At 36.7% G+C, this 54,415-nt stretch overlaps 1 long non-coding RNA gene across 1 annotated transcript; it reads right to left on the bottom strand.

Moving 5' to 3' along the window:
* Window positions 1–14,702: 14,702 nt before the first annotated feature.
* On the bottom strand, window positions 14,703–32,254 carry LOC122361567. The gene is made up of 3 exons (XR_006252983.1): window positions 32,103–32,254; window positions 15,624–15,937; window positions 14,703–14,817 (listed from the first exon to the last, which is right to left on the bottom strand). It is a non-coding gene; the product is annotated as an uncharacterized LOC122361567 (long non-coding RNA).
* Between the last annotated feature and the right edge of the window lie 22,161 nt (window positions 32,255–54,415).

The raw sequence follows: 54,415 nt of genomic DNA, 5'->3' as shown, positions 1-54,415 counted from the left end.
CGGTGAATGCAGTGACGCTAATGGCGCTGCAGCCGATTAAGCTATAAAGCTTTGAGGTGTTGCCGCTGAAATACAGCTCCCACGCTCGTTTTGTGTGTCACGTGGGGCAGGGGATCGATTACTTACGATCATACCAATAAAAGCGTCAGCGCTGCATTTACCTCAGCGTCAAGAGCTCACTCGTTACATATTGCTTAACGTTTAAACTGCCGATGTAGATGCAACGCGCGCGTTTTACGCCGTGATTTAAAACATCAGAACCTGTGTCATCATGACTATTGCCAGGTTTCCATACGGGCATAGTTTATGTATACAGGCCTAAACGCTGATACAAACATAAATACTTTCCACAAACCACTTAATGCGGGTTTGTGTGGCGAAGGGTTATTATGGTGATTCAGCACCATGGACAGCGATTTCAGCAGGTTTTTTGCTCATATCTTGAGACCACATATACTCTACGACTGTTTTAATTTTTAATGTGATTTTTGAAATTGAAAAATACATATAATCACAATACACTATTTAAAAAGCGTAATAGTAAAACAATATTAAAACAAAGAATAATATATATAGTTGTGATGTGTATATATATATATATATAAGTTGTGATGTAATATTTAGGGTAGTAAAAATGTACATTTAATATTTTTATGAATTTGTATACATGTAAATAATAATTTACTATATTAACTGACATGTCAATAATTCTATACTATATTAATTGTACATCGTTTATATATACACACGTGTGTATTATAGTATTTCTTTGCGTGTGCACTGTGTACAGAAGATACTATAATGTTTACATTTAAGGGAAATTAATAAAAAAAATTATAATTCACAGATAAAAGTAAAAAGAATGTTCTAAGATCTACAATATATTAAAACTAGTCATTTTAAAACACACAAACAAGTGCCATAAATATTGAAGCGTTAAAGATCAACAGTGTTATATGAAGGGAATGCTAAATTTCAGCTGCAATATTTATTAGTAGGCACTATTAGGATAGTCCAGTAGCAAAGGAATAAATAGCCTACTTGTGCATATATGCATCGTAAATAAAATGTATCAGTTAGACACTGATGTAAGCGGAATTCCCCACCCCCACCCAAATAGAGATGTACAGTTTTTGAACTTTTGCTTTGATGCCACAGTTCAAAGTAATCTCACACTGAGGTCCTTACGGAACGGTCTACAAATTGTAAATGAACCGCACTTCTTTTACATAAGACCACCATGCGTTCATTAAAACCATTTGTACACGCTTGAAAAGAGTCTGGCAAGTGTTTGACTTTTTCACTCTGTTCAATTTACCGTTCATTTTGTCGCGAGCTCGCTCCACAAAATAACGACCAGTCGTTTCCTTTCATTCAGTGTAACTGCATGCAAGTAGAACATATCATTAAAATGGCTTTATGGGCTGGATCAATTTATTTCGAAGCGCAGCATGCATGCAAAGGTTCTGTTAAGATGGGGGAGCTGTTGCACCGAACACTATATCGCTATGGATTATTCAGTCTTCCAGTACTTCCGATACAGACATTTACATGTTATGCTTTCTCTGCAGGGTGAATTACAAAATGGCTATGAAATCTTCTTATTTGCACTCTTTTTATTACCTATCATGGTGGGTGTTCTCCTTCCAGTGTAAACACTTCCACTCAGCATTAACCAGCCCATCAGCATCTGCCCTGCAAAATAAAATGCCCCCCTTGCTGATCGTCCCGTAATCAAGCTCTTGTTTAGCTGAATTAGCACTTACTTTATTTCGCTCTGAAAGCCGTTATGAGGATTCTGATTTGCCAATGCAGGGCATGTTTAAAACACTGAAATTATAAGAGCTATTATTGTTATGCCATTTCATTTCAAACTCTTTTGAATGCGGCAATGTATAGATACGAGTTTGAATAACGATTTATTACCCCTCTTATTGTGTTCCGGTGCTTTTGACCTTTTGACCTTTTTCCTGTAAACGATAGTTTATATTTTTGCATTACGCTAAAACCCAATGGCATTGCATAAACAAGGTATAACAACTGAATGCTAGAAAAACCGAATCATTTTCTTCCCTAGCTTGTTTGCACCCGTCAAAAATGACCAGCCTGCAAAAAAAATTGCTTGTAAATTTTCAATAATGCTACATTATTAGCAAACTGTGGGTTCAACCTTTTAATCAATTTATTTTATATATTTTTTTATTATTAAAGCCTCACTGATCTGAGCTTATGCACATATATTTTTGAGTGAAGAAAAACCTTATTTGCGGATATTCTTTGGCAATGTTCAGGCAAAAAAAACAAACGTAAGCTCAGATCAAGGAGGCCTATAATCAATCAGTTCCAAAAAAGACATACAAGACCTTTACTAATTGGAAGAAAGCGAACTGGAAGAAAAAAAACAGCATCCAAGATTTGCTAATAATATAGCATATTAGTAGTTGCAAGTTACAAGGAAGTCTTTTCTGACCACAATCACCAGATTAGGTAAAGGATTTTCAGCAAAGCAAAAGGGTTAAAATGTCACCTTCGCATGCAATGGTGAAAACAGTATTCTCGCTTAATTATCAGCTCTCTACAGAGTACAGATATACTGATAAACATCTTCACAATAATCCCAAGTGTCTTCTGCTGGGAATCTGTCATCTGTCAGAACCAAACTACAGTAATTGATGCAAAAGACAAATCAGACAGACCTAGTGGACAGAAAAAAGTTGTGCAAGGCCACCTTCACTAGAAGGGAAAGAATCAGTAACTGTTTGATTTCCCCCGAGACAGTGTCTCTTTTTTAATGACTAATATGATAATTGAAACGCTCTCTCTTTTTTCCCCCTTTATCCAAAAACAGATGTGAGACATCCCCTACGCAACACCCATGTGCTTGTGCTCAAACACGCATGACCTGCACTCTTTTGTGCTATATCTTGTCACATCAACAGAGGGAATGAAACACCTTTGCTGTAGCCCCTGAGGGACACTTTCACGCTGCTGATTTGAGCTTCTGTTCTCTTGAGACTGCCTCTCTTGTAATCATGCTATGCGTCTGAACACTACAATATTCTGTTTTTAGAAAGACAGGGAGAGGATGCTAATGACTCTGATGGAGTGTAACTAGCTGTAATTTTATGCAGTATGAATAGAACAAAAAAAGTACACAGCCTGAGATGAGGTTTTCTTTCTTTACATGTGAGAGATGCTCATCCTGTCATGCTCATGTTATTCCAAAACCATGTTTGTTGTTTTGTTTTTTTTATAAGATCTATCTATCTATCTATCTATCTATCTATCTATCTATCTATCTATCTATCTATCTATCTATCTATCTATCTATCGTCTATGTCATTTTTGGGTATATATACACACACACTATATCTATGTATGTATCTATTTATCCTGTCTGTCTATCTTTCTATCTTAAGCGTATTGGAGAAGGGCATAAAATGTCAGAAGTATCACTGCATCAGTATAACATCAGCTGCAGGGCTAAGAAGGGGTTTTAGATCATAAGCACAGATGCATCGGGAGCGAGTGTGTGTGTGTGTCTGTATGTTCAAGTTCAGCGTGCGTGACAGGTCATGTGCTTTCTGATTGAGGGTGCTATTTGCTCACTGTGACACAGAAACTATTTTGTTCTATTTCCTTCATGTGCTGGAAAATTCCTTCAAGCCTCGGCCCACCTGCTGGTTACCTTCCCCTTCACGCAGCCTGCAGAGAGCAACCAGGCAGAAATCTCCCTGAGTCACATCATCTCCTCCTCAGCCCTCCGGCACAGCCACTGTCCAACACAAGCAGAAAAAAAGAGCTCAGGCAAAACGAGTATGGACCCAGGGATTGATTTTTTTTTTTGGCAGCAGCCTCATTTATACTCTGCGCCGTGTCATGTTGATTGTGTCCTGCAGACCAAACCTCTTCAGCACAGTCTAATTATTGGCCACAAGTGGTAAAGTATGGCAGGTATTTGCATACTGACGAGTAAGCGAATATGACACACACATTTGAACGTTAGCAGCAGTATTATTAATTGGAAAAAAAACAGATTATGATGTGCTTCTGTTTAGGTAGTCAACTAAACATCATTTCACTTTATGAATGAACGGCAAATAAAAGTCGAATTGTCTGGAATAAAAAAAATTATACTACGCTCATCATTAAATTGCTGTGAACTGAAAAAAAGAGAGCAGAGATAAAGAATCTCAGCCAAGCCAACTAAAGAGCCAAAATTATTTTAGCAGTGATTTTATGGGTGTACTTGTCTAGCAATAACAGTCTTTAAGGACAACTGTACACTGAAAAAAATGGTTTAAAACAATTTTCACAAATGTAACAAATAACTACACAGGAATTGCAAGTACAGTAACACACACACACACACACAATGACAATACATTTTTTATATATATATATATATATATATATATATATATATATATATATATATATATATATATATATATAAATAAATGCTTTGAGAAATTTTGTCCAATAATAAAGCAAACAGGAATAGTAATTTAGTTCCTCATGTGCATTGCCAGATGAAAGTCTGGAGAAAAAAAAAAACGTCTTTAATTATCCTAGATACACATGCGATGGCACAAATCGAGTTAGAAGTTATTACAAGATTGCCAAATAACTCTAAATTAGTCAGTCATATTTTAATGACAAGAAACAAGAAACCTAGAGATTGTCTTTTCCAAAACATTTTTATAGGAAGACTATTTTCAGCATTTGTCTGCAAATTGATCAACATAATGATCCATGACGTTATAACTCACTGAACAAACTGTACTTCCATCCCTCACAGTTTTGTCTTTCCAAAGCGAGACTGCTTTAGAGACGTAAGAAGGGAAATTATGGCTTTGGGAACGGAAGTACCATTTGTTTGTTTTTTTGATAGAATGTATTTGCTCCAGAAGTTGCATACACAATAACCGGAGTGGCACGATCTAGTCATACGGTTTGGTAGATTAGAAGCTGTCCGGGGTGGTTACCAAGATGCCTGCTGTGCAAACCGACCTCAAATGCTGTATATCCATAAGCAACCATCGGAGCTATGTGTTGCATTTCTTCACATACCGCTTGTGGCAGAAGGTCTTATCATTTTGTCTGGTTAGCAGGGGGCAGCTGATATTACCATGCAGATGAGCGCTGGCAGGATGGAGGCAATCTGTTCGCCCTCAGTCAAAGAGGAGTCTCAACACCTGCTTGAGTTTCCTGCTCCTCCTCCCTATCTGCTGCTCGCTGCGTGTCATGTCTGGGGTTCTTCACCGCCCCTTTATAATTGGATCTTGCTCTGTAACTTTCTCCCCCTGCAACCATTATTTTGTAGGAGCTGTGTGAAAAAATGTAAAAAGAATTTACCGGTTGGAAAGTACAAGAGAAAAATGAGATGTTCTTTCGGGGTCTGTATTTCCCGCACTCTGAGTCTTCCCTTGCGGGGAGCACTGGAGGGATTTGTGTAAAGAGAGCAAGCTCAGTAGTTCTTAAGAAATAAAGAGACAGGCATCTGGTTGTGGTAGAATGATTCCCGTGGGGCTTTAAGGATCATGTAGTCAGTGTCTCTGCTGTCTGGACAGGTTCTTCTGGGACTGTTTATGTTGTTTCAGGTGGGCGGACATTAGTCTCAGCTTCAGATGGGCATGACAACTGTATGATGCAGACCGCACACCAAACTGGCGATCGCTTGCTCGGTTTGGTAAGATCAAATCTGATTGGCTGGATTTTCGCAACATATGCAGAGCAGCACAGTGCTTTATTATCAGTCTGTCTGGAAATAAAACGCATTATTCGAATTATATGATCGTATCTAAATCTTGAAAATCAGCATAGCTAAATAAGCCTTCTTTAAAAAATATATTTTATTAAATATGGTGAAATTTATGTACCGTTTAAAACTATTTCAGTTTTAATTTTTCATTTCTTTTTAGTCTTTTTTAACTTACCCTTTTTTATCTTTTTAGCTCTAAAATTGTAAACAAAGCCTTTTCAAGCCAAGAGCCAAATTTTAAATTTGATCCAGATATAATATTATTTTTCAAATAAATAAATAAAATTAGCCAGAAAGTTCTGAATTAGAATTTGAATGATAAGAAAGAAATGTACTGAATTCAAATTCGAAGAAATTCAAGACACTCTTAGAAATGTATAAAGATGTTTAATCGTGCTGAAATATAAAAACTACATTTCAAAAATATCTATCTATTCTATATCTAAAAATTCAATCTGTTTGTCAAGCAATCATTCAATTGTTATCTAGGCAATTTTGAATTTTCTTGTACGGTTAAATTTATATGAACTTGAATTGATTTTATTGCACTTTCTAACTGCAATATGGCATTCTGTTTGCTACTTCAATTCAAATATAATTCAAATTCAGAAACTTGCTTGGTATGTAAAATGCATTTTTAGTTCAATTCTGAATCTATTTCACATAATCTCACCTTTAACAACTTACAAACAGAACAAACTGTGACATTCATATTGTCTGTATGTATATGAGCTGCATTGTGGACTAGAACTCATACTAGAAGAACATTTTAATATATGATGAAGACTTTATCTAAAGTCCCAGATGTAATTCAAAAGCGAGGACTTAGAACTGCTGCACAGAATTAAACAGTCTCATACTGCGTTGCTGATTTACCATAGCTGACCGTGACACAGTTTTGTAGTAACTTCCAATTCCCTGTCCAGCAAAAAGCTTAAACTCAATCCTATATTGGATTGGAACCGCAGAATGCAAGCAGAGGCATTTGGTGAAGAAACGTAAGCCTTGGTTCTAAAGCCATCCATATAACAAAGGCAATGAGCGTGCCTACTGAGGCCGTTAGATAAGTCAGGCAGCAATCTATTGATGCGCGGCATTGCAGGGGAGGATGCATCTGTGATGATTTTTAAGGTCACGACTGCATCTTTCTGCTGTTCTGTTTATATGAATAAACAAAAACTATATATCAAGCTGTCACGTTCACTATAAAAAGCCACAACAGTTTCCTGCTGTTTCAAGAGGCCCGGCCAATGTCCCAGATCATCTCTGAAAAAGAAAAATTACTTTGACTAGCGCGCCATGCATGTTTCAAACACGGTGCTCATAGGTAGTACCAATGCATCAAGTTATCCCCTACTACAATCAAAAATAAACCCCAAAAAACCTTTCAGAGAACAGTGCTTTAAAGAGCAGCATTTTTCACGCCTAACACTCAAAAACGAAAGGTTTCAAAAGAGCTTTTTAGCCGAAATGCCATTTTTTTAACTTTACAGAACCTTGTTCACATTGGAAAGGTACATGGATGTTAAAGGTTCTTTGAAACATCAATGATAGTTCAATTAAATTTTTAATAATGTAGCATGAAGAACTTTTTGTAGCATGAAAAACCTGGAGCCACACCAACAGAACACGTTATATATGTATCATTTCCTTATCCCTATTCTATACGAACAATCAGCTATGTGTAATTAGGAAGAGTTTGTAAATGTGTTGTGTCGTGGTGCCTCCAGGAAGTTGTGAAACAATGATCTAATCATTTTTTTTGGAAAAAGGTTTAGAGGTTCTTCATGGAGCCATAAATGCCAATACACAACTAAAAAATAAAGTTTTTTTTTAAACGATGCCATAGAAGTTCCATTTTAGTTTATCCAAAGATCCTTCAGTGTGATATTTTAATAGTCTTCCCCTCTTAAAGACTCTTTTGAGGAATGGAAGGGTTCTGTGGATGTTAAAGGTTCTACATGGAACCATCAATGGTTTAGAAATACAGACTTGGTCACTGAACTTGGTGTTAATCAAGTTGATGTCTGACATTGTGCACCATTCCTGTGATTAGTCTAAGAAGTCCATGTTCTAAAATGTCTGAAACATAGCAATATATGGCAAATGTCAAATCACATACCTTCTACGCCAGCTGAGATGAAAGGATATAGCTTTCTCTAGGTGTTATATGGACCTCCTTGGATAGTAATCCTTCTGCGATGGATAATGGAGGATAATATTTTAGGAGCTTATGGAGCAGATCTTGCAACTGCACTCCTGTATAAGAACAGGAAGAGAGAACATTTAGTTTCCCCCGGTGAAAAGCAACATATCATGGCACTGGATCGGAGGGGGCCTGAGCTCAGTAACTCAAAGTGTAGCCCCCCTCCTCCACCTCCCTAAACATCTAACCCCCCTTTGAGAAGAATGGAGTCAAGGATTAAATTGTAAAAGGTAACCTTCCTGAATCTCCACGAAGCTGAGGCTGATCAGATGAGGGATTGTGGCTCGGTGCCGTGTGAGGTGTGGAGTGGGGAATAAAGCATTAGCAGGGGGCGTAATAGTAAAGAGGTTTTGTGATGCAATGATATCATGGATAAGCTGGCACAGCAGGTCAGTTCTGCTTTGTAGAAGCGTTTAGATACTCAACGCAATGAAAACATGAGCATTAGAGCGCACTGAAAATGACTCATTTAAAGGGAACAGCGTTGATGTCATACTTTTATCAGAAAGGCATACATGATCGTGCACACATAAGCACTTAAAGTCACTAAAATGTACAAAATCAGCATAATAAAAATAGGCCGTATGTACACTGTCAGTAATGTACAGTTATTTTATAGGTACAGTAAATATTTTTATGCATTGCATTGTGCTGTTTTATCACTGAGGGAAATTTACTCTAACCTAATGGAAAATGGTCTGATGGTTTTCTTCCAGGTCATTATTTATTTGTATCCAATTTCTTTTTTATTTATTATTTATTAGTTTGTTTTAAAGCGCACATATACAATTTTTGAGGTGTAAAAATGTTTATGAATCAGAGTCTAGTCAGACCTGGAATCCTTACTGCCAAAAGAAAGAAAGAAAAAAAGACATGCCAATATAACAGATAAACAGAGGAAGCAATTTGCAGTCTTTGAATTTAATTTTCATCAAAGCTCTGAAACAAATGAAATATATTTAACTAAATTAATTTATTACAAATACAATAAAACCACCTTAATAATTCCATAAACCTCAACAGATCTATCTAATGCGATCCGTGTTTAATTGTGAAAACCGTATGTGTGCTAGACTTTTTTTATGAATACCTATGAATATTAATGAGATCCTGTTGATTATTTAAATGGTTGAGCCAACATATAGCAGAAGGGGACCATCTGATAATGTGACACGGTGAAAAGGAGGTTCATGTGATGGGCACACTCATTATTAGTCCAAAGCTAGTAAAGAATGTGTGTGATGGGGCCTTGACATGCCCAATCTGTCAGGCATGGCTTAGCCTGCCTCTCTGACACTTGCCTAAAGTGTTTACAGAACAGATCCGTTTGCTATTCTCCTTGGAATAAATGCCTGATTAATCCAGTGATCGGCTCCAGACTCCACCACGACGCTAGTGAATAAACACACACACACACACACACACACACACACACACACACACAAGCTCAGGCGCACACAAACTCATCCTCAAACGCAAAGACCGGACCGCCAACTATTACCTTTCACCTTAGAAAAGACATATCTTTTAATGAGTTCAGTAAAACAGCTTTTATTGCTTTTTTATTTTATTTTTTATTTTTTTATTGCTTGCTGATTTTCTTTGCAAACATCCTACAATGGTCTATAAAGCAGAAGCTTTCATCTCCATGCAAGAATAAGGAGTCAAGAACTTATTTATGCGTGGTATTCTGCTTTATGCTAAGCCAGTGTGCGGCAGTTTCACAGATGGATTTATCTGGATCAAAACAGGGCTATCTACGAGTACTTGAGCACACAGTTTTAAATGTACAAGATACTAGCAAATAGAGTCTAAAAAAAGATCATGCTAAGCCTACTCAAACCAAGCAGTACATTGTACACCCACAATCCACTGCAGTCGTGTTCAGGCAACGATCTGTCTGTCTGTCTGTCTGTCTATCTATCTATCTGTCTGTCTGTCTGGGTCTGTCTATCTATCTGTATATCTATCTATCTATCTATCTATCTGTCTGTCTATCTATCTATCTGTCTATCTGTCTGTCTATCTATCTATCTATCTATCTATCTATCTGTCTGTCTATCTATCTATCTGTCTATCTGTCTGTCTATCTATCTATCTATCTGTCTATCTGTCTGTCTGTCTGTCTGTCTGTCTCTCTGTCTCTCTGTCTCTCTGTCCATCAGTCTGTCTATGTGTATCTACCAGTCCATAGTGTCCGCTATCTGTCCAAGTCAATAATCCATCTTTCATTTCAGGGTAACATAAAAGTAACATAATCCACGACGCATATTAATAACATCAATCTAGCCGACCTCTTAGTTCACACCTTTCTGAATGTATGTGAAATTTCATTCAAAGGTGAGGGAACACGACCACAATACAAAATGAGCAGGAATCAGAGCGTGTAGGTTATCTCAGGATGACACAGTCTGGCACCCACAGAATGGCAGAGCTCTCAGCACCAGTCCTCACTCACTCACCTCTGGAGGAAAAACAAAAGACCTCCCGCTAATGAGCAGCGCAGGTGACAGGAGAGACAGAAAGAGTCAAAAATAGAGACAGACTGCGTATGTGTACTGTCACGTATGTGTGAATGAGAGAGCGGGCAGGAAGCACACACAGCCACCTGCCACTCGATGCTGCGGTTGAAGCCGTAATGAAGCATACAAGCTGTCATGCTCTTGTAGCCTGATAAACACACCGACTGAACAGCAGTGACAGTCCCAGCCCTCCCGTGAACCCCTTTCAGCCGGGGACACAGACACAAAATAGTATGAGGGAAAATGACTGTATACAATTAAAATACTAGATAACACTGAACCATAGTAAGACCAGTTTCAGTTGGTTGGTTAAGTAAACGATTCAGTGACTCATGAGAACACACTTGTCACATTACAATCTGCAGAAAGACCCAATGAACGAAACAATGAACAAATCTATATCATTTCTTTTTACAATGCCATACAGGATTTGCTTAACTGTGACCAATAAAATGAAGAAATAAAATGTGACATGACACTTCTGTTGTGAGATGCACCAATCAAACTTAAACTCAAGCACAGCACTTTAAACCCTCAAAGACAGAAAACCATTCATTACGAGAGCCTTGAATCAGTTACATACAAAACTAAATATAAGTTTGCTGACATTAACTTTTTGTACCAATTGTACCAGGTGTATATTATCACCTCCAAATGTCACAGATATCCGGATTTATTCTAGCAGGAGGTCCAGTTATGCTGAATCTGTATGCTTTCGGTGGGTTATGTTTATGTGTGTCTAGGTGCATATGTGTGTATGGCTCCAACACAATGTGTTTTTTGGCAGAGTAAGGTGGGAAACAGCTGCCGTCTCACCTGCTGAGAGACTCTGGCACTCATTCGTAAACTTGTGAAACCAAGCAGAAAAGAAAAAAAAACCCTGCATGCCCTTATGTGATGGTAAAACACACGACAGGGGAGCACAGACAGGATATCAGTAGCTGCTCTTTATCTTACCGACATAAATAACAGTCCATGTGACCAAGCACATTGGGGAGCCCCGGTTCTGATTTCCACCTGACTGACAGTCACGTCCAAGAAACATCTTCCATTATTTTATTTTTTTTACTGAAAGAAATAAGTGCTTGTTTTCAGCAATGATTCAGCAGAACATTTTGTCTTTTTTTTCTTTTTAAATATTTATAAAAAAAATTTAATTCCTATTAATTAATGCCTTATTTTTTATGGCTGCTGAAATCAAATCAAATCAATAAATAATGCAACAAAACAGTTCTTTTTTAATAGCAATATTTTACAATATTACTAGTTTTTCCATTTTGCAGTTTTGATCAAATAAATTTAAATCCTTAAAGAACAGTCTAAGCATAAAATGATCTCCAAACTGTTGAATTATATTGCAACTATAAGCCTTTTATGAAAATGACACATTAACGTGGCACGTGTTAATATGCTCACATTTATAAGACCGTACACCAAACATGAACATATTGAAATGTGACAGTAATTAATATAATACTGTATTATATGTATATGTTTTGTTGTTTAGATTCCTGTAACCATTCTGGTTGTACTCCATAGCTTTGCATGACATATCCCCTTTAAAACTATTTATAGTGCACATATTGTTCTTCAGTTTGGAGTTTAATACAATGCATATAACAATTACATGCAATTCTTTGGACAACATGGACCGCATGAAACAGTATTGAAGATTTATCACAATGATGCATATATACACACATGTCCTAAACGCTTCAAGTCGGCTGCACGATTATTGGATTTTGTAATATGGCGTCCCATAGGGATTAAAGAAAAGTTAAGATACGGACAAACAGCCAGAGAGCAGAGAAAGCTCAAGTGCACGTGTCAGACAGAGAGGGGAATTTTACAGCCTACTTTCGAAGATTGTAAATCATGAAATGGGAGAGCTGGGAAGAATCACTCACATTCACCCTATAGTCCACATTTTACAAGCCGTATTCTTCGTTCTCCATTCCAGGTGCCGACGAATGACCCTGGCAGTTTCTGGACGCCAGATAAGTTTACCTAAAACCGGGTGCCGTGCCCAGGACATATAGCTGCCAAAACACTGATTAGCTCTCTCAGCCGTTCAGATGAATGGGCAGGTGCACTACACACATTAGGGCACCTCAAACTTTACGGCCAGGCCTCAGCGAGTGAACAAGCACGAGTCAAGGGAAATATACAGGGGCTGGACAAAATAGCAGGTGAAAATAGTCAATATTTCTTTGGTGTTTTACCATCTTTCGACCTTCTTAGAATTCATAGACAGTCACGTAACTTTCGAATAATCTTCAGTGGAACCTCTCATAAATGTTAAAAAAAAATATTCTGCTTCTGACTTTTGTCTCCGAAATGATTTTTGCCCAGACGCCGTCGATGTGCACTGCGGTGTCTCTAAGAACAGAAGCAGTGATTCAGTCACTTCTGGTGTTCAGTCTCTCAGAGATATGACTCAGCGATGCTTAATATTGTGTCTGCTCACCTAATGCACAATGACAATTTAATGCGAAAGCTGCCTCTACATATTATTATGAACTTAATGACCTTTAACATTTGTGAACAGAGAGATTGAAATCGGCCTTTAATGCAAAACAGGATTTACTGAGAACGGATATAGAAGATATTTAATATTTTAGGAAGACATGTAGTGCATTTGCATTGTATTTAACCTCCATATAGAATGTGACTGAGTAACCAGAAAATTCCATTCTTATTATAATTCTTTTTACTTGATTTGATTTGATTACATCAGATTCGATTGTGAAGCGTATGTAGGCAAGGATAATTTTGCTTAATATTGTTCACCCACATGCACCCACAAGGATAATAGCAAATCCATAATTTATAACAAACGTTACCAAAAATGTGGACTTATTTCTCACACTGAATAAGTTTATAGTCAAAGAAGTCTTTTATGTTCGTTATATTATACAATTTTATTACAGTAAAAAAAAAAAAAAAAAAAAAAAAAAAAAAAAAAAAAAATATATATATATATATATATATATATATATATATATATATATATATATATATATATATATATATATATATATATATATATATATATATATATATATATATATATACAGTATATATATATATATATACAGTATATATATATATATATATATATATATATATATATATATAGTACATAAGAGTTCAAAAGAATTACATTAATTTGAATTTGTATTATTATAAATATATTTTAATCAATTTAATGGGTCCATGCTAAATAAAAATCTTATGAGTGATGGTGCATGTCATAAATAGAATGTTTCATCATCATGTCAATACAGTAAATATTGCACATTTTACAGCGCATATATATGCTTCATAATACATATCTCCTGCTTCAGTCTTTGGCCTTCAGTTCATGCATTTCAACTAATGTGCAGTTTCCCATTAGACTTCAGACAGAGTGGGTGCATGCATTTTGGTCAATTATTTTGATGCACAACAGCAATCCAGAACCTTTTTATAAACAATATTACAATTAAACTATTTTAATAACCCTAATTTATAATATTTACAACCTTAGCATTTTTTTTTACAGCGTATACAAATGGCAGCTAACTGGGTTTCAGGTGAGTGGTAATAACTGGATGCATCAGCTGGTTCTAGGGTTGGCAGGTTGTCTTCTATGAGATGAAAACATTTATTTAAAGGTGACAGGGTTGAGGTGACAGGATTATCGGGGGAAGGCTGCGCTAAACAGCTTTCTTGGTCTCTGAGACAATCTGCCAATCATGAAGGGATTTTTAAGGCTCACGAAACAAACAAGTGCTTGTGTTCTTTATGTACTGCAGCTCGCTTTGATTTTCTCATTCTACGCTTTGACCTCCACAGCTCTTCGCACCCTCGTATATGCCCTCCAAGACTTCATTAGACAGCAGTTGTTGATTTGTGACTTTCTGGATGCTATAAAAGCAATAAACCATGGGGGATGGTGATTTACCTCTGTTAAGGTGTGGGATTTACCTCCTTAACCATGGAAAAAGCACTGAAGAAGATGGCTTATTGCTTTTACCGAATCAAAAAAGGCACAAATTTACAACGCGACAATCCATCGACATGACTGACAAGGACGTTCAAAAAACAAACACATTTAATTTTAACACGCACAATAGTTAAGTCTTTACATCATCATGAAAATAAAAAAGACTATACTGGATTTCCTGAAGAGAGAGTTCACCAAAAATGTTGAAATAAAATGTACTTACCTTCAGGCAGGCAATCTGGGATGCAAATGATATTTGGAGAAATGTATCTTCACAGTCCGTTATTTGCTCACTGACGGATATTATGCAGTGAATGGGTGCCGTCAGATTAGGAGCCTAAAAAAAAAGATAAATAATGCACAAATTATCCAAACAACTCCATCAATTAACATCTTGTGTGAAAAGTTTGCAATAAACAAATTCATCACAAAAATGTTTGTAACTGCAAACTGCTGCTTTCAGCTAAAACAAGACTCCGTAATGTTGCTTTATTCTGTGAAAAATCCACCTGGCCTGAATCGGAAGAGAAATATGCAAACTAGTCTTAAACTAATACGTAAATGGATTTTGATGTGAAAGGACAACACTGGATGGATTTTTTCGTTAGACTGGATTATGGCCTAATGTTTTTACTAAAAGCAACATTTTGTAGCTAAAACATCTTAATGATGTTTTTTTTTTTTTTTTTTTTACAAACATACAGCTTTTTACTTCACGTAACATTGACTAACTGACTGTCTTGTGGACTATTGCGATGTTTTAATCAGCTGTTCGGACACATTCCGACGGCACCCCTTCACCGCAGACAAACCCACTGGTAAGCAAGTGACGTAATGCTAAATTTCTCCTGTTTGAAAAAATCTGACATTTTTCATCTACAGTACATTTTGAATGACCATTTTTGGGTGAACTATACACTAATACACTTTTTCCCTTTGCTACGGTATTTCAAAGAAAAAAAAAGGTCACCGTGTTTGTACAATGCTCACAGTCCTTTAAAAAATTTGCCCCGCTTCTGAAATGACTTGACACCACTTGACATCGCGTAGCATTAAGACGTAGTACAATGACTCACAGTCAGCTCATGTCTTTAAACTAGACCGCAGAACTGAGCAAACTAGACAACTGCGTATTCCGCCTACCATATGTGAACTTGATCGAATCCTGTGTGTGTGTGTTTGCAGCGTGTGCCGTCTGAAAGGACACAGCTCGTTGCTTGTTTGAGGGTTTCCAGTAAATCCGGCCGCTCTGTGTTCAGCTGTGGCCACGGGCTGCTCTACTCTGCAGCATCTGTTCCTGTCACATACTGTAATCTTCCATGCGGCGCTGACCTTAACCCATCTACACCAACGCCGGCCAGAGAAGAGCTGCAGTCCAGAGGGAATCTGGTGGCCAGCGCGTGGACAGTAGAAGCCCAGCATAGTCAGGTCCGGAGATCTCCTTCCCCTGAGGTCTCCTGGAAAACATGGCAAGAGAAATCTATGTTATTTCAGCTCTTTTGTGTCTCGTGTTACATACAATAACATTCAAAAGCCTAGGGTTAGTATCTTTTTGCGTTCTGAAAGAAATGAATACTTTTATTCAGCAAGGATACATTAAATTGATCTAAAGTAACAGTAAGAACACTTATTATGTTACAAAAGAATTTATTTCAAATAAATGCTGCTCTTTTGAATTTATATATATATATATATATATATATATATATATATATATATATATATATATATATATATATATATATATATATATATATATATATATATATATATATATCCAGTAAAAATGCATCACGGTTTCATTGAAAACTGAGCAGTACTTCATATGAGGGTGCTCTCTCTTTTTTGGAACTTAATGAAAGTAAAACAAAATATTCATAACAAACGAGTCTGGCATCAGTGCAAAAACAGCTGCTTCACATTAGACATCACTGGAGATGAAAACAAAGCACTCAACAACCAAATTATATTCTAAAATGGACGGTTTTACAATTGTAAACACTTTATAACCGTGATTTAATTCTTTTTTTGTATATTACATTAAACTATAATAGCTTTCAGGTTCAGAATGACATGAAGGTGAGTAAATAACTGAATTGTCCAAGATGAAAAATCAAGTTTTTTTTTTTTTTGCATTTAAATGTATAAATCAACCATTACAAAGTCCTTGAAAAAATAACAGAGTGCAGGGTGTAACATGAAACGATCCCTGAAAATCACAGTGTTTGGTCTAGATTTTGAATATAGCGAGGCATGTTTTATTTCCGTTAATAAATATAAAAATATAGATGCACCCAAGGAATGGTAAATATATATATATATATATAGCACAGAGTCAGCATGAGGCTTTGAAGAACAAGAACGCAACCTTCAATCCCATCCTCCCTCCAGAAGCTTCAAAATAATCAATCCACATAAAAAAATAATAATAAGGTGAACGACCTGTGTGTTATGAACCTCGCATGCAGAAAACTGACGAGCAGAAAGTGAACCTCTCTTTTGCTCGTGTCATGTCAGAAGAAAGCTATCTGTAATGACTTCTGACATTCCTGCCAAAGCAGCCTTTTTTTTTGCAGTCTGGAATATATGGAAAATTCTGTCTTCGTTGTCGTTTTGTTTTTTTTGTTTTTTTCTTCTTTTATTTTTTGCATTTTGTATAGCGTAAATAGTCATCTCCATACAGTACTATGACAGTAATATTTCTGATGTTCTTTCTTCTGCGGAACACAAAAGAAGATATTTTGACAAGTATCTCAGTATTTTATAAAAACACTAACGTTCATATCACATCCATAGCAGATATAAAGTCATACAGGTTTACATTACGTCCCTAAAAGGAAAAAAAAGAGGTCTGTTACATAATTTATAATCTAATCAGATGCATTTTGGTTAAAAACAAAATGGTTTTTAAACGGAGAATGCGCAAGCTGCTCATGTGGATGACGCAGGTTCGAGTCCAGCCCGCGTCCAGATTGCTATCTTAAAACTAGCTTCACTAGCTTGATAAAGACCTTTGGTAAGTAACTTCAAAATAATGAAACTATAGTCAAGTAACCATTGAAAGCTATTTAACTGAATCACATCACAGCTGATTACACTGGATCAAATTAACAGTTACATTTATTTTTAAAAAACACAATGCCCTAAGTAATAAAAAAAATATTGAATTCATTACATATTGTGTGATGTTGTAGCTTTAATGATGATTCAAACTTAGAATTTAATTGCAGCATTAAACTGCACAAAACTCTAAAGAAAGCCATTCAACTAAATCACATCACGGTTAATTACACAAACAAATTAACAGCTTTTTGTATTTTAAAAATACTTTTTTACAGCATTAAACTACACAAAAAACTAAAATAAATAAATATGTTTAAAAGGAACAGCCAATAATTTATATATACCTAAACTAAACTAAACTGAAACAACGTAGAAAAGAAAACCTTTCAACAAATATTCACTTTAAAAAAACACCTAAATACAGTGCATGCTTCAACTGGCAAATCGTTGGCTTTTGATTGATTTACATGATCCACTGTATCTTTAAAGGAACACTCACATTTTTTGTGGAAATAAACTCATTCTCCAACTGCGATTATTACACCGAAATGAGAGTATAGTTCCTAGTCATATCAGCTTCGAAAATCACAACTTTTCATTTTCCGCCGGTCTTAGTACATGATGCGACTACAGAAGAGCCAGGTTTTAAATAGGAAAAATATTGAAACCTTTTGGTCGTTTCTGACCGCGATGCTACTGGTCCAACCGGATTCAATGCTCTACGCTGAGCTGTGCTAGAAGTGCTATCGCCAGCCCCGTAGACCGGCTGAATGGATTCAAAAACGGTAAAACTGGACTTATTGACTCTTGGGGAGTTGGAGAATGAGCGTATTTCCCCCCCAAAAAAGTGGAATGTTCCTTTAAAGGAAAAATAAATACAGTGCATGTGAACGGTAGTTAACCCAGCTTTCCACGGACATCAAGACGGTTGTTGGAAGCCCCGCCAGGCCCAGGCTCTCTCAGCTGCTATTGGGCGTGTGAAAATCGAAATGGCAGGGCTAGTTGGCACTCTAGGGATGCACCGAGGCCGCGTGTTGGGCATGTGAGCGAGAGGAGAAGCTGCAATGCAGACACACTCTGTTTGTTTTTAGGATTAATGTCCTGTCTCGGCAGGACTCGTGTTTGCACAGCCAGCGAATGAGAGAGAGAGGGAGAGAAAAAGAGAGAGAGAGAGAGAGAGAGAGAGAGAGGGCAGGCGGTACAAAGGAAGCTACAGTCCATGCGCCTTCCGTGAAATACTCTCTCGCCTGCGCTCAGTTGAGAGGAAAATCCTCTAGAGTATTCCAGGTGTCTGAGGCAGAGGTCTGACACAGGCGAGGATGAGGACAAACTCGAGCTGCATGGCAATGATGCTGATATGAGTATCACACGCTGTCTGGAATGGGAATAGAGAGAACGGAGCTGGCTGAGGAGGACGCGTGGATGGACATGCATATGCGAATGTGGGGTTGGCAGGCTGGTTTGCAGGCCTCTGAAGCTCGAATAATGGGGTCATGAGCTCGCCGGCTATTGAGGTTGCGGGTTAGAGCAGCCTTGCTATCTGGACTCTCATTTTAGCACACGTATTAGGACAGAAATTACACAATCTGTCTCAGTTACGGCGGTTTGTTCGGCGCTGGTATAAAGATCTGATGGTGTTGATGAATGGGAAAAGCTCTTCCCCGAGAATTATTTCCTTTGTAGGTGGAGCAGGGTTAACAGTATTCCTGATGAAAAGACCGGTTAGGACTGGTTTGGTGCTAGTCTAGTGTGTGTGTGTGTGTGTGTATTGTGTCACATTAATAAAAGACAAAACACAAATATATAAAGGGATATCTTGGTTCAGGTCAATTTTATGGAAAGCGGTCTTAAAAGTATATTTGGTATTATATTATAATTCATATTCATAGGCATAGGGTATAATAAAATTAAGTCATTCAGAAGAAAGGCATAGCGTACATTTTTATGACTTTTTATGATATTTTATGGCTCTTTTTGTGATGTTTAACAGACCCAGTCTTCCTGTAATTTCATTATATTCAAAAAGCAGTCATAAAAACTTTTAAAAAGTGACATTTTTTTAACTATGTGAACTGACGGGGGGTTGGGCCTGTCAAAGCATCATAAAACATTATAAATATAATAAATAAGACTTCGGTTTAAATCGTAGATGACTGGGAATGTAGCGCGAAAGCCACAGGGATCACTGGCAGCATTTTTAGATTATGGTGTTTTTCCATCTTTGTATGTTCTTTGTCTTACTGACATAAACATACGTTGTGTTGTTTCAAGACGGGATCCTGGTGTGCTTGTGTCCTCATCAGGCTCCCTAACTAGATTAACCAGCTACACGTTCCTGTCATCAACAACCTTGAACAGTTAATTCTGCTGGAATAGCATGTCATTTGCTTGGTGCACAAGCCAGACCAGCATAAACCGGCTCGGACCGTCATGCAAACTCATTTCCAGGGAGGTGTGCTTTTTTTAATACACACCGTGAATAATTTGAAATGCGAGCGGAGACACGTACCATCCTCGTGGAAATGTTGCATTTGGTTTCTCGCCTTCCAATTCCATCTTCAAAACAATGCTGCGGATATTCATAAAATTAAACCTGAAGGTCCTCGCCGCACACTTTCAACTCCCATCTGCATCCGCCGGTGACGATATGTGAAAACTACAAGCCATGAAATCAAATAATAAAGGCATGTGGCCTTCAAGACAGGCTTGTTAAGAGCACATTTCACAAATTTGCACCGCTACTTGCACAATATTTCTGTCGAAACTCGTCCTATATGCTTGCTAACCTATATTTGATCACATCAAGAGCAACATGCATTATGTGTGACAGTGCATTGCTTTTACATAGCCTGCATCTTCATTTGCTTTGCCACGTCTTAATGTTTGTTTCTAAGCTACAACGTCCACTCCTCCGACAACACGGGACCAACGCAAACCAAGGTTGGAACAAAAACCAAGGTCGTTTTTTTTTATCCACCACTTTGAGCCTGCTGTCTATAACCAGTTAAAGCCACGCAAACTATCACATTAACGAGTTTGTGTGCTCTGCGCATCTTTAAAAAGGTTAGGCATTAATAATAAATAAGTTAGACTTCAGGCTTTATCGGCACACGTCGTCCTTGACTAGCGCTTTTGATTGTAATCATTCACCTGCCCTTCACTGAAACCTCAGAAAAATCACCCATGATATAATAGATGCGGTGCTAAAGGGTACTGCTTGCTAATGGATCAAAAGAGAGGAGTAGCAAGCATTTTAACCCAGGGGACATGTCACCCCCTCCCATTTTTGGATGTAATCATTATATTGAAAATAAATAAAAATAAAAATAATTACATAGAGGTTTCATATCAAATTTCTTTTGCAAAAATCGATTGAAAATGCATTAAATTATTACAGAACATATTACTATAGATTTATTTCTGGTTTCACATATAATTTCAGATTAGAAAATGATTCTGAGCGGATGTTTGTTCCACTCAAACTTCTAAGTAGGATGCAAAATGGCATATTTAAACGTAATATTATTTAATATTATTTAAATTATTAATATAATTATAATGAAACCAGTGTTGGTTTAGTATCAGTGTTATATTAAAGTGTAAATTACTATATTGAATAAATTTTTATATTTGCATTTTTTTATTATTATTTTTATTATTAGTTTGTAATTTCTATCTATATGGTTTTAATTTCATTTCCGTTTAGTTTTAGTTATTACAAATAGCAAATAGATAACTTCAAATAGAAGATAGCTGAAATTAAATGAATGTAACTGAAATAAAGTAGTATGGTTTTAGATTTAATTTTAGTTCATTTTATTTATAATATATATATATATATATATATATATATATATATATATATATATATATATACATAAGCTTATTAACTAAAAGGAATGTAAGAATTGTAATTATTACAACGCTTAATATATAATTAGATAAATAGATAATATAATATAGTAATACACTGTGATTTACAGTACAGCAAGCACTAACATAGTGCTTGAAAGACATCAAGACTTACATAAGAAAGACTGAAGATTGAAAAATGAATAAAAAATGCAAATGCTTTAGCAGTCAAGTTAAATGTAGGTTATAACACTACCGCAATGCATTTAGCTCTCTTTGAAAACATGTAATATGACTAGCACTCACATGCTTTCAGCAAATAAATGCATGATTTATATTCATCAGATGGGTTGATAAGAACATATGCTCCTCCCGTTTCTGATTGGCCCTATATCCCTGTACGGAAACACTGGCAGTTTTGAGAAAACACTGAGTTTGAGAGCATAAAAAGCTGCAGTAGGAATGTATCACGGAGAGTTCACATTATACTCAGTTACAGCTCGTCTTATCTCTCTCCCTCATCATATCGGCTCCTCAGATCATACCAGTTCATTCTTGGTTGATACTTCCTTAAAGAAGATGTCTGAAAGCCCAGTCCGAGAGGTTTCAGCAAAACCAAATGGACTTGATCTCAGTATTACATTTAACGGATTACAGCACAAAATGTTCAAAACCCCACTAGTGGCAGGCCAGAATCCGATTATTCGATGTATCGAAAATAACTTGAGAAATGTCAAACACGTCCTGCGTTGGTATACGTTGCAGTTTTCAGAAAGAGAATGCTACTATCCTATGATTGCAGTCCCTTTTGGAAGCCTTTCTTGGTGTGTCTGATTAAATTTGAGATCTCTTAGGATGTGTGACATGACTTTGCCCTCACTTTTCACCTCGCTCTATCTCCTCTTGCTAGCTCTCTTTCTCACACTTACTCTGTTCCTAGCTGTTTTCGGATAAAGCAGAGGCTGGTGCCGCTCGTGAAATGCTCTACTTCCCCCTGACACTTTTAGAAATGGCAGTGAGAAGTCATAAATATTCATGTTCCACCACAGCTTCATTGTGCTGCACATCTACAGGGCTGATAGAGAGAGAGCTTTTCTATTAGCCGCCTTTCTGCTCAGATAATGTTGGCTTCTAAAGAGAGGCATTTTGGAGACTGGCTACATGGGCATCTCCTATCAAGTATGACAGGAAAGAGAAGGAGAGAGGCCGGGAGGAAAGGACAGAGGAAAAAAAAGAAAAAAATCACCAGGACGATCGAGAGAGCGGACCGAAATGAACCGCTTAAGATGCCCTTTGCCAGGAAACTCTGCTGCTTTGAGTTAAAATGAGTTTACAATTAACGGGTTAATTCAATTCTGTCATTTGCTCATTACTATTCTCATTTCAAACCCATTTTGCCAAGTGCACAAAAGAAGACATTTCTAAGAAATTTCGGCTCTAAAATAGTAATAGTATAGTAAACGCGCTTTCAATTCAATTCAACTCATGAAACTGAACTGAATTTTTAGTTAAGCTAGCAAACAGGATTGACAGTTGCAGTTTGAACGCAAGTAATGTAAAGTAATTACAACTACTTTTTCAATTGAACCGAAATTTCGAAGAGGTTTCAAATTCAACTCATTTCACGTTCCATCTCGTGAACTGAAAGAGAATGAACTGAGGTGGGTTACTATGACTTAGCCTTTTAAGCAAAAATAAAATAACTACCCAGAAGTCACTAGCAACTGCCTAGCAACACCATACAATTTACTCTGAATGCAGTAACTGCACTGAATCACATTAAAATGCTCTAAAACGCACAGCACCTGCATTGCAATGTTCTTGCAAGCGCCTAAAATTACAGGAAGCCATGGTGGTGATTTTAAAAAATGTTAACTCTAGTTATCTTTTATTGTTTGAAAAGTCTAAATTAAGAAAAATGTTCATCTCTTTTCAATGGTTTGAGCTTGATTTAATTCAATTCCATCAATGCAATCTCTAAATGTAAATCTCTGAATCCCTATTTATACGTGCATTAAGAAACTAAATTTAGTTTCCAGTTTACATTATAAAAAACAACAGGACAACGGGAAAAAAAACGGAAGTCATCTTTTTAAATCCACCTCACCCGTGTTCAGTGATTCAGAATGTTTCTCTAAGATGGCGATATCTTGTTCAGGGAGCAAATTTCCTCTTATTTACTGAACCACATCTATTATGAAAAATTTGCTTGTTTTCAACCACCAGGACATGAATAAAATACATTGTTCCCTCATTAATGTTTCATGAATCACAAAATACTAGTGTGTATAAATGTGATGGAATAAAATGACAAATGTGCAGGAGCACAGGAACACAATTCGGAAGGTAAGAAAAGAGACATTACTTGCTAAATACTGCGGTCTGACTCAGTGTTCGGTGGAATCAGAATCGTGCGAACAAAACATCACGACGTATGAAAGCGTAACCCTCAAAAAAATAATGAATAAGCTGAAAATGATTTATAAAATAGGTACGTGGAGTTGAATGAACTGGGTTTTGCTGGATGGAAAATGCATTTTGAATTCCAATTCGATTCATGAAGGTGAACTGAAATTAGTGAAGGTAGCAAACAGGATTCAGAATTGCAGTTTGAATGCAAGGGATGTAAATATATCAGCGTTAAAATGTATAGATATGACCGTTTCTAACCACAAAAAAAGTAACTAAAATAAGATAAATGTTTCAAAGAGGTTTCAAATTTTAACTCAACAACTGATAGATAGATAGATAGATAGATAGATAGATAGATAGATAGATAGATAGATAGATAGATAGATAGATAAGTGACCAATCAGCTGGCGATGGGTGTGTCCAGGTGCTCCTCATTTGTTACCAGGGCGACGCTGATGGTTGTTTGGGACGCTCTTCACAATAGAGACACGAGAGAATCTTCTAGAATCTAATATTTATTTTTTTTTCCCAAAACCCAGTATTTGGTGCAACTGCCAGTTGGTAGAAGCAAGGCAAATTCATCCCATTTTAAGATTTTTACATATAAATAAAGAACTATAAAGCATTACCAGTAACACCTATGAAGCAGGTCTGTGGTCATCTGTAGTTGTGAGTCTTTGCTCTGCTGAAAGAGGAATCTCATTCATCCCTGTCTGCTGTTCTGGTTCAGTACTGATTTTCTATCGATCTTCTGTCTCTCTCAGAGCTCACAAGACACTACGATAAGTCTCGCTGGACCCCCCAACTATCCGTCTGTTTTTAGGGCCCTGCTTTTTTTCGCCCAGGGGACCGAATGAGTGTTAAATAATTCCTGAGCAGCCATTGATATGGGATCTGTCAATTGTAGATCTCTCCTCTCCCTTTCATTTGGGACATTGATTTAATCCAGGTGAAAATCTGTCTCGCTAAATAATTTGTATTGCTCCTCTGTCTTTGGGACATTCTCATTTTCTTTTCATCAGGTCAGAGACCTGCCAAAGCTCAAAGGCCATAACTGTAGGCTACTCGGTGTTAAAATGTTTCCAGGGATTTCAACATAATAAGCATCTCTGTGAAAAGCTTTGTATCCGAATCCATGCATGGCTAGGAATAATACAAAACATTGTAGCGGGCTGCCTGCTGAAATGCTATGCTTTTTTGTAGTATTTGCAGAAAGACAAATATTCAACAGGATTGTACAAAGCTGAATGTCACACAAAGGTACATCGGCCCCGAGTCTACAGCCATCTGCATAATGAGATCCTACAGACATCACAGCGATTACTTCTGAATAACATTTGTTTAAAAGAATAGTTTTCATCCCAAACTGGCAATTCTGTCATTATTTACTAGCTCTCATTTCGTTCATGCTGTTTATTTTTTCACAAATATAATTATTACACTGTTCTTGCCGTACAACAACTGTTAAATAGTCTGGAAACGGACTCTCAGCCCATCCAAGATGAGTTTGTTTCATCAGAACAGATTTAGAGAAATTTTGCATTGCATCGCTTGCTCACCAGTGAATCCTCTGCAGCGAATGGGTGCCGTCAGAATGCGTCCAAAAAGCTGATAAAAGTATTAAAATAATCCGCATTCCTCCAGTCTACAGTGAAACGATAAGCTGTGTGTTTAAAAGACATAAATCCATAATTAGCTTTACAAACATCCACAATAGGACTTCCATCCCGTTGTCCTCTCACGTCAAAGTACACCAACATAATTGTTGTGAACTGTTTTTGTTTGTTCATATTTCTCTCCTGATTCAGACGAGACAACTTTTATATCGTAAAGAGCAAAATTATGGATAGACAATGTATATTATAGCCACACACACACACACACAAAATATTCACAAGACATGAATTAATGAATTGGAGTCTTGTGGATTGCTTTCATGTTTTTTTTTATTAGCTGTTTGGACTCTCATTCTGATGGCACCCATTGACATTAACTCTACATTTCTAAAACATTTTTTAAAAAAAATTGGTGAACTGTTCCTTTAAGCCATAAAAAGGACTTTAAAATGATCTCATAAAGAGCCCAGTCAAAACCTCGTAATGTTATTAAATTTAATTAATTAATTTAAACTCGGTTAGAGAGGTATTACAGAGATAAAGTGAGCAATAGTCATGTAATCTAAATATGACAGCTTCCATAAAGAGGCCTTATGCGGCCGTCATCATACATTATTTTAAATATAATGACATCTTCAATACTATTATTAATTTCTTTATGTGTAAAATTACTGGGTGCACATATAATACTTACGATTTTCATGCTTTTCTAGGACTTTGGTACAGTTTACATAATTTCCATGCACTGTTCACCTCACGAATAGAAGTGAATGTAATTTAACACATTTAAATGATACACTCTGCAATTAAATCAAAAACAGCTCACAGTGAATCCATTATTAGGCCTTCAAGTGGTGCGGATAATGATACCTCAGTCTGGCTAACTCATTACTAACCATTTGAAGGCAATAACACAGATCCAGAAAAAAATACATTACAGGCTGGCTTTATTGATCAAATACACAGCAGACATTAAACCAGTTAAGTACAATATACTTAGATTATCATGTGGGGACATTTTATTATTGCTATTATTATAGTTGGTGCTAAAATTCATTAATTTAATGTTGGTTACTTCCTTATATATTTAAAAATAATAATAAAAATAATAAAAAAAATAATAATAATAATAATAATAATAATAATAATAATATATATATATATATATATATAATACAACATGTTACCCTGGGCCATTTTTTTATTTGTTTATTTGTTGCAATAACCAAAAATTCATTGTATGGGTCAAAATTATAGATTTTTCTGTATTTTTTTTAACATCAGTATATTAAAGCTTAATTTTTGATGAGTAATATACATTGATAAGAAATTAACTTGCACAGCTGTAAAGGCAATTTTCTCAATATTTAGATATTTTTAAACCTTTAGATTTTATTTTCATATAGTTGCGTCTTGGCCAAATATCGTCCTATCCCAAAGCGAAAACCTATTTGCTCAGCTTTTAATTGATGTAAAAATGATGACTGGTTTTGTGGTCCAGGGTCACGTATATAGTAATATAAATGCATCTGTGTTCCAATTAAAAAAAAAAAAAATAGCAAACAGTTTTGAGACAAAATTCTAACGATGCGTAAATAACCTTAAACCTGACTTCTTTCAAGGTTTTGTATAGCTGACTACACGTGACATATGCCGTCTTACTCTACAAAAAGGCCCTCAATGGACCCAGAAAACACACATCTGATGGAGCGAAACACCTCAATCTCAGAGGAGCCCAGGGCAATGGACTGTAGGAAAATGATCATGATACATGTTCCTGGAGAGCATTGCCTGAGATGCAGCACATTAGACGAATGCTAAGAGAGATAGTATGGAGACATCGCGATATTGATGACTGACATTTACAGCAGCTCATGGGGTTTTAGACATCAAATTAGTTTCAACAGAGGTGGGGAAAAAAAAGAGAAATTGAACTGAATGTTACATTATTCAGGCCCGTTTCATTTTAGCATTCGATTGGTTACCTTGGGCAAACCAGGTTTTATTGGATGCGTTGTGAATTATAATTGCATTGTAGTTGTTTGGTTTAATTCTGTCATTATTCATCGTTCCAAACCTATACGCTGAATCTTCACGCATTTTTTTTCAACACGTCCGATGGCTTAAACGTAAAAACGATCGTATCGCAATTGCTTCCGAATGTCTCCTTTTGTGTCACATAATAGAAAACGGCGATTTTAAGAACTTAGAACGTTGATCGATCGATGGATGTTATTTGGACGATCACCGCAAACTAGCCGAGAGATAAACAAATGAATCGCCTTACATTTGGGCACCTTTTCTTCTGAAATAATGCTGCGTGGCTCCTTCCGCCCTTCTGTTCCCATCATGCACAGTTTTTTTTTCCTTTTTGAGATGCACCGCAGACCCGCTGTTCTGAGAAATATGCCGACGAGAAAATGATCAAGCGCATCTAAGAGCTCCCTTCTACTTCCTCAGTATCCAGTGCATCCATTATCGCTGACCTTGACCTTTCAGCGCCGTGTTCTCGCTGTCAGAACTCACTCTAGGAGCATGTTAACCGCATGGTAATCGAGAGCGATAAAGACTAGGGGTCACGCTGAGTTTGCATGAGGTTCTTCAAACTCTACAAGTTTAACGGTTTGCCTCCACGTGTTTCTGCACAGCACCAACTCCTAAAGCTGCTACTATGGAATATATTATAAAAGCTGTCACAGAAGGACTGTGATAAACGATTGCGCTGCACTAATAAACTGAGAATGTCTTTTATAGAATGTCTCCACCTGCTCCGACGCTCCGCACCTCTCCTCTTTTTTCACCTACAGGATTACGCAACGGACCTAAACCGGTGACATCCCCATCCATTAATTTTGTGGTATGTGTTTTTTTAAATAGTTTTTCAGTCTGAGTTCTCCATGGCTTGGGCTCGGAAGGTACTAAAAGGTACGCCTGATTGTAAAAATAAAACTACGCTTCTTAATGCCTGTTAGGTCTGCTTAGGCTGTCTGAATGGCACAAATGCTGCACAAGAAGACAAACTGCAGAAAATTGTACAATAGCGTGAAATTATGTATCGTTGTAAACGCTTCACAGAATGCAAGAGAAAATAAGCTAATTTCCTATACTAATGACTGAATTTATATGCAATTTATTTTTCCTTTAATTACTTAACTGTCTGACTCACAGTCATTCTATTTTTAACACAATTAAAATTAAGGCATGCAGATAAGTTAGGATATTGAGAAACAAAAATAAAATAACTCAATAACAGGGTACATTGAAGCTACACACACATTGTGTGTGTGTGTGTGTGTGTGTGTGTGTGTGTATATATATATATATATATATATACTCTTTTATAAGCATCTGTTTGCCATTGCTGTTTTTATATCTAAAAAGAATGACAATTATTTTACCATAAAATAAAATACCATTTCTTTCTTTGGGGCATATGTAAAACAATGGCAATAAAGGCAGCAGGACACTTCATGGTGATAGATACACATTATTACACCTGTCTGCCGCTTTGCAAATTGAGATATCTCTCCCCTTTTATTTATTTTATTTTATAACTTATTAAGATAAGTTGGAGAACAGTCATATGCATATTTGCTATTTAAAAAAAACTCAACTACAAAATATTAATGTGCTTTTAAAGAAAAAAAAAGTGATGTTTTAATGAGGAGGCTCGGCGTAATTGCACATCACATCCCTCTAAACTAAGATGCTCGTAAAACTCCTTATAATGCAATTAGCAGGTTAAAAGCATCTGAGAGGACGGCCGTGATGCTTACAGATGCAGGCATATCCTGAACGTGAATGGAAACAATCAGCTATTCAACAGACATCCGAACGCGCGTGCCCTGGGAATATGAATAAACATGTCACGTTTGAAAGAGATGTCCTCGAAACGACCGCATCCTCCTGACAAAAAATGTTTTGTCAGCAAACGGATCGTATTTATCGCAGACGAGCCAATTGTTTTGTCGGGACACGAATGAACTTCCCCTTCAAACGCGCACGTGGAACGACAGACGCGCGAACGCGCTTTCAAATTCAGCGATTCCTGTTTAATTCTGCGATATGCGAGCGCCATTAAGATTAAGTCGCTATTGAAAATCCTTTTTAATTTAGCCCTGCTTGACAGTCAGGAGGTGACAAGAAATCTGCAAGTTCTGTCAAGCCTCCATCTACACGTAATGAAAATTTTAATTCGCAAATCTACTTCCCTTCATGCGCCGTTAAGTGCTTTATCTGTGAGCCTAATCTCTTTGCGAGAATCACTGATGTCGCTGAAAACCGACATTTCCTGAATCACAAAGAGCGCAGAATATCGAGTTAACGTCCCGAGAGCGTTAACAAGAATACTAAAGTAGCGAAAAAAACAAGAAAAAAAAACAGTTCGAGCTCATTAGAGGGAGCGTTAGGTTATGAAGTGTATTTCCAGTCTATAACTGAAACGAGAAGTGCGTCTGCGTGAGATCGTCTGAGCGTGAGCCTCTTGGCTTTTTTCGCATGTTGATGAGCTCATTTTCATCAACCAGTGATTCATTTATCAAACAATCTATTACGTTCTGTTAGCGAGCACCTTGGGAAATTAGCCATTAATTTGGAGTCAATTTGGATTCGGATTCAACTCGCGCTTCTTCTGATCCGATTCCGTCGAAGCTAAGGGAAATTCGAACCGGAAGACTGTTACGCCGCTGGCGTCTTCTGCGTCACGCCGGGACGTGATGTGTATTCGCAGCGCGTGACGGGTCCACGGCCCAGAATTCCCATTAAAGCTTCATCTTTAATTTACATGTTATGTCTCAGGTGTCCGTGAAGGTATCAATCAGGAGCTCCTGCGGTCAGGATGAAGTGTTATGGGTGGTAATTGGTGTTCTGACCCTGGGATTCACGGCAGGAGGTCACTCGCAGCATAAGCTCTGCCCCATCTCTGTTTCCTTTAACACAGTAATGCTTTAAGATGTTTTTTTTTTTTTTTTTTTTTTAAACACGTCTACTATCCTGGTTAAGATCAGATGGTAGCTTATTAAATTAGAGGAGTAGTTCACCCAAAAATGCAAACTTGATTGAAAAACTCCTAACTTGTTTGGAGAAATGTTGCTTTACTTTAATTGCTCACCGGTGGATATGCAGTGAATGGGTGCCGTCAGAATGAGATGAATCCAGTCCGTCAGTTAGCTGCTTGTTAAAGTTTTTTTTTTGCTTTTGGTCAAAATATGAGTCCATAAAAACGCATTCAAAAATAAATATATAAATCTATCCACTTTGTCCTCTTACTGTACAGTATTCGTTTAGGCCAGTTTTTGTTTGTAAACTGTGTTTGATCCGTGTATATTTCTCTCCTGATTGATAAATGACACCTTTGAAGTTAAAAATGAATTCGTTTAGTACAAACAGGCATCTTTTCATTACACAAGATGTTGACAGATAGGCTGGAGTGGTGCGGATTATACTGTTTGGACTTTCATTCTGACGGCACCCATTCACTGCAGAGGATTGGTGGGCAATAATGTAGAATCTCACAAAGTTTTGATGAAGAAACAAACTCGTCTACATCTTGGATGGCCTGAGGGCGAGTACATTTTTCAGCAGAATAAAGACAAAAATAAATGAATAAAGCCACAAATTATTAAATAAAAGTCAACAAAATTAAATACAAATAAAATCCTGTAGTATGGCTCCGAATCGTTTCATCTTAACAATAAGATGCACGAGTTTTGTCATAAAAATTCTCCCATTTTACATATATCTAGAGGGTTTGGGATTTTTGCATAGAAAACAGAGGAAATTTGCATAAAAGAAACTTTGGTTTAGTGACAGTTTCCAAAAATATAAAAAGCAAAACAAAAAAAAAACATATGCTGGAAAGCCTGTAGTACTGAAGAAATGATGAAGCACATGACAACAAAGCTTGTTTAAACACAAAAGTGAGTTTCCATTCTTTACTAGCATATGGCTACAAAAAAAACATCCTTTTAAATGTAATACACAGGTTCCATGCAATCCACTTTCTCTTTTGATCTCTACAGGAAACCGTTCTCTTCACAGAAAATTAATCTTGTTTCAGAATAACCAAGCGTACTCTGTAAACAAAGGTATGCATTTTGAACAACCAAATTATCCCTCATACATCTTCGGATTTGATTTCCAATGAAACTCCCCGTCGCCATACACAGGTGTACGGCAGCAATTTATAATGCGTGGAACTAATATCAGAGGGGGGGGCGAATACTTTTCCCGATGATGAGGAACAAATCTTATTAATGAGATGTGCCGGTTCAGGTAGAAAAAAAGAAGAAAAAAAAACACCACATTAAGATGCTAAGATTAAAAATTCAACCGAGATAACAGAAGTCTCCGACCCCCAGTCTCATGTCTGTTTACTAGTTTTCATTTATATTCAATGGCTGTTATACTGCTGCTAATTACAGAGATTAAATATACTTACTAACAACAGCGAATGAGATCCAATGAAAGAGTTTTTTTTAATAATTCATATTTTAGAGTAGGGGGTGCTTTTATTATTGATCTTAAACTTGTAACGCTGTTTAAACCAATTAAACTATTCAAACAACAGGAAACGTGTTTCATAAGGAAACACTAACCAACATTTTTCGGTTTTAAAATGTAGTGAATTAAACCTCATGCGATGGCGGGGCTAATTTAATATTTATTGGCGAATTTTTACCTCAGTATCTGGAAGAAGCTAGCTGTTTGCATTAGCATTCGATGTCAAGTTTCTGAAGCTGGATCCGACGGAAGTCCGTTCAAAGCAGCACTATAACTTTTTCTTTGTTCAACATTTGCAAAATGAATATAATGAGCAAGTACGTCACGATTTTTAATAACTACGGTACACTTACAGTAAAGTGTTTATGTTCGGACTATTGTAGCAAGTTCGGCTAGTCGCCGCTGCGGAGTAACACATACCTGCGTGAATCGCCATAGAAATAATCTTAAAGAAGTAGTTCCGGTTAGAATGTTCTTGTGCGGGATGCGTGCAGCTCTGTTTATAAACCGCTACAGCGCCGAAAGTTACATACTAGTGTTGCTTTAATATAATCACAATATGCACTGCATGCACAAAAACAAATCACTAAATTATTAATAATAAAAATAGATAGATAGCAACTGTATTACATACAAAAAGCAATAAAGAAGTTTTGTCGTAGGTGCCTTAAAAAAAAAAATCACTAGCCAACTCCAGATGAGTTTATTTTGAGCTGCAACAGATACAATTCTATAGACAAGCTATAAAAGCATTACACCAGTACAGCTCCAATAACTCAATTGATTCAACAAACATTGATTCTCCACCATGACTGGCTAACACAAATCAATGCTCTGCTTTATCATTCTCCACAAGAGACGTAAAATCTCATTACAAACTCCCAACACACAACATAAATATGACATTATATTGAGATTGTGTGAGGTAACTAATAACAGGGCTGTTTCATACCACGAAGAGCTCATTAAAAGAATGGGGTTCAATAGCAGTTAAGCTCTATCGATCGAATTTGTAGTATAATGCCCATTAGTACAGAAAATAATTTCAACTCATCCCTCAGTTTTAAAAAATACACAGAGTAAGGGAATCAGCACTAGCACACACACACACACACACACACACACACACAAAAAAGGTATCTAAAGGTAAAATCTGTCACAGGGTTGTGGTCTTAAGGTACAATAGCTAAAAGGTACGTTATTTACCCCTAAATGGAACTCAAAGGTACATATTAGTGCTCTAAAAGTACTTATTAGCATCCAAAGTGTTTACATCAGGATCTTTTTAAAGGGTTCTGCCCCGGTGACAGTTTTGTATCTTTTTTTTCCTGAGTGTCGAGGTTTGAAATCAATATTTCAAAGTATTGCAATACTTTTCATCACAAAACTGGATCCATATACTGGGGCCAAGAACCAACATTTTCAGTTCCATTTCTCACATTAATATTTTTGTGAAAAGTCTGATTCACTCACAGAGGAAATGTGCGAGCTGACGAAAAGTACTGTGTAAATTACAGTACGTCAATGAAATTTTTGGAATTAACTGTCACTGTTTGTATATATATATATATACATCGAGTTAAGAATGTAAATAAATAATTCATGGGAGTACCAATGAATGAAACAAACATTTCATTACATATATAATAATACAATATTAAATAAAATATTGATACGATGGCCCAGACGTATAACTTACCAACGGTTCTGAGGAAAAAAATAACTTGCAGTTATGAGAAAAAAAGTCAGAATTTTAAATGAAAAATTTACTTTATTTTATTTTTTTATAGAATTCCTGAAGGATCATTTGACACTGATCACTGGAGCAACGGGAACAAATCACATTAAAATAGTAAAGCAAAAAAATAAATTGTAAAAATAAATTGAATGAATGAGTGGGTACCGCAGGGGTTGTCAAGCAGCAATTAATAAAAAGTAATTATGTAATTAAATAATTACGTAATTTATTATTAAAAAACAATTACACAAACAGTACCTTAAAACCTTTGTAGTTCAGGTTTTTTGCAATCGATTGGTTTAAAATGGAATTCCTCTAAGCGTATGCATTCAGACTAATGCAGAGAAAACAAGAGATGGTGGAGAGAATAGTGACTCATGTCCAGATGTCAGTAAACAATTTTTTCAGCATGTATTATACTTAAAAGAACAAGTGTTTTATAATAAATGCTGGCTGATGGTGTTTTAGATTACACTTGTGGTCAGTGGTTTAATAATTCTGAATGGATCGGTTAGCAGTACAGCAAGTAGGTTTAGTGGTCCTGTTTGTCATTCTTTCATCCTTTCTTTTTATTTCTTAACATACTTTTAGGGTTTTACCTCCATTTCAAGCACCGTAATGTTCTGAATAGAAATTGAATGCATCCTTGTATTATAAAATAAGTATACAATGGCAAGAAGGAACAAAGCTAAATTGCTTCAGTCCACAGCTGTCTACACCGCAAACCATCAGTGTCAGAAACGACACTGCAAGCTTTTTATCGTGCCGCGTCGTGTCGCTCGCTCTCACTGTACGTGTACGAAAACAAACGCGCCTCGTATGGAAACACATCAGTCCTGTGCGAAATGTCAATGGTGTGTTTTTCCTACAGGCTTCTTCCCTTGAGAACCGACGGGCTTGAGAAAAATAGATGGCGTTATAAAGCAGTGAACAAATCGGATGGAGAGAGCATGTGAAAAGGTGTTTTGACCCTGGGGTGCTGCTTTTCAGCCCTGATGGGTATAAAGAGACCCCCACTCCTGGTGGTCACCGGCTTATTAGCTCTGCCTCTCACCGCCGCTCGCTGATGGGGTGATTATGGGCCATAACGGCGGCCGTGTGTGGGGGCCCTCATTAGAGAAACTAATGGACCTCTGTTTGTGTGCGCGAGAGAAAGAGAGGGAAGGGGGATGACAGAGATGAAGCGATCTGATGAAATGACAGCCCACACGCGAGTCCGTATGAGTATGTGTGTGTTTACGAGCAAGACAAAAAAGCGGAAAACACGGATCGAGCGACCGAGGTGATGACCGGAGGTGAGAGAGATGATTAAGAGTGTAAATGATGAAGAAGGGAACCGTAATTAGCGTTTCCTGCAAATGTAAATGCAGCTCTTTTGCTCTTAATTATGCATCTGGCGTTATGTTGGGAGTTCAAAGGTATGGCTGGGTAAGACCGGCTCCTCTGTTAGCGAGCAGCTGTAGAATTACCATACATTAACAGGCCTACAGTTCCCACCGCACACAGTTTTAATAAGCTCAACACACTGTAATCTCGCTCAATGGAGCAGCTTTCTCGGCACACACTGGTCCGCGTGAAGCACACTTCTTTAAATCGATGGCATTTCAGGATCTGCTATGGGAATTTTAATAATGCAATAGTTAGGCTCTTATTGCAGTGGATTTTATAATAACCCATACACAGATAGAAGATGCGTTCGGGGGTTTGTGCATTTAAAAAAAAAAAAACCTTTACACAGGAAGAACGCTTTAAATTTTTTAAAAGTGAGATTTAGGACATTTGTAATGTTACAAAAGATTTACATTTTAAACAAAAGCAGTTCTTTGTATCTTCTTAAACGATTCATTACAGATTCCTGAAAAAATGTATCACAGTTTCCACAAAAAAATTAAGTAGTTCAGCTGTTTTTGACAATGATAATAAAAAGAAAATTATATATATATATATATATATATATATATATATATATATATATATATATATATATATATATATATATATATATATATATAGGGAAATAAATAACAAGGATTTTTATTTACACCCACTGGAATACCTTGCCCCACAGATGTCTGTTGTGAATGCATTAGTGTAAAACAATTATTTATACTATTAATTTTGAAGACCTGAGGGTCTGAGGTAATCAGCACTACATGCATGCCGTCAATAGCACTTAAGAACCTGCAAAGAGCTTATTTTCCTTTTCCCCTCGGTTCTACAGAAAGGCATCGTACTGTATACGGTATTGAATTCTCCTGAGAAATAACACATAAAACCACGGTTTTAAATGCATGAACTTTAAAATAGCCTGCTGTTGGTGAGTCAGAATAGAATGAGACGAGGTTATTGTACTATACTTCAGAGTAAGACATTACAGGTTGTTGGGTGACAAAAAACACATTAATAGGATTGTAGTGCACTTACTCACCAGTGATGCATTTGTTTCTTAGAAACACGCCGCTTTTCGCTTCACAATATGTCTTTGTGAATTACGAGTGCATTATTGTGAAGTTTTCATCAGCTGTTTGGACTCATTCTCATGGCACCCATTCACTGCACAACATCTATCGATGAGCAGCTAACGTAATTGTAATCTCTCCAAATCTGTTCCGTTAAAGAAACACATGCATCTTGGATGGCCTGTGGTAAGCTTGTTTACTTTTCTGAGCGAATTATTCATTCAAAATAGTTTTCAAAAACCAAAATACTACAAAATGCACATATTTTGTGAGAAAGTGTGTTACGTTAGAGCAAAACACCCCGCTATTTTTTGGAATCAGCGGCCCGAAATGAGTAAGAAACAAATATTAATTCACTCGCGGAATATGAGGATATCATCACACTTTTATGTACAGATCATAACGATCTGCTTGAAGTCTTAAGCTCTCATCCGACATCTACTCCAACAAAGGAAGCTCCTAACAGCTTGATTCTCTTATAAACAACTCAACAAGAGTTGGGCTGAATCAGAGACACTGTTTAACAATGTTTTGCTTTCTTCTGCTCAGATGAATTGTCTCCAGCGCTTTATTTACCAGACAGCGCAATCACAGTTTTATTCTGCTGAGCAGGCTGACAGTCAGCCAGTGTCAAGCGGCTCGCTCCCCTCGGCCCGAGACCTTGAGAACGTCTGTCATGTGTCCTCTCTCTCAGATCTTGTTTTTTTTTCCTTTCTTTCTCTCGCACCTCCGCCTGTCCTCCACCCTCCTTTACGCAGAGATAGATTGCTCCTTGTCGCTGCCGACAATCTGCGGTGCTCGGAGGGGGAATGGATAACTGGGAGATTATCCATTGTGATGAGAAACATTATTTTATTCTTCGGGATAAGTGCAAGCAAAGTCATCTCTGATTCCCAGCAACAATCAATCTGCCAGCACTTATTGCTGGGCGGTTCATAACAGGCTTCTGCATTCATTACCCACGGCAAACAGAGAGCGAGCAAGCCGATGTGACCCGCATACGAAAAACCTCTCGACTGCTTATGTACACAACCAAAGGCCCGCTATCCCAGCCTGATAATTAAATAAATAAGAAATAAGTACAATTATAGGAGTTTCATCGACTAATGTGTGATGGTGTAGACGATGACACAATCCTTGCTTTATAAGGTGTGACATGATTGCTCTGACCAAATTTACACATGTGAACGTGTGATTTTTGGCACATGGTTTTGCATAAACACTTTTTTTTTTACCTGCAATGCAGATGCAAATTACTTTTCGACTTTTTTGGAAGTTAAATTTAGAATGTTTTCGTAAATGTTTCAGTGTGAAATCATATCATGCTCTATATTCTCTGTAATTTTATAGCAAGAAAGAGGTGACTGATCAAGGTCTTTGAGCGACAGACAACTCTGTAAAGTCATGCTAATGACACCGACCAGTTTAATATTCAACAGTTTAGGATCAAGCCCATTGCATCACATCGGACTATAGTTGCAGCTGATTACATCACAGTCAGTCCTCGCTTGTTTTCTTCAAGTATCCATCAGTTCTTCTCAACTTCACTTCACAGGTAGGTCTTTTCAGGGTGGCCTGGTGAGGAGCATATCAAAACACATCAACTAGTCATTGGGGTTCCTCAGAGGTCAGTTCTCGGACCCCTCCTCTTCTCCATATACACACTGGCACCCGTCATACAGGCACATGTTTTCTCTAACCACTGCAATTCTGATGACATACAGGTCTATCTTTTATTTCAGCCAAATGATACAGTAGCTGCATGGATCTCAGGCTGCCTGGCGGACATCTCGGCATGGATGAAAGAACATCACCTACGGCTCAACCTGGCAAAGACTGAGCTCCTCATCTCTCCTGTCACTCCAACTCCTATAGCACTCTCACCATTCATCTCTGTTCATCAGCAATTACCCCATCGATCTTTAAACACCACATTGCAAAACCTGCTCGATCTAGCATGCCTGCATTGCATAAAATCTGAAAAATCAGGCCCATCTTAAGGAAGCAAGCTTCACCACTTCTTGTCCAGGCCCTTGTCATTCTTAGGCTGGACTACCGCACTGCTCTTCTGACTGGACTTCTGTCTTGTAGAATCAATCTTCCCACCCCCATGCCGAAAAATGAATCCCTGACAATATTCAACAGCTTAAAATAAATGAATGAATAATAACAATAAAAAACCTTTGCTTTCTCTTATCTTAATTCACCCCGTCAGTCTAGCTTGTACTAATCTGAACAATGTCTGAAACGTTGTATTACGAGTACTTCCTGTGTTTTTTTTTGCCTCTTTATGATAAATCGCTTATTGTATTCCTCAATTGCAATTCGTTTTAGATAAAAGCATCTGCTAAATGAATAAACGTTAATGTGACATTCAAAAGAAACATTTTTATATAACGTTTTCCAAATGTTAAAATGTCCCCTCTATGTTAGCAAAAGCAAAGAAAAAGTATAATACTTTTAAAAAAATAATAAAAAAAATTTCCAACAAGTTACCCAACCAAACTTTCCTGTACAGTGGATTCAACCTACTGTTTAATTTTACTTATGCTTAAGGAAAATAACAATTGCTTTTTGTCAAATTTTGAATTAAATACTTTTATTAATCCATTACGATAACAATATTGTGATGTTTACGACTATCACAGTATTCATTTGGGTACATTATTGAAAAATGACTCAATAGTGGCTCTGAACGACTCCCAAGTAAGTTCAAAGCTGTTTCATGAATCAAGTGACTCATTAAAAAGAACGGTTCATATGAGTCATTTGGTCACAGCAAATCTGATAAACATGGGCACAGAGAGTTTTCAATCATGTTTTAAAATGAACGTAAATCCCACTTTTCTTAAAGAAAAACAATAGCATCAAACATTCAAGCCTCATTAAACCTCATCTCCTGATTTGATTGATTTTGATTTGCTGTGATTTTATATATTATTTATGCCTCACTTCGACTGGATTTCCTAGTCTGTATATTGTTTGGCCTCTGAGCCCTTAAGATCCTGTCTCTCCCTAAGCCCCCACCCTCTTGTTTGTGTTTCGTTTCCTCGGTGTCTCTCATTGTCTTCTCTCTGGTCAAGCGAGCAGTGCAGCAGCAGACATACCTGCCGGTGTTACGTGAAACCACTGCTCCAGTCTCATGCTACCTAATTAACCCAGACTAAACGCGCAGGTTTGAGAGGCACAGAGGAGCGTGCCTGTCGTGTGCTGCTGTCTCACCGTGACCCATTTATCGCCGCAGTTTCAGAGCTCTATTAATAGCATACAATGCAGAAGAGGAGAACTATACCACTCCCCCCCCAAAAAAGAAGGTTTTTAATGTACCTCTAAAAGCTGAGGTGGTGCTTCAGGGCAATTCATTCCTTTACCAGTGTGGGCATCTCATTGTGTTTACATCTGAAGACGAGAGACAGAGTGGAATAATAAAAGAGACTTATAAATAATGTTGTTTCATCCATAGAGGAGCACATGCTGGGCTTTGTCAGTAAGAAATTCCTTTTTTACCAAGCTAAGGGAATTTTGTTGAAAGTTAAAAAAAAAAAAAATCCTTGCTCAAGTTGACTTTAGCAGCTGTGCCCGTGATTTGAAGTGGAGCCAAATTCATATTTTAATTAATCCAAAAAAAAAAAAAAGAAAAAGACCAAACAAATTTGCTTTAATTCCTTCGCACTGGGCTTACAAAGACAAATACTTCATTTACTGACTGCAGGTCTACTGTAAAAATCCATATATAATTTGCACTGGTAACAGTAAGGTTACATACTGTATAAAATGCATTTTAAAGGTTGTATAAATTAATATTAGTCACTGCATTATGAAACAAAAGAGTGCATTAATGAGCAAATATTTATTAATTAACATAAACCTAGATTAATAAATGATAATAATAACCTGTTCGTTGTTAGTTCATGATACCTACATGAATTCGTTTTAATGCATTAAACGTTATTGCTACTCAAGCGCAAATCTAAAAATTCTGGTTTTAAAATGAAATTTACTACCATTTTTGGCTGTCAGGATTAAATTCCTATGGGTCTCCCTCTCCCCAAGGCCCAATTAGCAGGACAGACCTTAGCAGACCCTCGTAATCACAAAAACAGATACACAGTTCCTGGTCGTCTCCCAGATGATGTCCCCCTGATGCACTGCAGCGACAGATCATGGAGACATAGAAAATAGTTTTCTTTTTTGTTCGGCACATTTGGACCTGACATCTTCCTCGCGTCATTAAATAATAAACAACATACCATAGAATGATTAGCACTATTTACATCTTAACCCAGTGTAAACATGGAGATGGAATTAAAAAATATATATTTAAATGAATGAAATTGTATTTTTAATATTTTTTTATTGAATTCAACTTTAAGACCATAATAACATTAATATTAAGACCACATTATTAATGTTTTGTCATCTTGAGGGCTCCTGCTTACATACAGCACATACAATACTATTTGTTAAAAATTTTTAGAGAATAAGACATTATTTTTGCTTTTATAGATAGTATATTAATTTACAGCATCTGTCATTCTAAAGAACTACAAATTAAAATGACATGCATGCCACTAAAGACTCGAATCCAGCTTTGGGCCATATGGTTATGTGTGCTGAATCTGTCTCCAAAAAAAACCTGCATCTCCTCTGATTGAGTTTAATACGAGACAGGAACCTGTTCAATATGAACACCCTGACGCCGATGCAGAAGGAAGCTACACCTTTTGTTTAAAGCGAGCGGCGAGGTTTGAAAATGGAGGGCGGTTGCAGAAATATTTAAATGAATGAGTTTTAGCTGTTCCTTGGGGGTTTGGGCTCAGCTTTTTCATCTGCAGGGCCTCGACTTTTATATCAAGCTTTTGTGGAAATTGGTTCTATTCATTTTTCTGCCTTCTTCCGTTTCTGCCAGTGTAAAAGTTGGGCTAAAAACGGATAATACTATGTAAGCGAAATCGAGATGGGGGAAAGAAAAGAGTTAGACAGAACGGTAACACGGCAAAGGGAATTTTACAGTTTTAGCTGTCCTTTGGCCCGCTTCTCCTTTGATGTCAAAGCAACGATAGTGAAAAATTGAGTCAATATGCTATCAGTCTAGAAATGTCAGTATGGTATGCCACAGTATCTACCGCAGGTATGAATCTATTACGGGACAAATGCACAGACCTATCTGGCCCGTATCTCCCATGATTCTTAGCGTTATCTGACACTGAATAGGTCTGAGACTGTACCTCGGCTCTAATCTCTTCTTGCATACATGGGGATTAACCTTTCGCTCTATCACCATAAAACTCTGATTTTCAAGATCCCCGAAGGTGCTAAAAATGATTTATTTTTTCAATAGCTCAGTCGTAGATGCCCTTAAAAGAGGCTCAGGGTTGTTGTTGCTGCACTGCATCAGTAATTGTAATGCAGCAGTAGTCCATGTGAACGTCGAGACCCTTTTGGTGTCTTTCACACTGCAATTGGGGCACTACTGTCTCTCCTCCAGCTCAGACGCAGAAGGACACTCAAGGAGAAAATCTGTTGGGTTTTCTTCTGTTTTCCCCCTTAAAACAAGCTACAAATTTCTAGTTCATACGTTTTTTTTTTTTCTCTTTGGCTTTTGACTGTCAGGTGTGCATGAGCCAGCTACACCAAACCTAGCAGGCTCACAGTAAAATATGCACCTTTGCTGGCTTGCATTAATAAGACATTTTTTTTGAAGCAGGGTATAATTTGATGTAGTTTTAGTTTGTGTTGCTACTTCAAAAAGTGTAGGTGGCTTTTTGCTTAAAAAAAAAACTTATTCTGCGCATTTATCCAACATATAGGTTGAAATTTGACAAATTAATTTAATTTCTAAAAAAAAAAAAAAAAAAAAAAAAAAATCTATGCACTAAACTGAAACTAAAATAAAACAAAATATTAGCAAAAGCTATATAAATTTTACTAAATTATATATATATATATATATATATATATATATATATATATATATATATATATATATATATATATACTTATTTACAATATTTAATTGAATGGTTTTACATATTGAGTATGTCAGGAAAATGCAATAAACTCTTAATCTTCACACATCTGGCATGCAAAAACTACATCTGAGTACAAATTAAATGAAATATACAATAAAAAGTAAATAAAATAAAAACCTGAAGATTTAGTATTAATTAACAATAAAAGGTAATACGCATCTGATATCAAAGCCAAATGTGTGTATAGCGTACATGCAATATCAGCATATGAGATTTGACTCTTCCTTTATTATTATCTAAAACAATCTCCATCACACTTGCTCTCTGCCTGCAAATAAGAATAGAAGCATGAGATCAACAATATAGATGCATGAATATATAAAAATGAGAAAGACAGAAAGAAATATAACAAAATGATTCAAATAAAAGTCTGCAATGCCAGAGAAACCCGAACTTCCAGAGGCAATATGAAACAGCATCTGCCATATATCAGATCAAATTGACTTAAGTGTCGTATGTCCCAATAGATGAGTGATTTACTATAGTCTGATATTAAAGCTTAACTGAGATCCATCATTCTACAGTTTTATATGACGCTCCTAACCTCAGCTATTTGCCAGCAAGACCAGACAAAGGATAACCACATGCAGATTCATATCAGAGCTTTACTGGAATTAAAAAAATAATCATCTGTTCACCAAAACAATACAATATAATATAAATAATGGTGAAATAATTTCTTGAGACTACCTGCGATCCTACACAGAACATTTGCAGTCATCAGCATAACTTCATGGCTGAACTGTTGCCTGGTAACAAATAGAAAATAAAAACCTCAAAATATGAAGAAAAGAAACTACTTACAAAGCACGGTGAAACTACTGATTGAAGTGCAATCAAGAGATCTGAAGGACCTAAACAAATGTACAGAGACTGTAATGTTTCGTACCAACAGCTGTGAAATATTTACAGAGATTTACAAAACCAGGTCATCTTACGCTAATTACAAACCATTGTTTTCTCCAGCAGTGGCCTAACTCTGATTATACGGGACCGGGTCCAGAAACCCTCGATGGGCCTCCTGCCATCTCCACCACCCACCAGGCTGAACTTAAAAAAACATGAAAATATGCCATTGGACTTTTTCATTATTGCTCACTTTGTGTCTCTGCCCATTTCTGCTGTCTTTAGATGTTCGATCTCTGACATCTACAGCTATTTACACACATTAATGTAGGAGCAAATACTATAATAAGCTGAGCATTAGGGTTTAGAGATATATAAACCACGGTATATGCACGTACAGCATATAATACTGGGTTGTATACGGGTTATATAAAACAATCAGTGGCGAAATATCTAAGTACTGAGCATTTAATGCACATGGACAGACACACACATACAGATCTCAACTAGATTTGACTTGGATAACGTTCATTAATCATTCAAAGATTTGTTTAGATGGTATAAATGCGTATTTGCTGTCGGCAAATAATAAAGTATTATAATGTTAGCTTTTATATTACTAATAATATTAAAGCAATCATTATAATATTTTTTGCAAACTTTATCATTGTATCTGTTTTCCCAAATCGAGTCGATCTCAGCTGCCTTTCCAGTTGCCTGACCAGTTGATTGATGGTTGCCAAGTCAACGTATTATACCCGACTTTGGGCTTTTTTCTTTGTAAAGTCGCGGGTTGCGGTTTATTGGGCTTATTTAAAACGATTCGGTTGCTTAGGAAAATGGGACAAGCAACCTCGTTTCTTTATGAAATACGCGGCATTGTTTGCAGATGCAGACAGGAACGCCTCCTAAGCGATCGAGGCGTTTTGTTGTTTAATGTAATAATTCATTTACTCCGGACATCTCAGCTGAAGACTAACTTGCTTCTATATCTGAAGGGAATGCACCCTAAACTCGTTTATTAAACGCTTATGCTCATCCAGCTTATGCTAGAGGAAGTGAGTATATGCTTTTGTTTGTTTTTTTAATGAACCTTTGCAAACCACCTTTCCTAATAATGCGCTAATTAGCAGGTTCAGCAATAAATTCTGCTAAAGCGAACAGGCCCTCAGAGAGCGGCTCGGAAGAGAGGGGCGGGGTCAGCAGAGCTCATTACCATTTAAAGGAGAATGGCACAAAACGGCTTGGTTTAAAAAGAGCTGTTTCTGACGGGGTAAAAAGCGTCGTTTCATACTGCCTATGAGAAGGTCAACGTTTTTTTTTTTCTTCAGTGAAAATCTGAAATGTAATATTTGTAGGTGCTGCTTCTGTACGACTACACATTCCTCTAAACGTCTCACGTGCTTAAATGTTGAATAGAACATGGCAGAAATTAATCTGACCGAACATAAACTCCAAACCTCATAATTGCAAGTTTGATCCCGATTTCCTTGATCATTCCTGCTGTGCCCTAAGGCAAAGCTGTTAACCCCTAATAGCCAAAGGGTGCTGAAACATCATGCTGCTGCCAAAACATGACTCCTTTATGCCTTAAGACATATTTACACATTAAGCCTCCAAATAAATTAAGCACAACATATGAAGCATGTCGATATTAAAATTAAGCATTCCTATCTCAAATATAATTAATCCATTTATATGGACAATGTATCCCAAAAAGCATAACGCTTCTCGCAGCTCTACATACAGTTTTTGTTTCCAAATGAGCGATGTGAAATAATACAATGCACAGCATGGAGCAAATGCATCGATGCTCTCTATAAGGTGAATGTTTGTCCTGAAGTGAGGACAGCCGGTGATTTGGGTTACTGCTGGATTATCTGTGTCCCTCTTGTCACTGATTTTCAGTATTAACAACAACGTTTGTATCAATAGTACAATAAATGGCATTTTACCTTTCCGTGTGAATGGAACAGCTGCCTCTAGACCAGGGTCCAATGCACTGCAGAGCTTAGCTCCGACCCTGATCTGTGATTTTCTAATGATACCGAAGACGCTGGTTAGAACGCTCAGGTGTGTTTGAATAGGGTTAGAGCTAAACTCTGCAGTGCTCTGGACCTCCAGGGCAAGATTTGAGGATCCCTGCTCTAGACCAAATGCAAATTATACACAAATTCAGTAAAACACCAATTAATTAGTAATATAAATATACATTTATGCTAATATAAATATGAATTAATGTAAAAAATAAACCAAAAATAAACTGTATACAATTATATATTAAAAATAAAACACGTACAAGAATTAAATAGAAAACAAAAAAATACACACACACGTGCACATGTAAATACAGAAATTAGCATTTAGATTTTTTTAAATATTAAATACTTGTGTGTGTGTGTGTGTGTGTGTGTGTGTGTGTGTTTGTGTGTGTGTGCTTAAAAAATACAAAGTTCAAAATGCTAAATATATATAGTATCTATTATATATTCAGGTTAAGTAGTTTCTAAGGGGTTGCAAAATTTATTTATAAATTAATTAGTAACAAAAATTGTATAAATAAAAAAGTTAATGTTATAATTAAATATAAAAATATACAGATGCATATGGTATAACATTTTGATATATATATATATATATATATGTGTGTGTGTGTGTGTGTGTGTCTGTGTGTCTGTGTGTTTGTGTGTATGTCTCTCAGAAATATCTATTACAAATGCAATTATATTAATACATAAATACAAAATGTACACATATTATAATATACAATTTCACATATAAACATGCATGTGAATAAAAAAAAAGAAAAGAAAAAGTCTGCACTCCCCTAATAATTGCACAGAGGTGGCAGACTGCTTGTTTGTGTGTCTGGATTTCAGAAAATACATTTGGATTAAAGTGCCCTTGACCTCACAGGTAATCAGGCTGTTGGGGAAGCTGTTTACTCGGCACAGAGAGAATTCAGAGTGCGTTTCCTTTTATAGCGTGCACATAGTCTACATGATAAAGATCGGCTGTATGCCTTTCATATTTACAGTATGTGCACTTACATGCTTATATTCGCTCGCGCTCGTCAAGTATATGAGAGAGAGAAATATGTAAATGTCTTACAGGACTGGCTAGCTGCTAGCCCAGCGAATAAATTATTGAAGTATTAGAAAGCTCGCAAGAAGAGCTGTGAATATTCCAGCTAAACACCCACACGCTCAAATATAACCCACTTTCACACAGCCAATCAGTCATGTGTGTGTGTGTGTGTGTGTGTGTGTGTGTGCGCACCCCGGCTCTGCTGTGCTGAAACAGTGCGTGCCTTTCTGACATTTAATCAAGACGACGGACGCTAAACGAAGCCAGAATACTCCACTAAAAGACTTGATGACATAATCAAGCCGCAAAACTGAGAAACGTCCCTCTTCATGCACGCATCTTGAATAAAAGGTCCAGTTGGTCTTGGGTTAAAACTTCTATAGATTATTCATTCCTTCTCGCATGCGTGTGATTTCCTGTTTAACGCAGGCAAAAAGCACTCAATATCATCGGGGGAAACTCACCATCATTAATTCATATGATGTGATGTGAGTGCATGATGATGTGATTATGTCTCTGCAGCAATTCAACGTGATGATGATAATTTCATGATCGTGTTTCTAGACGCCACAACTTCCATTTTCTGTCGTTATGCTCGTTGCTGTTAAACTCGTTTGTCTGCTTTGGTTGTTTTTGTTTTTTTTTTTTTTTGTCATTTGCGTCTAACAAGCTGTTGGCAAGATCATAAATGGCTCATAAATATGATCATGCACATACTATTGTTCAAAGGAAAAATATATGTTTAGGGAGGATTAGTAATGTAACGTAATTGTAACCTTAATAGTGTTGCGAAAGATTATTTCTATTTAAAATAAATGCTGCTATTTTGATCATTGTATTTATCAAAGAATCTAAAAATATGTTTAACATATATAATAATAAGAAATATTTCTTGAATTAATGATGCTGAAAATTTAGCTTTCAATCGCATTAATGAATTAAAAATGCATTAAAATAGACAGCAGTTATTTGAAATTGTACAATATTACTGTTCTGACTGTATCAAATAAATGCAACCTTGGTGAGATGCCTGTTAAAAAATAAATAAATAAAAGTTTTGCTTAAATAATATATGTATGCGTATTCTGTATATTTCATATACAAACACACAAACAGTATATATTTAAAATAAAATACTGACTAAATATACATTAAAATGTTATGAATTGTTTACAAACATTGGAATTATCTGAAATTTTATTATTTTTATTATTATTTTATTATTTATTATTATATTATACGTTTTGCCACTTATTATCAGTAATTTATTTACTTTGAAAATCGCCATGTTTATTGAGAAACAAAATTTAAATGACTAACAAACAAAATAATTTGCAATCTTTACATGACTGACTTTAATTGTAGGTATCAAATAAGCTTAACAGGTACAAAATAAAATTACCGGTTCACCGTTTATGCTTTCCTTAAGATTTTGAATATTGTGGGGAAAAAGCCTTTAATAACATATTCTGCATTACGTTTTTAATTCAAAATTCTTTTCACACTCTGTACAAACCCTCCACAAAACACTGTTTTTGCAGTATCTAAACTTTGAAGTGAATTCAAAGGTAAATGTGTCTTTGCCTAGAGCTGTTTAGCGACAAATATCACACAAAAACACCTACTAATTAAGGTACCAAGCTGTTGTGTTCCCAACCAACCATACGTTCTCACTCTGTTTTAACCCTGAGATTTGTGCCTGGCTGCAGATGTTCTTTCTGACGCTCAGCCTGCCTGCGAAGCTGTCTGTTAAACGCTACACATCCTTACTTCGGTCCTCTATTAGCAACACTTGTCAAGCCTACCTCTGTGGAAAATGTGCCTCCATCCAGAATACCGTCCTTTAACCGCTCACAACTGCCAAAAGCCAAGACACTTAACCCTTGTTCGCTTCAGAATTGCTTCAAGGCAAGAAATAAAACCCTGTGAACTCATTTCACAAGCTGTCAAAGTTTTTAGCTGCGAAGCACGACCGAGTCCGGAGGAGAGGAGATTTTGGTCGTCCTGTCACGAAGCTAATTTTAGTTCAGCTCTCCCGTTTGATACACACTCATAGTTTTCTGAAGCACTTTACACTAGCACATACAGCCCTGTCCTGTCTTGTGTCCAGAGACAACGTTAAAACTATTTTTTTTTTTTTTTTTTTCAGTTCAAAGGAACTTCCTCGAGACACCAGAAGATTGCATATTTCAAATCAAATTTCATACCGAACAGAGGCTTGTCTCTCTATGCAACCAGCGGACACTGCTGTGTAATCAAAGGTCTCCAGTGTCTTATTAATTATCTGTCATTTCCCACTTTTTCTGTCTCACAGAGAGAGATAATTGACGTAATTAAGGATACAGGAGCTTAAGCATGTGTCAAGAAATTGATGCCATCAACTGCAAACAGATTATGGGTACTGTAAATGCATTTCAGCTAGTGACGGTTCACGAAGGTTGACTAAAATCCATTGTTGCGTCTTTAAAATGCCCTTCAATGCATTTAAATTCAGCCTTTTTTTTAAATGTTGCATGATGTAGATGAATAATTAGTTGTTGTTTTTTTTATAGTAATATTTTGAACAAACAAATACTTTTGTTTGTTTGTTTTTAAAGAAAGTGTCTTATGTTCACCATGTCTGCATTTTATTTGGTCAGTAAAAAAAGTAATAATTAAGTAAATATTACAATTTCAAATAAAATTCATAATAATGGAATACAATTTAATACATTAAGATTAACTGAATAATAATGTTCTACAGTATTTTGATACATTTTATATATATATATATATATATATATATATATATATATATATATATATATATATATATATATATATGTATGTAACAGATAGATAGATAGATAGATAGATAGACAGATAAATAATACAGTGTTGATAACTTTATATGTAATTATTAGTGCTGTCAATAATCGCTAATTGCATCCAAAATAAAAGTTTTTGTTTGCATAATATATGTGCGTGTGCTGCTATTATGTATATACAAATACAAACAAAGGATTTATTTAGAATTTATTTACATGTATATTTTTATATTAATTTCTTAAATATATACATGTATATTTATGAATACATAAATATGCACATTACACACACACACATGTCATGCAAACAAAATCTTTTATTTTGGATGTGATTAATCGTTTGACAGCACTAGTAATCACATTATAAGCATTTTAATAGCTATATATTAGCTTAATAGCTATATTTTAGTAACGTTTAATAGTTAGTCATAATTAATTGGATCTCTATTAAAATAAAACATTGACAGTTTTCTCCATTGGAGTCAGATAATTTGAATAAGTTTAAGTTGGTGATGAAGAGGAGCAGATGAAGGTGAGAGGTCATCTCGTCATCCAGTCATCACTCACAGAATTGATGTATGGTATGTTAAGATAGGACATCTTTGACCCAAATACAACTATTTAAAGTTTCCCTATGGGTTATGAAAGGTTCATATGTTGGTTATGAGAGCCCCAAAAAACAGACTGACATGCATGCAAGGTCAAAAACACTTTAATTTTCTTATAATATGCATTTATTTTGAACTTATTTGTTCAAAGACTCCCAAACGATTGGTTTAACGTTTCATTTTTTTCTCCAGTGATTGGTCGCTTTTGTTTAAAGCAGTGTTTGTGAGTTTTAACACTTAGTCTTGATGAATGAATTTCCATTTTCATTCAGAACCATGCACAAGTGGGTGGGGCAGTATGCTAATGTTTCATTTTGAGATCATCATGAAGCAGCATCATGACATATTGCATGAAAGGTCATTTTTGAAATCCATAATAGGGGCATTTCAAATATCTAGAAACAGAGGGCACAAAAAATCTAAATACAGAGAAAATTACCTTTAGAGTTGTCAAAATTAAGTTCTTAGCAATGCATATTTCTAATAAAAAATTCAGTTTTAATATATTTACAGTAGGAAATTTACAAAATATCTCAATGAAACATGATCTTTATTTAATATCCTAATGATTTTTGTCATAAAAGAAAATCGATAGAATGCATTTGTGGCTATTGCAACAAATAGACCCCAGCGACTTAAGCCGCTTGTGATCCAAGCTCACATTTATATTTGCTCCTCGATTTTCTCAAAAACACCTGAAACAGACTACAAATCCAGACTGCTCCTTTCGGAACTGCAGATGAAGGAAGTGCTTGCCGGTTTTGTGTGCATATACTCTACATCAGAACCTAACATGTTCACTTCTACTGTCACACACAATAGACAAAAAATATGCATGAAAAGAAAGGAAAGAAAACAGTTCCAATGCCTTGCAGTCAGTCAAAAACACTATGGGAGAGAGAAAATAAAAAGGAGTTGAAAAATCAAGCTTAATATGCATGAGACACCGCGCTTGCGAGAGTAGAGTGAGAACAGTCAGTCGACGCGTTTCTGGTTCTCTGCAAAAGCCAGCTGCAGTCTAAATCAAAGAGCAATCACTGTCCCTGGCCTGCTGAACAAATGAGAACAATACCCAGCCCTGATTAGGAGAGCATTTGAGGCTTAAAATGGCGGGCCGTGATTGCAAAAGAGGTGTCAGTTATCCAATCACTTAGCCTTTACCTCTGCAGGTATTTAAGAGGAGGAGGAGGGGGAATCAAGCCGGGAAAAGGGCATAAACAGCAGGCAGATATGGAGGGTGTTAATGAAGATTGAGTCACCGTGGCCGTACGGCTCCTGTCTGCGGAGATAAAAGTCTTTCAGGCTGTGCAATCGCAGTTTCTGTAAGCGTCTGGCAGATGTGGGATAACGTTTGTCTTCCTGTTCTGTGATCTGAGCTGGGTTTGCTGTGCGGGATTAGATGGAGAGATATACATCAGGTCTTTCCCGTCGAGGTACTGTAGTTTGAAAGCCGATAATTAGCCCAAACCATCATGGTTTATCCAACCCCAGAATGATTCGACAGATGATGAAACATCCTTTGATAAAGGACGGACATTATCGTAGCGAAAGATCTTGGCCTGCAACAAGAACTCCGTTGCTTGAAGAAACTTTCCCAACAGGATATCCCTTTGAACGCAAACCATTAACAAGACGGCGTGAACAAAAATAGATTCCCCTCTCCGTGCAAAAAAAAAAAGAAGAAACGGATGCTATTGTTTCAGCATCTTAATGGAATCGTTTCTTCAAAGCCCTCCTTTTTGCATATCTAAAGCTCGCTAGTCAAATAAATCCTCTCTTTTTCCTTCACAAACCTCAGCGCTTTTAGCATCTGCTGCTCATTAGCTTCTAGCAGCTGTACGCGGGGAACCGTCCGCAGTGTTGAATCCGAGGAAAAGCGCTGGCGTTGTTCTTCGGCGATTGCTTTTCTGGCAAATGACGGGACAGAGGAACAGATTGGTCAAGTTGATGACTCCGTCGAGGTTGGTTTACAAATGACACCATCTCTCTGGGGTCTATATATTTCCCAGTTTTTCCCAAGCGGCCCTCCAGATCCGGTTTAAAAACCCAAGCCAAGTGTCCGGATGGATGAGTTGGAGGAAGCGAAGTGGAAAAGCAGGAGGCTTTTAAAAAATGGATGCACCAAAAGGAGCCATCTCTATTTTAAAACAATGACAACTCTCCTTAGTTGACTCGAAGCATCTAATAAACAAGAACACGCTATCCTGGAAAACAATGCGTCCGAAGAGAGTCGCATGCTTTCTTTAAGACCTCTGAGTCATCTATATTTTACAGGGTCCCAAAACTGAGGAACAAAAGGAGTGAGGTAAGACTTAAAGTGAAATCTGGGCTGCTGGAGGCTTATTTTAGCTTGAAGAATAGACTTGTGCAGAGGTGCGAAGTTTCAGTCACGCCAATCCTGCTTCTCCAGGATCCCCAGGGAGTCTGATTTAAGCCTCATGATCGTTTAAAGTTCTGCTTGAGGAACATCTATCTATTCTGGGGTAATCTTTGAAATATGTTATCTGTGAGTCGGGTTTCTTTAACAAAGGCTCTTGATTCTTGTTGTTGGATAGCTTTATAGTCTCTCTACTGTGCCGTATGAAGAGTGTGAATCATTAAAAAAAGTCGCTATGTGTTATGTGCGAGATTCATATTGAACTCTTCTTATATTTAACAAAGGATATACATGGTTAATAGTCCTCTTTGAACATATTTGTCAATTTCCTGCATGTATTGGTGAAGGTTGAGACTATTGTAGGTTTGTTGCATTGAATTCAGTCACTACGGAAATAGAGCAGATATTAAAAAAAAGGAATAAAAGCAAACAAAATGCTTTTGCATATTGGTCTGTCTGTAATGGAAAACCTGTGTGGGATGAGCTACTGAAGTGTAAAATATAACCGAACATTTCTTACTATTTTACAGTAAAATACAGCTAATTGTACGTTTTTTAGAAATAAAAAAAGAAAACTATTCAACGTATGGTGCTCCAAATGGGATACATCACCCTCTGAAGGGCACTTCAGAGTGAAAACATTTATGGACGCCATATTGAAGGGTTGTTTCAAACCAAAGTGCTCAAAACTAGCGACTTCAAAGGGCCCTTTGGAATGAAGGATTTTCAAAGAGTACAGCTGATGGACACTTTGGGCCCCCATGATCCTCTGCGCAGATTCTTTGCATGATGACGGCGCCTCCAAATGACCTTTTGATGATGACACATAAGGGCATTTCAAGAAATAGTTACTCGGTCCCTTACACCCTTCAACCCTTCGACGCTCTCCCTCCGGAGGGTAAACCCTTTTAAGGGATTAGGGCTTTGGGATGAGCCCTTCCGAATGGAACGCAGGGTCTGTCAGAAACTGTAAACTGATATTCCCAGAAATTAAAACAAAAAATATTACAAACTAAAACTAAATATGAATAAACGGTGTAATGCTAAGATAACACAAATCTAACCTTCTTTCTCTCCATCTGTTTCTCTCACTTTCTTTGCAGGAGCTGGAGAAGTTGGGAAGAGGTCCAGATCAATTATGTGCACAGAGCTGACTGAGTCACTGAATTGATTTTGATCAGCACACATTGGGAATCGGGGGAGAAAAAGGATGGAAAAGAAAATTCTAGTGGCCTGTGTATTGGTACATTGTTTTTTTTTTCCGATCGAGGGCTGAATTATTATTTGGTGGAGAGCTGTATGTGCAGCTTCTCTGCTGATAACAGAAAAATACTATATTTATGTGCAGAGGAAGTTTCTTGATTACATCCAATACAAATGCTGTCACAACGGTCAAGCGGGAGAAGGTCAAGTAAATTGTAATTATGAGTTTGATGAAGACATGCTTGTAAACTTTTATTCTAATCACAGTAATTCCAACGTAACATAAAGCGCACCTTTAGTCCCTAGAGCTCTGGTTTTCGCTTCAGTTAAAGCTTCTCTTAACACTTATTCATTATCTTCTATCTTCTTTATTTTTTTGCAGTCCTACTTAAGATCCGTTCGATTTTATGGTTTCACCTTATTTTGATGGGCCCTTATGAACATTCTGTTGACAATAAGTAACTTTGCACCTACATGTCAACTAACTTTCATTAGAGTTAGTAGAGTATTAGTAGACTGGTAGGGTTAGGGTTAGAATAAGTTGACATGTACTTGAAAAGTTGCATGGTCAGTAGAATGTCTGTTAGTAGATTATCACAATCAAGAGCTAGCAGATAATAATTACTTATGCTCTATTAAAAGTTATTCGACATGTAGGTGCAAAGTTACTTATGTTGACCAGAATATACACATAGGATGTTGACCATCAAAGTGTTGCCGATTTTATAGACACAAGAAGGAAGAAAGTGAAAGTCTGTATGATGATCTTCTATTATATTGTGCGGTATTCTACCGGAAAGAAACACAGGGGCCTGCGCTTGCTTTCTTTCTATGAGCAGGTACAGCGCTATTGTTATTCACAGTTAAAATGATGTTTAATTCAAAACAGTGCAGCAAACGTGTTGGAGACATCCATATGGAACAGAGCAATATCACACATTGAGATGAAAAGAGCTTCAAAACATAAGGTAGGGTGTCAGGAGAAGCAAAGAAACTTTTGTCCCAGTTTACCATAATCATATGATGTATGACACATTTAGATCATGCCGTTACAATGGGGTGCTGGCACAAAAGAATAGCAGTGTAGGAAAAACAATGCAATGTAATGAAGGGATGTCATAAAACCGGCTAAACCTCTGAACGGCAATTCGGGTCAGACAAATTTAGAATGGGTTTTCTTAACTGTAAAAGCAATCTTTAAGCTGCGTTCAGACATTTTGAAGTTTACTATGATGTTGCTATGCTAAAATGTGCAAAATATAGGTTCTAAAATAGGGGCACAGAGAAATGTGTTTTTGAATTATGGCAACGCACGGAACAAACTGTACATAAGT

The sequence above is a fragment of the Puntigrus tetrazona genome, chromosome 17 (genome assembly GCF_018831695.1).
Source record: "Puntigrus tetrazona isolate hp1 chromosome 17, ASM1883169v1, whole genome shotgun sequence".
NCBI lineage: Eukaryota > Metazoa > Chordata > Actinopteri > Cypriniformes > Cyprinidae > Puntigrus > Puntigrus tetrazona.
Note: the sequence above shows the minus strand (reverse complement) of the source record. Positions and strands in the feature narration are given on the sequence as shown.